The following is a 67,645-nucleotide window of genomic DNA, read 5'->3' as shown; positions in this document are numbered from 1 at the left end:
TTTTGACAGTTTATTCACTCCCATCTACTTCTGATACTCCATGTTTTGGACCTTTTAGCTGATGGTCTATTCATGTTTTGCAGTATTTTCTTCTTTCCTACTGAAAACTTTTTATTGAGATGTGTTCAGTTTCACTTATCATATTTTCTGTTCTAGTCCATTGTTAAGCTTACTCAGTGAAATTTTCAAGTATTGTATTTTTTGATTCTAGAATCCCATTTTTAAATAGTTTGCTGTACAGTGAGTTTCTGTTCATTTATTTTGTAACCATATTTTGCTTATAGTGTTTGAATATTTATAACTCTTTTAAAATTCTTTTCTTCTTATGTCAACATTGGTGTCATCTCTGTATGTTTGTATGGCATGCTTTATTCCTAATGGTTATATTTTTATTTCTCCATGTATCTAGTAATTTTTAATTTCATGTTGTAAATGTAGAAAATCTGTTGTAAAGTTTTGCTTTCTGTTAATTTCTGCAGAGTTTAGTTTCTGCTTTGATTAATAGTTTGGTAAATTTATTATTGAGGCTTTATTTACATAGATAATGGCCAAATTTTCCAACTAATTTTAACTTATTCTAAAATAAAATGAATTTTGGGATAGCTTATTGATAAAATTATTGACTTCTAAAGTGTGGACATTCTTAAAATACTTTACTTTTTTTAAGGTTTAGACTAAGTTCAAAATTTAGAAATCTGTTCACAGCAGCAATTTTTGCTTACAAGTTACAATAATACATATGCATGAGTGCTTTAATTTATTCCATAGAGCACTGTGCTAATGTCAGGGGTTCAGCTGAGTGCCTTTTGGTTTGTTTATTTTTGTTCTGATTCTTGGTCATCAGTTGTTTCCTTTATAAAGGCTGCCTTGCAAAATCAAGCTGTTTATCACGACTGGAATGAATGTAAGTAGGTTAAGTAAAAGTTTAAATCTGCTACTAGGAAACAAGTTTTTATATTGAGTAGCAGTGTCATTGTGTACATAAAAACTTTTTTATTGCTGCTTTTATGCGTTCAGTATTATAGGTGATAACAGTTTAAGAGCTGAAAGTGTGGTCTTTATTCTTAATTTGAGGCGACATATTATTTGGTGTTGATTCAAGAAACAATGTAACTTCCATTCCGTATGACACAGATTTATAAATATGATACTAGTATTAAGGTGAAGTTAGTAAGGTTAGGGAAGCTGAGCAAGTTGTACAAAAAATATGGAATTGAAGGTGAGCATTGTATTAGTGAGATTTGATTAAATGGACAAAAGGTAGAAACACTAAAGAACCATAAAATATTTATGACTGAAACCATGTAGGAGTATTAATCTGCCTTGTGATTACAGTTGGATGTAACCAAGAGTGTTTGAATGGTAAGGCACCAGAGTTCACTCCTTGAATGCAAGGTCTGTGATTCTTGTGCATCTCTGACCCTAGTGCCTATAATCCTCGCTAGATGATGACACTAACATGTGCCATTGTAAGAAAATTAATATATTTTTTTTTAGGGTTAGAAACACTGTTTACAATAAACACTTGTGGAACAGATTAGAATAAACATTCCTTTTCAGATTGAAGAATTTGAGATTCTGTTGACAGTGAAGTACTGAAAATGCTCATTTACCTCTTAAATCTGGGAGTAATGGGTTTTTGGAGAAGTATTTTAGGAAGATTACATTATAAGCAGGTGATGTATTATGAAATTGTGTTTTAGGATGATTAAGAGTGACTCTTGCTCAGGAGTTAAATAGATATGTCACAAAAGCCCAATGTAAAAAGTAACTCAGGAGATATAAGAAAAAAAATAATTATAAGGATGGTGGAGAAAGAAGCAAAGGGGAATCAAAGATGCTGCTAGTTTACAAATCTGGTTGACTTGGATGATTATAGTACTACTTGTGGTGTTAGAAATATTAATAAGGATTGATATTGTCCATAGGCATAGGAGGAATAAATGAAAGTTATTTGATGAATTTGGCTTTAGATATTGTGTATTTTAAGTGATGGCAAATTACTAAAAATAAATGCTTTCAGTAGAAATTTGGAGGCTCAGGATCCAAAATGCAGAATTGAATTTAAAACTGGGAATGTGCATTTGGAAATTTATTATCCATAGAGGACAAAATCACAAAACTAAACGAGCCATTCAGGGGTTACAACATAAAATCAGAGCACATAATGAAAGGCAGGTGCTTTCAGTTTTTAGGTTTTTTTTGGAAACAGAAGTGAAAGTATATAAAAGAGAGACCCAAAGTTTAAATCTGAGGGAGGCCAAGTGGTTCATAAGGTTTGATGCCTTAGTGCAGGGATGGGGGAAATATAGCCCATGGTTCATTGTCTATTTTCATAAATAAAACTTATTGAACACTGCCACTCCTACTTGTTTACATATTGTCTATGGTTGCTTTTGTGGTATAGTAGTAGAATTGAGGAGTTGGTATGGAGAGCAATTGAATTCTGATTGCCTAAAATATTTGCTGTGTGGTCCTTTACAGCAAAAGTTTGCTGACCTCTGCTATAGAAACGTAAGAAATGAAGAACAAGAGCATAGCCTTTATTTTATATATATATATATATATATATATATATATATATATATATATATATATAATGCTTTTGGTAACCGGAAATATTTATCCTGTGGACAAATATCCACTGAGAATGTGCTTTGTGTCTGACACTGGGTTTTGCTGGTATAATCTAGGAAGAGGCTGGGTAGCAGGAAATTAATTAACCAGTATGTAAATGGTCAAAAATGGAAATGGTGAATGTAGAATTTTATTTTATGAATCCAGAAATAAATGATTAGTAATTCAAAGTGTATATAAGGAAGAAATTTTTTTAAATGTAGGAAAAATATGAAAGGAATATTTTTACAGAGTTTCTCTGGAGAGGCAGAGTGTGTTGCCATTATAGGAATTAATGGTCTAAGACTTGAACACAGGGAGTACATGGGCCTCATTACAGGAAATGAATAGAATTGTTTGTGGAATTAAGTTAAGAATAGTGATTGCTTACACAGCTGTTTTTAAATAGCAAATTGTGTTAGGTAATCAGCAAAAATTCACTAAAATGTACTTGATAGTTATACAGAAACTGCTTTATTGGTACTGACTTATGGTCGTAATGGGTATTATAAAAACAAACAAAGAAACAAAAACCCTTTGTATGCAGTTTTCACACTGGTATAGCATTGTATCTTTTTTGTTTAATGTTTAAGTGCAATTGTAATATTTTCATCTTTTTTTCTAACCACCAAACCCAAATATAATTGCCTTGTTCAAGAAGAACAGCAGCAAGAACTTTATGAGCTCACAGAGCAATGAGGTGTACTCTTACTGAAAAGAGGAATATGTTTGATTGCTTTTCTGTCTTCCTTCTAGATAAAAATGGAATATTTTATTTGTGTGACTGGATTTAGGTCTTTCTAATTTATTTGTTTTTTGTTTGTTTCATGTAAGTGTATTTTGTTTGACTATATTTCCATCCTTTTTCTGACATTTGGATTTTCTTTGGACTCCATTTTAGGTTTTTTACTGACTTTTTAACAATGCCTCTGTCTTTTGTTTTGGTTAGCTTCTTTAGATTTTAAAATACATCATTAACTTTTCACAGACTATTGAGAGTTAATATTGTACAACTTCACATAAAATGCAGAAATCTTTTGACCTACGTGTCTGTTTACCTTATGGGTCCAGTTGCTCATCTCTATGCTGTTATTGCCTTGTGTATTATATTTAAAAGCATTGTGACTCCTATGAGATAATGTTATTTTCCCTTTAAACAGCTGTGTTTTAAAGACATTAAAAGGAGAAAGTCTTTTTACTTATTGATGCTTTTTTTTTCCTTACTCAAGATCCAGGTTTCCCTCCAATAACATTTTCTGTCAGCCTGAAGAACTTCTTTTAGTGTTTTTTGTACTGAAGTTAGTTGGGAATGAATTCTTAAGTATTCTTTTACTTGAAATTGTCATTATTTCACCTTTATTCTTGAAGGATACTTTTGCTCTCCCTGTTCTTCTGTCCATGCCCAACCCGATCTCCAAGCACTTTAAGGATGGTTTTGCCATATCTGTTAGCATCCACAGTTTCTGAAGACAAGTCTACAGTAATTTGAATTGTTCCTCTCTATGAAATATATCCCTTCCTAGTAATTTTTGAGTTTTCTCTTTAATTTTGGTTGTCAGCAATTTGATTATGATATGCCTGTGTTTGGTTTTCTTTGTATTTGACCTGTATGAGGTGGACTGAGTAGAGTCTTTAATGGGCAACTTTGTCACATTTGTAAATTTTCTGGGGGGTCATTATGAAAATATTTTTCCTACTCTGTTTTCTCTGTTCTGTCATTATTATCTTTGGCTAGCCTTTTAATATCTTCCCCTTAGGTCTCTGAAGCCCTGGTTATTTTAATCTTTTCTTCAGTTGAATAATTTCTGTTCATCTGTCATCAAATTCACTTATTCTTTTCCCTGTTGTGTCTCTTCTAGGAAATTTTATTTTAGATATTTAATTTGCTGTTTAAAAAATGTTTTTGTTTTCTTTTAGATTACTGTTCTTTTCATTCATTACCTTCCTGTGTCCTTTCCTCATTGAACACATTTATAGTATCTGTTTTTATGTCCTTGTTTAAAAATCTTAACCTATCATTTTGAACTTACCCTCTGTTGACTATCTTTTCCCTTGAGATTGAATCACATTTTTTACCAAGGAATTTTAAATATTATCAATGTTATTTGTGGAAATTTTGGTTTCTTTCAAAGGTTGTTTTCAAGGGTTTTTTTTTTATTTCTTTGTTTTAGTGAGCCTTTAATTTTGTTAAACTCAAATTCTAACTTGGCTGAGGATAGCACCTGCTCAGATCTCTGTCTATTTGTCTGTCCTCAGCTGCAAACTGGCTTGGGCCTGTCCTTTAATGTGGGCTTAAAGACTGGGGAAAATATATGCCAGAAATTTGGCTTTTTTTGGTGGGGGGTCTCTTTTTCCTTTTGGAATTCTGTCCTGACTTTTTGGTGATTGTGGCTGTCCTGGCTGGGTCCTCTTTTTCTTCAGGCCAGGAAGATAATGGATTTCCTGTTGTAATTGTAATAGCTTGGGGTTATGGATGCTTGCCTGCTGGACAAAGCTTTTGGAATGGGAAACTCACCTGTTCTGGTCTCTTAAGACCTATTAAAAAAAGGATTAACTGTGTTCCTCTCTTTCTCCCTCCTTCCCTCCTTCCCTCCCTCTCCCCCCTCCCTGCCCTCCAGGATTTATTGAAGCTATTTTTAGGAGCTTTCTGTACCATATTGAAAGCAGAGTTCTTCTCCTCACTTTTAGGATTTCCCCTACATCTTTGTAGTCTGTCCTTAAAGATAATACTCCTTTTAAAAATAATAATAATTATTTCACTCATTCTTGAAAATTTACTTAGATTGCTTGACATCATTGTTTTATTTTAGATATTTTGGGGGATGGGTAACAGGGATTGAATTTAGGGGCACCACTGAGCCACATCCCCTGACCGATTTTGTATTTTATTTAAAGACAGGATCTCACTAAGTTGCTTAGCGCCTTTCTGTTGCTGAGGCTGGCTTTGAACTCCCAATCCTTTTGTCTTCACTGCCCCAGCCTTTGGGATTACAGGTGTGCGCCACTGTGCCTGGCTGATTTCTTTTTTTTAAGCTTCCTTTTTTGTTTCTAAATTTTTATGACAGATTGTCATGTGAATGCACATCTGGCATTAGGTTGAAGCCCTGTCAGGAGACTTTCCTATTTTATTTTTTCATGTGTTTTTGGGCAAGTTTGGGGGAGGTTGCAAAATTTTAAATGAGAATTCCCCAAAGTCTGTGAACAACCAGTGGTTTTATGAGATATATTAAATAGTCTTGAACATAGTGTAAGAGAGATTTTCCTTTTAAATTCTCTTTAAAAAATGCAAATTTTTGTCCTCCTGAAATAATTACAGAACCACGGGAATTTGCAAAAAGATTTTGGGGAGAAGAATCGCGTACAGCCTTCACTCTCCCCCTTTAGCACTGACATTTTGCACAACTGTGGTACAATAACACAATTGAGACATTGGCGTTGGTACAAGCCATGGAGCATGATCTGACTTCATCAGCTGTGCGTGTGCCGGTGTGCCTGAGTGCAGTCCTGTGCAGGTTTGTGGAAAGACCACTGTCCCACCAAAGCACCCTTGTGCTGCTGCTTGGTAGCCGCATGTCCCTCACCCTGTTCCTAACTCCTGCAACCACTTATCTGTTTTCTTCTCTATAATTTTTTTGTTCTTAGACAATTAGATATATGGAATAATAAGTATGTAACTTTTGAAATAGCCTTTTTTTTAACATTCAACATAATTCTCTTTTATGACTTCTGAATTGGAAAAATGGGTTTAGTCTGTAATCAGTATGGTGTTTGAGTTAGCTGAGGCCTTTTTAAAATTTGTTGAAGTGTAACATGTATACAGAAGATTATAGAAATCATATGGAATCGTCATAGAAATGAATTGTCGTAGACTCCACTTGCACACTGTGTGAATGAGCCATTAAACTATGGCTTAGAAGGAGGAGGAACCAGCAATACCTCTAGGGTCTCCCGCTGCCCCAGCTTGGCACTCCCCAGCTTCTCCTCAGAGATCCCCACAATTAGAGATGACCTGCCTGGGTGAACTTGGCAGTTTTCATCATATACTCTTGAACCAGACTCCTTTTGCTCAGCTTTGTGTTTTGGAGATTCGCCCTACTGTGGCGCATTGATTTACAGTATTCTCTTGCAAGACTGAGCTTGTCATTCATTTTCATATTGATGGACATTGGGGTTGTTTTCAGTGTCGGGCTATTACACGTGGTGCAGTCATGGTCATTCTTGTGCCCGCCTTCAGGTGCATGTGTGAATGCATTCAGTGGAATTGCTGGGTCCTAGGGTGTGAGTATTACCTTAAGTTAGTATTGCTAGAAATTTTTTTCTGATTGATTAGACCAGTTAACACTCCTACCAGCAGTGAATGAGAATCCAGTTGCTTCTTTTCTTTAGAGGCCCACCTTTGGCATTATCAGTTTTTAAGATTTTATTTGTACTGAGAGCTGTGTACTAGAGCTGTGTACTGCTATGCCACAGTGGTCTTAATTGGCATTTTCTTGATGACTTGCCATCAGGCTGACTTCTTTTGTGACTACTCATCCAAGTCTTTTGCTCATTTACTCATTTATAGGAGGGTTTTCTGTTTATTTGCTTTCCCTAAAAATGCTGCAGATATGAGTTCCTTGTTGGATATGTGCATTGCAAGTATCTTCTCCCACTCCTCGGCTTACCTTATCACTCCAGCAATGGCGTCTTTTAAATAAAAGATGTTCTTAAATTTAAAATGTGAATTTTAAATTTAAAAAATCATAAAGGTTTTATGATTAGTGCTTTTTTCTTTATTTAAGTATTTCTTGCCTCCCCCAACATCTTGAGGACTTTTCCTAAGTCACCTTCTGGTGATAAAATTTCCTTTTACATTCCTGTGTTTCCATTAACATTAAACAAAGACCAGCTCAGAGATTTCCCAACACCCTGAGAGGCCTATGCCATGCTGGAGTCAGTGGTGTCTGTCGAGCAGGAGCCACTCAAAGGACGTCCCACGCACCAGGAAGCTGCCTCCGTGCACCTCATTTGTCAAAGGGAATGTCAAGTTCAGAAAGGGGAAGGAAGGCATTCCATAAATCACAGCTCTTCCACTTATAGGCAACAATGGAAGCAAAAAGTTCAGGAGGGCTGGGAATTATAACTAGGCGCCTGTCCCTTGCCCCTAGAAATTCCCAGCTCCATTTCCAGCAGGCAGCCACCGCAGGCCACAAGGACAAGGACCCTGAGGTCCCCTCTGCCAATTTGGTGACAATTGTCTTAGCTCCAGTGCGCTTTTCCTGGTGTGACCCAACAACAACAAGCAATTAGCATTTGTAGTATAGTTTGGAGTTTTCAAGTCAAACAGGAGGCATAAGGCTATATGGGATCCGCGTTGCACTTGATTTTCAGGTTCTAACTCAGACACTTAGTAGCTGCTAAGCTCAGTTTAGTCTCCCTGAGTTTCCATTTGTTCCTGTGGGGAATGGAATGATATGCCCATGTCTTATGGTAATTATGAAGATTTATTCTTATGAATTAGTGAAGAAACTTCCAGAGGGCCTGGAGGTTGTTTGCACATTCCTAATGGCCTCCAAATCACTACCCTTTCAGCTATTTCTTATGACTCAACCTTCATATAACAGCTTTCCCTCCAACCTGTGTATACCCTAGCAGAGTTGGGATATTGGGAGTGGAGTGTTGGGACTGGTGCCCCTGATTCAGGACTCACATGCCATGTTCTGACTGTGCCCTGTAGCTTATGGGTCACAAAGACCTCTTTGGTATTAAAGATGATGCACACACGCAGTTGGCTCAAGGGCTGATGTACCCATGGGGTGATTTAGGTGGTAGTAGGGACCACTGCAAAGTGTCTGCAGTGCAGAGGGTGCTAGCAAGGGACAGACCTAATGAAGCATGGGGTGAACAGGGTGGGGTGAGGCAGGGGCCCATCTTCACCTCCCAAGGAACAGAGCCCAGGGCTGGGAGACAGCAGGCACCCTACTCAATAGAGGTGTTGGGAGACAGCCCCGCTTGCTTTAAGAGAAAGTATGTTCATCCTTGATGACTGTCACTCTCCTTTCTCCAAATTGTGACACATCTCAGATCTTAAATAATATATTCCTGAAATGTTTGTTCACACCTTTCTGCTCACCCACATGCTTCTCAGGATTAGAGCCTTTTTCTTCCTAGAAGCAATGGAAACGTAATTTGATGGTAAAATACATGACTTCTTCTTTTTCTAGATGGTGGGGGAGCTTGCCTGAGGAAGTGGATGGCACTGCTGGCCCAGATCCGCTGGGGAGCCGGGTCCTGGTGCCAGGGAAGGGGCTCTCCCTCAGCCTGGCTGGGAGCTTAGCAGAACACTGACGAGGGCTGAATTGCTGTGAATGAGACTCCCATTTATTTCAAGCATTCTTTAAGCACAACAATTCTCTCATGGCTTGACATAATAATAGAAATATGTTATAGTTCATCCAAGATTTGTCTTTTGCTTTCTGCTTATAGATGTTTAAATTGCCTTGAAACCCCTTTTTTCCTCCTTCATTCTGCTTGATCATTAATGCACCTGTCTTCCTCCACTTTGTGTCCTGAAGGTTGAAGGAAAGGCCTCCTTGTTGAAAGGCAGTGTTGTGATTGGCATGTCCTTGGCCAAGGACAGATGTTTCTTTGAGAATTTAAACTAAAGGAATTCTAAGTTCTTGTTCCAATTCTGTGTTGTGTTTGGAGTCCTTTGGCTGGCAGGGTCCTCACTTCTTGCTGTCCCCAGGGTTTATCTTCTTGTCCCTGGCACGTTATCCCAGCACACTATCTCAGGAAGGTCTATGCTTATGATGGGAGGGTCATTTTCCGAGTACTCATATGTTTAAAATGCCCTTAATTGTCTTGATTGTGGACTGGTAGTTTGTTGGTAATGGAGTCCAGATTCCAATTCATTTGTTTTCAAGCCTTCGATGCAGGAACTGCCAACGAGGAGTCTTGTTGGTTTGATGACTGCACTTTGTCCTCTCCAGGAGTCACAGGAGGACCAGCTGGGGATGCCGTTGGTCTCCCCTGTCCTCCTGGATTTCTGGTTCTGAGACATGGAGGTGTCCTTGGAGCCATTCATCCTTGCTGTGGATTTGGCGAGGCTGCTCTTGCTCCAGAGAAGCAGGCTTTGCAGCTGTGCTGTTAGCAGCTGTTACCCACTGTGTCTGGGGCCTGGGGTCCAGAGTGCAGCCCATCTTTGGCTTTGCTGTGTCTGGGCCTGAGGCAAGGCAGGGCATCTGGGTGGGAGGGTGTGTGGAGGAGGCTTTCCTCCTGGCTGCTTGGAAGAAAAGAGGGAGGAAGAATCAGGGGTCAGACATAATCCCCAAGGACATGCCTCCAAGGACCCACTTCCTTCCACCAGCTCTCACCTGAAGTTTGTGCCCCTCCTGGTAGTGCATATCAGCCTCTGGTGGTTCTGGGTACTTGCTGCATGGTCATCCCTTATTGCACAGCCTCTCTCTGGCTCACTGCATGGCTCCCATTTGCTGTGTGGCCCCATCCCGTGGCCCCTTCACTTCCTATATGCCTCTCTCCAGGCACATTGCAGGACCCCCGTTCACGTGTTGCCCCACTCACATCTCCCCCATTCCATCCCCCCTTGCTGCAGGATACTTTCAGAGAACCTCTTTAGAGCACCAGTGCTCACCGGAAGCTTCCCTGTCTTCTTGCAGTGCCCAGTAGGTGGACAGCCACACCTCACCTGCGAGCTCCTGCTCCTCATCATGGCAGGACCCTGTCCCTCTGCCTCCCATGCACAGTGCAGATGGCAAATGAACAGTTCCTGGTCCAGGATGCCTCCTCCCAGTGGGTGTCAGCAGGGCCAGGGAGCCGAGTGGCATCATGTGTCAGCCGGAGCTCTGAGGCCAGCAGGCTTGTCTCTGGTGAGCAGCCTCAGCTCTCAGGGCCTTGGTTTCCTTTTCTGAGAACTCAAGGAAGGCCTGGTGGTGTCTTGGGTCCTGGCCGGCAAGTGCCTACAGAAGGCCTGCTGGCTGTCCGCTTGCCAGTCCTGCAGCCCCCTGGGACCAGCAGGCTTTTCCCTGAGGGGAGTCATCCGGGATGTTCAGGTGCCCCACATCTCCTGGGGGCCCTGGGATCCTGGGACACCTTCTCAGTGGTGACCCACTTGACTATTTGCATTTACCCTATTACGTTTGGAGCTGTCTAACTTCTGGTAGGGATGGGTTGGTTCACTCCTACTTGGGAGTTTTGTGGGCTTCGCCAAGTCAGGTGCTAAGGTGGAGGTGCCACTGGAGACTTGGATTCCAGCACAGTGGCAGGTCTGCAGGTGAGCACACCAGGTGCAAGCAGTTGTGTGTGTCACAACTGGGCAGGAAGTGCCCTGGGATCTCAGGGCAGTCCAGGGGATGTGGGGCATCTGTATATCCAGGAGGAGTCCCATTGGAAAAGACCTGCTGGTCTCAGGGGGCTGGAGAGCCTGGCAAGATGACGGCCACCCAGTGCTCTATAGGTAAGAATGACAGCTCCAATGGGGGAGGCCTGTGGCTCAGCCCCGGCTGCTGTTAGTACTCCCATGTGTAGGGATGATGGGCTGAATTTGGAATCCTCAGGGTCTGCCTAAGCACTGGCGTTTTATTCCAGGGGCAAAGTGAACTAGTAGCTGTTTTCAAAGTTGTCAGAACAGACAACAATAGAGTCTTTCTATTTTAGCGTCCTCTTCATTAGCATGCACAATGCGGAGGCCAGAGTTACTGAAGCAAAATCAACAACTTCTGATTAATTTGCAGAGCTCAACCATGGGATCCTTCTGAAATTGTTACCCAGTGCTGCTGCCTGACTGAGTCACCTTGTGGAAGGGCCCTTAATTGGGAACAGGCTCACACAGCAGCAGGGACAGCTACAGAGAAGGAATACCAGGGCCGAAGCACCAGAAAGCAGGTGGCAGCAAGAGACGAGAGCACTGACAGTCACGGTGACCCTATCTGTCTAGAAACACGTGTGCCGGAGGCCAGGGCTCAGAGGGAAAGGAAAAGCACATGACCACCTTTAGAAAACCAGGAAGGTTTCTTGCAGCAGCTGGCCTTGTTTATAATGCGCCTTGCTCTTCCAGGTTGCCCGCCTCTTGGTCTGGAGACCCTAAAGATCACAGACTTCCAGCTCCATGCCTCCACGGTGAAGCGCTACGGCCTGGGAGCGCATCGAGGGAGACTCAACATCCAGGTACCAGCCCTTCTGGTGCATTCTGCTTGCAACTCCGATGGCTCCAGTCACAGATGCGGCCAGGGTTCACTGAGCTCGGGTTGGATGCCATGCATGGCATTTAAAATCTGTTGGTCCGGGCTCTCACGACAAATGTGGCATCGCTGCGTAAATCTCACTGTGCAGAGAGCATGCTGAGATGCAGAGAGGGCGTGTCTTCTTCAAAGATGGCCTTTGGTAGAAGTAAGGTCCCTGGCACCTAGACCAGGTGGGTCTGCCTCCCTCTTGAGCTTGTCCCTCCACAGGCCCTCTGTCTGGGAGGAGCTGGAGCAAAGCGAAACAGGCCTAGGGACCTGCTTGTGGCTGAGGCGTGGGACAGAGAGGTGGTGGCACTGCTCCTCCTTGGCTCCCTGCCAATCTTATTCTCTTCTCATCTCCACTGTGCCCACCTCCTCCAGGCTGTTCAGTGACCTCAAAGGTCCCTCGAGGTCGAATCCTTAGTGCTTTCTGGGGCTGGGTGCATCCCGCCTTTCTTTCTTCCCTGAGGCTCCGGGGCCACTGTGACCTTGGCCCTCCATACTGTCAAGTGTCCCTCTCAAGTGATGGCCCCACACACTCTACACACCACATGGTTCTTGACTCCACACCTTTCCTCAGGTGGGTTTCTCTGCGTGGAACCTCTTTGCCTCTCACAGTAGAAATCCCCGCTGATCCCTGCTGTCCCTGCTCCAACAACTCTTGTGGCCTCTTAAGTCAGCCCACATGTATTCCCTCACAGTGTGGCAGTTGGAGGTCTCACTGGGTGAGGTCAAGGTGTGGGTGGGCTGGTTCCTTCTGGAGGCTCCGGAGCATGTGTTTCCTTCCCTGTCCCAGCACCCCGAGGCCGACCTGCTCCTGATTTGCGGCCTTTCTTTCTTGGGAGTCTGCAGGGCGGGCCGAGTCCTTGGGAGCAGCTGTCTCTCTGCTTCTCTCTTCTATTCACTTTTGAGGACCTTGTCGATTATTCTGGGCCTGTCCAGATGCTCCAGGACCCTCTCCCTCCCCTTCTGCAACCCAGATCCTATCTGTAGTCTCCATTCCTCCTTGCCATGTAGCCTGACATGTGCACGGGACATGGGTCTCTTGGGGGACACGATTTTGCCCACCTCTCTCGGGTGCCGTTCCCCGACCCTGGCTCCGGCTGGTCAGTTCTTCTCAATGAAACGTCTGATCTGTCCTGCCCTGTGTTGCTCTCTCCTGTTCCACATTTCATTTCTTTTTCCCCATCCGCTCTGTAAAGCGGATGCAGGTTCCAAAGCCTTATGCACAAGTGCCATCTTGCTCAGGTCCTTCCAACCGTGCTACACTCAGGGTAGTGACTTCTAAGTGGCAGTGTGGACCCCTGCGGTCATTGTAAGTGTGCTGTGCCAGAGGCCCCTTCCCAGGGAGTGCAGGGGCTCAGGGTTTTCTAAGACTTGAGCCCATCCAGATTGGTTTAGAAATACTCCTTTAAAAAAAACTGTGAAGAAACATTTGGTTTTATACAACTGGAAACTACAGAAAAAAAATGAATAAAATAAAAATAAAAACAACAACAACAAAAAACTCCTGTATTTTACACAGGAACTCTGAAAGGAGTTTGACCAGAAGTTCCCGCTGTCAATCCCTGAGTGCCCCAGGCACCTGGGGGCCTCCAAAGGGGAACCAGAGTCAGACCCAAGGGGTTAGATCCACATGGGAGCGTGGGGCTGTTTTGTGCATCGACAAGGGGGGCTCATCTGATGCCTTCGATGCTTTCTCTACAAATGAAGTTATCCTTTAAATAAAGGAGCCTATATTTATTCATGCTGTCTGCCATCAATGGCAAGGCCCTGTTGACCCTAAACTTGTAGGGCCTGGAGTGAGAAGGTGGGGTGCTGACCTGGAAGGACTGTCCACCAGCAGGCTAGATGGGCAGAGCATAGCAGCAAGAGTGCCAGGGTCAGACATGCTATGTTTGAGCTTGTCTTGGAATGATCACCTCATGTCTCTGAGCCTCAGTTGCCTCATCAGAAAAATGAGCCTCCTGAGCGTCCACAGGGTTGATTGAGCAGGGACAACAATTCTGAAGCATTTGCTGGGTTACCTCGTTCCTCTGCTGAACACGCCTGGTGGCTCCCAGCTGTTCTTTGAACAAACCCCCAGTTAGTCCCTGGGTGCCCGAGCCCTCTCGGTCTCTGTGTGTGTACCTGTCTCTGAATGTTTCTTTATGGTGTTATCTGAGCCATCCTCCATGAGAGGGGCCTGGTCTTCAGCTCCTCTCTCCCCGGATGCCCCAAAATAGTCCCTGAAGCACACAGAGAATGTGGCCAGAGAACTGGCTGACGTGGACAGAGTGCTCATGGCCTGCCTCACTGGGCTGTGCAGCAGGCCCCTGGTGGATGTGTCTTGTGCTCACTTCCTGGCCATCTTACCTCCTCCTTTGTCCTTTACTCATGAGAGACAGAGTGCAGGGAGCAACCAGGCTCCCCACCATGAGTGAGTCAGCAGAGCCCACTCCCCTGCCCTCCGTCAGGGTGGATGGAAGTCACATTTGTCTTTATGGGGATTTTTCTCTTCAGTGGTAGATTCTTTGCCCTGATGTCCCCTCACAAGAACATCTTGAGACCTGCTCTTAGAGTGTGAATGTGCTGCTTTAATGGCCAGGGCGAGGCCACCCATCCCTCAGCCTCTGGACACCACCTGTGCTACCTGGTGTTGGCCCCAGAGTGTGGAGATGGGCCAGCAGCAGGCTCGATTCCAACCCCCACAGCAAGTAGACTAGGTCGGGCCCCCGCTGGGGTTTGTACCTCCCCGTCAGCTCCATAAGCTTCGTGATTCCGCTGCCGCAGGTGCACAATTAAAGTCAATCCAAAAATACTTCTCCCCACACATCACGGTTTCAAATGCAACTTAAAAATAACTACATCTTGTCTCACATATGAGTATTTTGTAGGCGTGTCAAGCTAATGGGATTTTAAGTGCGAGAAACAGCAAGGTGTCAGAATTAGAAGTCGTATTTTAAATACATATTCTGTAGCGCTCGTGGGACGTGAGCATGTTGAGTGAAGCCCTGCATGGGCTCAGGGCTCTCTGGGCACACAGTGGCCACAGTCCAGGCTGGAGCACACAGAGGCACAGGCTGGGAGGCTCCAGTTAGCTGAGTGGCTTTAGTGAGATGCCCACCTCCTTGGAGACTCAGTGTCACCATCAGGAAAGCACGGGTCCCACCTCTGACTCTGTCCTGGTAGTGTGAGGACAAAGAGGAGTAAAGAAGGAGATTTGTCCCTCCGAGGCCTTGTTCATACTCTCAGGGGACCTTGCAGAGTGCCTCCTCTGGCCAGGCACAGAAAGCTCCTGCTGACTGCCCACCTTCCAGAGGCTTTGATTGTGACAGGGAGACCCTGAGAGGTGTCCACACTGTGCTCAGTACCTTGCATATGTGGCTTCATTTATTTCTCAACAGGAGGGACAGGGTGCTCAAGTGACTCAGCTAGGATTTCCCAGGAGGGGTAGATTATGAATCCCAGCAGCTTGAAACCTCCATTTGTTGCCCAGCCAGTGCCATAAAGCTGCTTCCCACGGTGGCAGCTGGGGTGTTCCAGCTACAACATCTGGAATGATGGCTTGTCTGTGTTCCTCTCTTTTCTGACAGGGAGCACATGTAGATGTACTCATCTGTCCCCTGGCCAGGTGATGAGCCCCTTGCCAATCATGTGCATCCTGCTTTCTTGGGTCCTCCTGCACAGTGTCCATGCAGTGTCTGCACACGTGCTTCACACGGGCTTTGGGACAGTTGCTGCCATGCATATGGGTTCCATAGCGACAGTGGAGCTGTCCTGAAGGAGGGTCAGCTGTCATTGACACACTTTCTTCTATGTGATTGGCAGACGCAGGAATGATGTCATCATGACACACACAAGTAGCATTGGTTCATGTGTGATTTTTGCTACTATAGCCATCGTTTGATGTTGTGGGGGTTTGGTTCCAGCCCCCCACTCTTTGGATTCCAAAATCCATAGCTACTCAAGTCCCTTAAATAACGGCTGTGTTTGCATGCAACCCACCATATCCTCCCATATATTTTAAATCCTCTCTAGATGACTTGCAATACCCAATACAGTGTAAATGCAGGCTCCATGGTTGTTATTCTGCATTGTTTAAGGAGTAATGATAAGAAACATGTATGTGTTCAGCACAAACACAAATCCTGATTCGGAAGGGTTTTGATTCATGGTTGGTGGAATCGGCCGGAAGGCCCAGTGTGCAGTAATGTTGGTGGGACCAAGTCCCAGCCCCTGAGCATGGAGTGCACTAGCCTGGGCGAGTGCAGAGTCTGCAGAGAACAAGGTCCTGCAGGATCCTCTCACCTCTTGTTCCTCTGACCCAGAGTGGCCATGTGCTGCCTTGTGTTCTGATCCTTTGTAAGCATTGTCCTTGTCCCTGCAGCTCAGCAGCTCCACTCTGCCTTCTGCCCCTTCCCTCACCTGCCTGTGCTGTTTGTTTGCTTCTCTAAAGCCGAATCCTATCATGATTGCTGCATTCTACCTGTCTAAACTGTGCTAATATTGTTAGAATTGATTGTTTTTGAGTCTTCTGATTATGGAGCTGCGTGGATTTTTGGAAGGTCTGGCTATTACCTGGTTTTCTCCATGTACTTGGTTTTTGTGGTGCAAGATATTGCAGACTGTGACCTTTTACTGGAAAGCATCTGCCAAGGTGTAGCAGAAGCACCTCCCTCTTCTGCCCTCATTTTAAGCAGAGGACTTTGAAAGAATCCTCCTAGCTCAGCTTACAGCTTCCTTTTTTTCCAAGTAGACTTTTACTTGTGTTAATTTAATAATATAAGCTCAGAGAGGACACCAGGACAAGATAGATTTTCCAGGAATTTCAGGAGAGAGTCAGGCAGGCGGAAAGTGAAGGCTGTCCTCTCCCTATGATTACTCTTCCAGTGTGCACAGGACCGTCTATACTCAGTCCTGAGAGGAGGCTTGATCTCATGTAGAAAGCATCAGTGGGCTCTCCTGCTCTGGAAGCCGCAGATTGGAAATTGACATTCCGAGTCTCCAGGAGAGCACGTTGACAATTGCCTCTGAATTGCTTCCAGTCACTGTGCAGAGGTAGCCCGGTAGTTAGATGGGTTGTCTAATGGCAGCTCTTCACCTGTTCCCTTCCCAGAGCATCCTCTGAGGACCCACTTTCCATGCTTGTACTCTAAGGCAGGGGGTTCATAGGTAGCGCCCCCTGCTCAGTGAGGTGTCTCACAACTGCCAGGGTGCTGGGGCTTCCTTAGCTGGAGATTTCTGAGCTTCCTGCCTTGGCTGTTTTGAAGGGCTGGTTTCTATCTCCCTTGTAAGTCTTCAAGGTTATGGTTGGGAGAACCCAACCCAGGAGCAAAGGAACTCTGAACAAGTGCCCGGGGCAGGTATCCCTAGGTTCCTGCCTACAGCTGAGACTGTAAGAAAGCTGGTGCTCGGACCAGAGCTGGGAGGGAGGGGCCAGTGCTTAGAGTCCCGAGACGGAAGGTGGCACCACATTCACACCTCCCGCTGTCTCTGTGATGGTCTGGCTGCCATGTCGGACACTTGGTGGCCCCCATCTTGAGTTTTAGAGAACGCTCAGTTTGGCCTCACGTTGTTCCTTTTTCCTGAACTGTCTGGATATAATAGAACCTCTCTCTCCCTCCACCCTGGTATCAGCATGGCTTCTCTCTGGTCCTTTAAGGGACATCTCCAGAACACCTGGATGCTGGTGTTGGGACCCAATTCCAGCACTCTGATCTCTTTTCACCTGAAATGAAGGGTAAGCCTTGAATGTACCCCATGCCTGTGGCTTCCTGGGTGCCTTCTGTTCCTGACGACAGGAACTCAGCTTTAGAATAGGGAACCAACAGAGTTTTATCCTGCGGTTGGAGTTCATGTGCCTGGGCACAGCCCACACTTGGCCCGGCTGTACCTGGGGCCCCCTGGCCAAGGTGGCGACTATGCCTCATCTGGTGGGAAGAACCTGGAGTCATTTTCTCAGCTTTGCCCCTGCAGGTCCTGTGCCTGCCGACGCTGGACCCTCCACCAAGTCCTGGACCCTAAAGCCTGCCCGGACCTTCGACCTTCCTCACTCTCTAAGCTCAGCCTCCTTTTGGTTTCTGCCTGCACAGACCTCGCTGTGACTCAGCAAGTCCTTCTGAGGGGCTAGTAGGGGCAGGGCTGCGGAGGCAAAGCGGCGGCTGTCGTTTTTGAGTCTGGGAATGTTGCATCTTTTCTGATAAAGGGCCTTTGTTCTACATCTGGCTTCAAGCAACAGTCTAGGAGACAGTTTGGGTGCCAAAACCCTGGAATTTTTGATATTTGGATTTTTATGAAAATAGCAGCACCAAATGCTTAAAATTGGACTGCCCCAGAAAACTAAAAATGTGTGTTTACCGAAATGATGACAGTGTGCTGCTCTTGTTTCTTACAGTGGAGGTCCAAGGGCCCAGAGCCCGGAGCCTTGACCTGTGGTCATGGACTGTGAAGGAACCACAGGTACCTGGCCCAGGCGTAGCCCCTATTCTGCTTACCACGGGAGTTTTTCTTTAGTATGTCACTGAATGTCTTGAAATTAGTACTTCGTATAGCCTTCAATATCCCCAGAGGGAAAGCCCTGCTTTAGAGATGCGGAAGCCCAAGTCAGAGGCTGAGGAGCCGCCCTCTTCCACAGCCACTAAGCACAGAGCTGAGACTCAACACCAAGACCCCTGGGATGGAATGCAGTCCCTCTAGCTTCACATATTTATAACCAACTGATTTTTGAAAGAGCAAGAACGTATGTATTGAAGGAAAGCCTCTTTAGTAAGTGGTGCTGGGAAAGCGGGATATGCATATACAGAAGAAAGAAAGTAGACCTCTATCTTTTACCATATACAAAAATCAACCCAAAAGGCTCAAGAGCTTAAATGTGAGGCCTGGCACCGTGAAACCACTAGAAGGAAGGGGAAATATTTAAGGACACTAGTCTGGGCAGAGATGTTTTGGGCTATGACCCCCAATAGCATAGGCAACAAAAGCAAAAATTGACAAATGGGTTTATATCAAACTAAAAATCTTCTGTACAGGGATCCATCAAGAGGGAAGAGTTCATCTGCAGAATGGGAGAAAACAATTGCAAACTATTCATCCCAAACAGGATTGATTTCCAGAATATATAAGGATCTCAAGTAACTCAATAGCAAAACAAAAACAACAAACAACAAACAACCCCCACAAAAAAACAAATAACCCAATTAAAAATGGAGTGAATGGCCTCAATAGCTATTTCTCCAAAGAAGAGACATAAATGACCAGCACCATACATGAAACATGCTCAGTCAGCATCACTAATCAACAGGGAAATGCAAGTCAAAACTGCAAAGAGATACTATCTCACCTCAGTTAGAGGGGCTGTTATTCAAAAAGGTGAGCATTAACAGATGCTGGTGAGCTTGCAGAGAAGGGGAGTTCTCATCGCTGTTGGCAGGAATGTAAATTGGTGCAGGTGTTAAGGAAAATAGCATGGAGATTCCTCCAAAAACAACCACATGACCTAGCGGTCTTACTGCTGTATGTGCATGCCGAAGGCACCGAAGTCAGCACGTCTAAGAGATATTTGCGCTCTCCTGCTTATTGTGGCACTGTTTATCACAGCCAAGGAGATGGAATCAACCTGAGTGACCATCTACAGGTGAATGGATAAAGAAGTGTGGTATATACTCAGTGGAATATTATTCAGCCATAAAAGGATGTTGTTTCCAGAAACATGGATAGAACTGGAGGATGTGTGTTAAGTGAAATGAATCAGGCATTCATTTCAAATAGACAAATACTGAAGGAAAGCCTCTTTAATAAGTGGTGCTGGGAAAGTGGGATATGCATATACAGAAGACAGTAAGTAGACCTTTATCTTTTACCATGTACAAAAATCAACTGAAAAGGCTCAAAAGCTTAAATGTAAGGCCTGGCACTGTGAAACCACTCGAAGAAAATTCCACAGACACATACTGCATGGTCTTGGAAGCTAAAAAGTTGAGGTTGAAGAAGTAGAGAGTAGAATAGTGGTTACCAGAGGCTGGCAAGGGAGTGGGGAAGAGAGAGATGGAGCGAGGATGGTGAACGGGTGCAGGTGTGCTGTCGAATGGGAGAATCACTTCTGATGATCTGTAGCACTGAAAGATGCCTGTGGTTTTCAACAGTTAATTGATTATTTCAAAATAGCTTCTTGAGAGGATTTTAACGCTCCTGTTACAAAGAAATGGTATGTGAAGTTTTAGATTTGCCAATTACCATGATCTGATCCTTGTACATTGTATATAGATACTAACATGTCACTCTGGACCCCATAAATAGATGTATAATTACTACATTATACATATATCATAATTAAATTAAAAACCAGTCAATTAAAATTAAAAAGTATATAAAATGAATGTAAGAATAATGTAATAAATGAGGTGAGATGATGAAGGGGGTAAAGGAAGAGGCTACAGGAAGTAGAAATCACGATTTCACTGTCTGTAGTAAGAAGTTAAAAGAAAGTTTCTAAAAAAAATACAGAAATAACTATGCTACATAAAAGGCATGGCTACTAAATCAACCACTAAAAGATTAAACCTTTAAAATTTCCAGAGGCAATTTGCACATCGAGCAAAGAAAACATGTCAATTGCTAAAATAAAATAAAAGCTAAAATATCTATATATTATTTATACATAATATATAATATAATTATATGTATTTTAAAAAAACAAAAGCTAAAAGCAACAATAAAAATAGACAAGAAAAATTGATGACTTAGTGAATATCTGTCAGTGGACTAAATTCACCTAGTAATAGAAGGAAACTGATTTGTCATCAAATGAATGTGACCCCAGGCCACAGTAGAAGTGGACCTCAGAAAAGATGAATCGTGCCTGTACCCACAAGGGCTTCTATTTCTTGGGTGCTTATTCGTGCCAGGACTGTGAGAAGTTTTTACCTGTGATTGGTGTCTCCAGCCCAACGGTTCTATCATGTAGATTCCATTGCTGACCCTAGTTTAGGGACAGGTAAATGCAATGGGAGACACTCAGACGTGAACTGTTGAACCAGGACTTGAACTGGGACAGCATGGACGGCAAGGGGCATTCCATGTGGAGCCGCCTCCCTGGAGTGCAGGGAGCCTGGCCTTTCTTTCCATGAATTGCTGGGAAGTGAACCATTGATGGTTTGTTCTGAGAATTCAACTTATCCCACAGTTATCCAATCTTAATGGCCAAAGTGTTTCTCTGATTTTAGTTGAATTGAGTTAGAATGTTGATGTAAAAATATTCTTTAGTTTTTTTTTCAATTAGTATATTTCTGTCCTTATGTTTCCTTTTATAAAACAATTAACAAATGGTTTATGGTGTATTTAATAGATTTCGTTTTTCAGCATTTTTAATTTCCAGCTCTGGATCTATACTGGTTTTCTGGGCCAATGCAAGGAAATAATTAATATAATTGTTTTGAGGTTTAAAAAACATCTATAAAACCTGTAAGTATTTCTTTTTATCTGACTTGACTGATGATTGAGGTCTGAATTGGGACGAGGTGTTTTGCTAATTTGCAGAAGGATCAACTGATTTGTACCTGGTCAGTTTTATAGGTTTATCACAGAGATTTATGGAAGGCAGACAATTCAGATGGCATTATGGCCATTTGATGGCAGATTAGTTACTCAACTGTACTAATCAGATGTCACATCTAACTTTTTTAAGTAACCCTACCACCACCCCCCAAAGTGGTAGCTTGTCAGTAACCTGTAAAGTTTCAGCCATTGCTTCTAATTTTTTTTCTCAAAAATATTTTAAAATAAGCATCATTTTATTTTCTGTCTGGATAGCCCTGGGCTACATCTGCAGAGGAGCAGCTGTAAGTCAATTATCTTAGAACTGCTAAATAGTTACATTCACTTGGATATGACTTTTTAATTTGCTTCCAGATGTTTTTGCATTGCTTCTCATGAAAATGAGACAGGAACAGTGCAGACCAATGGCTTCACTGAAGCAGAGGATTTGGGAATGTACCATTTTCTGTACAGACAATACAGCAAAACACCTTGAGTAATGCCTAGCACACAGTAGGTTCTCTGTAGACACCTGGAACATCAAAGAAAAACAAAAGCCTTCCTGCCTGCCACTCTGGATAGCTACATATCCCTTCGTTTTGCTTTTTGAAGTTAAAAAGTATGTTTAACAGTTTTGTTAGAAAGTAGAAAATCCAAGTGTTGAAATGATTATAACAAAAAACTGGGTTCCTGTCCAATGCACTCCCCATTCCATACCACCAGTGACAGTCCTTAAGCTCTGTGGATGGGACAACTTCTTTAAACTTTTTATTTCTTTGGGAAATTTAATCTTTATTTTGAAATAATATGAGCAGAGTGACATGTAATCATTTGTGAATTTTTGACTATGTCTTTTGGATTCTTACCATGCAGAATGAGGCTGTCAGTTCATTTTTTAATCATTCTCTTGCCCCTCTTTAATGCTGCCAATCAAATTCTATCTTAGTATTTGAGTTGATCCACATTCAAGGTATTTATTATTATAACAGTATAAATATGACTTTTTTAACTTAATCAAGAAGTATCATACTTTTGAGCCTAGAAAAAGTCATTTCGTATTTCTAGACATTTTGTTTTCCTAGGACTACCTCAATTTTTTAAAAAAAAAATCTCTCCATACCTTTATAATGACTGGGTCCTGTAAACACCTGGCAATATAATTTTCTACAAGGTCAAAACTGTTGAATAATTTTTAGTTCTGCTTTTATTTTTTATGTTTCTGTAGACATCCCCCAAGGAGCCCTTGCCTGCTGCATTCTGAGCAGATTCCTCTTGGGTCTTCTGCATAGATAGCTACTGCCTTGGAACTTCCTTCACCATCATTCTGAGAACTCTCCTATGTTGAAGCTCTTGATTTCTGGATCCCATTGATTCCTCTTTCTTGTTTTCTGCCTTATTTTTGTGGAGTGCATCCTTGAGTAGCTTCATGGAAGTGGTGCATGAATCTATTTTACTATCACAACTGATTGGTTTTGCTGAACATAAAATTCTAGGGTGAAAAATCTTTTTGAGAATTCAGAATTTTGAAGGCCTGGTCTCTCTAATCTTGCAGCTTCAGATGCTGCTGTTGGGAATTCTGGTACCATCTTTATTCCTCTTTAGTTTTATATGCATTTGCTTTGCTACTTATTTCTTCTTTGGTAGCTTTTAAAATCTCCTCTTTATTTCTGATATTTTGAAGTTTCATAATGACATGCTGTGTTCTTTTGTTAGCATTTTGGAGACTTAAATCTTTCAGATATGGGAAATGATCTTATAGTTTTTTATTTGGCACATCCCCCCCCCCCCAAGATTCTTCTTGATTTTTTTTCTCACTGCTTTTCTTTCTTTCCTATTGTCTATTTCTGTGCTTATGTTTTTGTGAGATTTTTCCAATTTTCTCTTTATGGCTTTTACAAATTTTAACCTTTCCAATCCTAATTTCCAAGACCCCTTCTTGTTCATTGCTTTTTCTTTCTCTGTTCTTGTTTTAGGCAGGCAAGATGTTCTTTCTGGAGACGTGAAGAACAGTTTATCTGACGTTTTCTTCTATCCTCTGTCATAGTTTTGTTTGTTTGTTTATTTTTGTTATAAGCATGACTGCATAGTTTTCTAGCTGAGTTGAGAGAGGGAGCTGGTGCATTTTACTCTCATTTTGCTGATAACCCCTGAGACCTTCACAGATTCCCTGCCTTCCCCTGTGCCTAGTACACCCAAATCCAGAGGCTCTTTGGTTTGCTTTTTATTAGAAAGATTAAAAAAGAATTTAAATTCTTTGTGGAGTGAGGGTAAGGATGTAGGGCTCTAATTGTTTTCTGACATGCATTAGAAAGCAATCCCCTGTTTCAGTCCCAGGTCACCTTCGAAAGACACCTTGAAATGTAAGTTCTGAGCTTTTCTAAAGTTTAGGTGGCTTGCTTCTCCATGTGCTGCTTAGAGGTTTGCATTCCTTCTCCTCTGGAGTCATCCAGGATTCTTCCATTTGATCTCAGATATTCATGTAGTGTAATTTAGGGATTATAAATGCCTTCTATTTTTTGCCAGAGTTTGAGGTTCTATTTCTATATCTTTTTTTCTTTGCGAGGAAAATCGAGAAAAGAACACGGAAAAAAAATAAGATATTTCCTCCATCCTCTCGAAGCGGAGAAATTCTATTTGGTTGATCTTAAATAGATAATGTCAGTTTTTCTCTTTGTTATAGTCTTAGTGACTGCCACATTTATCTTTCATAAAACTTACTCTGTTAGGTGCATTAATTCTTTAAGGTAAAGAAATGATGCACATAACTTCATCACCTTGAGAAAATTACATTAATCCTCAGTTAATTTGCTGCTATAGTAGAATGAATCTTACAGTGTTAAATCATACATTTAAGAATCAAACTTTTTATTTCAACAACTCTTAATTAAAATTTCTCCTAAATTTTTCAAGTATTTCCCTGTATTATTAACCAGAAAGGGACAAATGTGCTGTCTTCCTGGTTCCTCACAGGCATCTTATAAATATTGCATGTTGCAGTGTGGCACAATTTGGTGACATCTCTGAGGCTGGTACCTCCTCTTTCATTAATTCTATCAGGTGCTTGTCCTTTAAGTTCAGTAATTGATTTTAAGGAGGTGGCTGTCACCTTGCAATGAGTCATCTTCAGGCAGGGCTCTCCATTCCCCTGACACTGAACTGCATTTAATTGACTGGTGTCTTCAGAAAGAACTGAGATTGGCAGCGGAGGCAAAATCTCCTAGCTAACAAACCAGGAACCTTAAATTTAATTGCAAATTCTGTTCAGTAGATGTTGATTTAATAGCTGAGGATAGCTCTTCCATCCAGGCTTCTGGGATTCCATATTGTAAACATCTCAAGCCACAGGGCGGCTCTGTGCTAGTTGACTTTGCCTTAGGCCAGGATTATACAACCTTGGCCTCCTGGACATTTAGGCCAGGCTGTTTAGCATGGTGGCAGTTTTCCTGTGCACTGTAGGATGTGACTGTGGAATGTCCAACAAGCATCCCTGGCTTCTACCCAGTGGAGGCAGGGACACCCCCACTCCCAGTAGGGACAGTCAAAAATGATTCCAGACATTTCCAAACACCCCAGAGGGGCAGCATTGGACTCCTGTGAAGGACTTTAATGTTATGGGTCTCCTTTTTCTTCAAGTTCTGTATAATTCTGTTCTGGGTGTTTGAAGTTGTAGAAAATATGACAGAAGTTAACTGGAATTAGTTGCAGAATTCCCTGGAATTTTGTGAAACTTGAGAAAATTCATAAACCATCCACATTTCCACATTTTGCCAGGGCTAACTGAATTACACTGCTTTAAATATTTTGATAAGTAATGTTTATGGAGTACAAACTCTGAGCTCACCCTATGTGCCAGACCCAGTTGTAAACACAACCAACATCCTCAGGGAAAAATGATCATTGCTTCCATACCGACAGAGGGAGAAACCAAGGCTCAAGTTGGGGCCTACTGCATTTAAGTGGCCAAGTTAGGATTCCTGGCCGGCCAGGTAGGGGGACCTCAGAGCCAGAGCTCTGTGTGATGGCTAATTTGAAGATGGCAGTATGAGTAGACTAATTCATCTGCCAACCAGAGGACAGGGCTTCACACATTGTTCACTTTTATGTCCCTGTTCCCTGGACCAATATTTGACGTATGGCAGAGGCATAGTGAAGGTTTGCTTTGCTAAATGAATGGGACCATTCTAAACTGCAGTCTCGCCTGTGGTTGATGAGGAAAGGGGAGTCACAACAAACAGTAAGTGCATGTTAGGGCTTCATGAGAGGAGCTGAGTTGTGATATTGTAGGTCATTAATGTGTTGCAAATATCTGTCATTAGCAGGGTAATTACCTTCCAGTGCAGAAAGGAAGCAGGGGAATAATTACAGCCCTCCGGCTGGATTCTGGGCCTCCTTGCTGGATGGCGGGCTGGGAGCTGAGATGCTGTGCTGAGTAGAGGCCCCACCACTTCCTAAGAATTAGCATGTCACCAGTACATGGGAGCATTTGTGACACACACGTGATAAGAGCAGACTTTCTCTGACGGTTCTCAAAGGCAGAACCTGCAGCCCCTCGGGGTCCTCACAGACATCTCCAAGGCCATCTGGTTATGAAGAGTGTGGGTTTCTGTTGACAAGCAGCTTCTGACGCTGGCCCTCATGTGAGGCGTCAGTGCTGTGTTTGTACTCCAGCATTTGCCCTCAGAGTTCACGGAGGTGGGTGTCAGGGTGGCCTGGGACTGCGCAGGCCGCAGGGTGGTCCTGATACAAAGCCTCTGTTGGTTCATAGGAACCCTTGGCCGTGATGTCACTGTACGGTGAACTGCACCTTCCTGATGCCCATTAAAAGTCAGGCCCTGTGCAGAATTGGAGTCGAGGCAGGGAGCGTGAGCTGACCTGCCATTCTCTTTCCAGACATCTCATTCATTAGGTCCTTGAGAAACAGCCATGGAGAAGCAGAGTCATATAGCAGTGTTTTGTAACAATGGCACCAAGCGAGGGAAGGCCTTTCGCTCCAAGACGGAAGCCATGTCTCCATCAAGCACCGGGTGTCATCCGGACACAGGCCAGATCCAACTGAAGATGAGATCACAAGATTGCTCTCATTTACTGTGGTCATTGAGGTAGTGAACAATGGGCCAAAGAATTAACAGTTAATTATTTAATAGAAAAACATGTGCATCTGCTGTGAGAATTGAGCCTTTAAGCTGCATGAGTATACTGCCTTGTAAAGGGAGATCTGCTTGCTAGAGTTGATTGCTAGACGGGGTGACCACCCATCCCAATATCCTGGGACACAGGAAGTTTTCAATTTATCAACCAGGACAGCCCCAAGCAAACCAGCACATGGTGGCCTCTCTCTGGTTAGACCACATCTCAGTCAGCAGAATCAGGGGAACAGAGCATTTGGGGAGTTTGGTAAGGGGAGTCTGTTGGGAAGACAGCTTTAGGTACCAAGGTCTGGAGTTTGTCCCTGTAACTAGGGTGTCTCTGAAGAATCAGCTGTTTTTCAGCATATGGGATGTGCCCCGAAGGAGACAGGAGCCAAAGCTCCGTCTGAGACAGTCGGGCTTGTAGACTGAGGCAGCTGGGGCTTCAGATGGGAGCACGCTGTTCCAACTAGCTTAAGAGAAAAAAGTGGGCTGATGTCAAATCTTAGGAGCGGGTCTGATTTTGGCTTCAGGTTAGGGTAGGTCTACTGTCTCAGGGCCTTCTAGGTCAGGGCTCACTTGGTCTCTTGCAGACAGGCAGGTGGCCACTGATGACCAAAGTCATCCTCTCTTCAGAGAGATTCCAGTAGGAGAGACTCCTCAGCTCTGGGCTAAGAGACTTCTGGTGGCCCCGTGTGGATCCTGGGATCACTGGGCCCAGTGACTGTGGCCAGAACAAGTGTGTTAACTGGCTGGCCTGAGTCACATGGCAGGGCAGCTCCCTCAGAACTCACAGGGAAAGGGATTCTTTTGCCCACAGAGGGAATTTGGGGATGGACAACTGGGATGCCAATTGCTCTGTGTGCACTCATTACTTCAGTGCGTGGCTCCTAGTAGAGCCTCAATTAAAACCTTGGCCAGTCAGAAGAAATGGACAGGAAAGAAGAATTTTTTTCAGGATAGGGAGACTGAAAGTTGTGCAAACTCGCCGTGGCTTTGAGACAGTTCTGGAACTTGTACCTGAACCTTTCAGCAAACTGATTAGTCTTAAGGAAGGAAGAATATCCCAGACACAAAGTTCTTTTGTACTGGAGGCTCTCAGTTTTTCTTCACTCCTTTTCACAACCTTGAAGGCAGAACTTGTGTTGGAAAACAAAGGGGGCTTTCAAGTCCTTTGGAAAGAGGCCCCAGAGACTGGGGCAGGGTGTGGAATAGCTCTCAGCACACAGCTCTGGTTAGGTTCACTGTAGATGACTGGGTAGGTTTGGTGGAAATTAATGCAAAAAATACATGCTTCTCGTTTGCTTTGAAATCTTTGAAATCTACAGGTTTGGAATTCAAAGGGAAGGCAGAAGGACTTCTTGGAACCAGAAGGACCGGCATGTTCTCAACTGTGTGACCTGGACAGGCCACGTCACTTCCCAGAGCCTTCGTCTTCTCTACTTTAAATGGGTAAGCAGTGCCCGATTTGGAGATGGCTCTGAGGATGTACCTGGTGCCTGAGAGGACTTCCTCAGCTCAGTTCTGGGCACTGCTGTTGTTAGGACGTGGGACGGTTAGACAGGCTGCCACTGCCTGCTGTCCTCAGTCCCAACAGACTAGCAACAAAGGCTTCTGTTTACTGTACACCACCCGTGGGCCAAACGCCGGTCATTTAAGGCTGTCGCCTCCTGTCCTCCTCAGAGCACCCCTGCAAGGCGTGGTTGCTTTGGGTCCTTTTCCATAGGAGGAAATGGGCATAGACCAAGTAACTTGGCCAAGCTTACGCAGCCAGTGGGGGTCGAGTGGCAGGTTGAGTGGAGAAGTTTGCACAGGCTGCGGGTTCCTGAGGGCTCTGAGGCCCAGGCCCTGCCCACCTGCTTTGTAATCAGGATGCACTCCGGAGCACACCAGGACCCCAGAGGAGCTCAGCTCTGTGACTCAAGGCCTTCGCACCGCTCTGTAAGTGGGTGTGTCTGTTCCATCCCACATGGTGATGCCATGGGGCCTCTCAGGTCCTGCGGTCAGGGGTCCGAGGCTGGATCTCATGTCCAGCTGTGTAGATCCAGTCAGTGCCTCATTGCTCAGCCCTTATGCAACCCAATAGGGTAGATTCAGGTTATAACCAAAGCCAGGGTCCCACTCTCCTGTACCCCCACATCCTGCTTTCTGCTGGTCCACCTGGTGAGCAGCCCCAGGGGTTCCATCCACCAACTTGGTCACTCACTCCACCAGAGAGCTCATGGCTGTGTTGAGCCTTTGCCACTGTGAAGTTGCTGACCTGTGAGGGTTGCCATGTTGGGCTGGGGTGGGGAGGGCCCTTGGGGGCCTGAGGAGAGGGCAGAGACTTCATCTGAGTCACCCCTGCATCCCTCTTGTATGAGACCCATATCATTCATTCATTCCATAAACATGACGGGTGCTTAATCTGTGTACAGGCACTGAGCTAAGGACCTGTGTAATACTTAAGAAATAATCACTTGATTATTTAACTCTTTAATGGTTTATGGGCTTTTTACCAAATGTGCTTGGCCCAGCAGGTGCTTAATGCCTATTTGATTCATTAATTACTAATCTCCAGACTTTTAACCATATGTGCCTGGCATCGTGCCTGCATATCTTAACTGTGCAAGCAGTAAATTGAATAGACAAAATTTTCTTAGAGATCCTGCACCTAATCTCCATCATGTTGGCCTAGGAACTGGAAGTTGGAGTGAACCACAGAGTAGGAGGATTAAGCTGGGGACAGCGTTTCTCTGCCGAGTGTGCGTGTGTACCTGACTGTGCAGGTGTGAGTTGCGAGTGTGTGCATGCACCTCTCTGTCAACAGGGCACAAGCAGATCTTCCTCACCCTGAAGCTGCCACCTTACCTTGTCCTCACCGAAGTCAGTCCAGAACAACTGGCAAGTCAGTGTGGAGCTGGCCAGCCCCGTTGCTCAGCTCAAGGCCCAGGACACGGGGAGTGGGCAGATTCAGCAGCCAGTGTTGCCTTTGACCATCCCTAGGAGTTCCTGCCCAGGAAGTTTCTTCACTGGGAACCAAAAGGGAACCCCCAGGGTCAGCTCCTAGCAATCAAACCCAAAACACTTCTGCCAAGTGGGGCCCACGCGGAAGTATCCTGCTTCGGCCTTGAGTTCCTGGCTCTCAGGGCCTCAGATTTTCCCTGGCCTGGACCCGGGAGAGGAAAGAGCCTGGCAGAAGATCAGTGACCCTGGGCCACCTGAAAAAGCAGTGGCCACCTCGGATGTTGACAGTAACCTCGTTACACAGCAGTAGGTGCTGACATTGGCCACGAATGCGCAAACATCAGGCCAGTCAAGGCAGATCCTCTGGTGATTCTACAAGACCCGCCAGTGAGTGATGTCTGGCCAGTGAAGTGCATTCCCGTCCACCCTCCTGCTATGCCCTCCCTCCCAGAAACTTTCAGATGCTTTGCAAACAGCAGCCGCCAAACAAACAATAAGTTCTCCCAGGAAATATTTCAAAGCATCTTTGATGGCACTATCCAGATGAATGCTTTCAACGTGGGTCTGGTTCCTGCTTCTCAGCTGACCACACATCCTAAAGGGAAGAAATATGAGCCCTGCTGCAGGTGGCGACAGGCGCTGGGCAAGGCACTTTCATTCAGTCACTTGTTCGTTCCACAGACTTGTATTGAAGAGCTGCCGGATGCCAAGCACAGTGACAAGAAGAGGACATAGAGGAGCAGGGGAGATAGCAGACCCACCCTGAAGCTCATATTCTAGTGCAGGAGGTGGACAGGGAGATACGGTCGTGACCCAGTGCAGCCCACGCTGAGATGGCAAACACCCAGGCAGCAAGGGACCCAGAGGGGAAGAGAGTCTGGAAAGGTTTCCCTAAGGAACGGAAGCCTTGGATGAGCAGGGTGGGAAACCATTAATTAACTAACCAAATTTACATTAAGCACCTGCTTGGCCAAGACTATTTGTTTAAAGATCGTCAACCCTAGAATAGTTAGATAACCCAACAGTCACTCCCCGGACCCAGCCAGGAACCCAGGGCAGTGTCTGCAGAGGAGGCACCCGCTGAAGATGCCACCTGCAGGACCGACTCTAGGTGCTGGTTTCTGCTTTTGTCTTCAACCCTGAGCCCCTCAGCACTCTGCCTTCTGGGTCTTTCCACCAGCCAGGATCATACCAAGCTTTACTTCCTGTAGTTTGGTTGTAACAACAATAGGTATTCTTTTTCTTTCCCAAATATGAAGTTTTATCATAATAGTGAATAGGCCTTGTCAAGGCACACACAAGTTCTCCTCCGCCTTCCCCCATAAAGAGTCCTGTCGTCGCTGTGGCTGGGGACGGGGACATGCAACTCTGAAACTCATGAGGAGCTCATCCGGAAATATTGAAAATGGCAGCTTCAGTCCTGCCGTAGAAGAGATGCTCTGGGTTCACGCACAGTAGCTCTGTCATTTTAAATTACTGCCTAATCTCAAAATTAAGTCACCCTGATTTTCTTGCTGTTGTGTGACTCCTCTGAGCCCTTCATCTACCTGAAGGACTTGGTGTTTGTGAGCTGAGGGGGATAAGACCCTGGGGGACCTGTTCAAGACCCCCAGCCCTGCTGGTATTGTTTCTGAGTGAGCTGAAGGCTGTGTCTTTCCTCCTCTCTAGAGATTAGTCTGGAATCTCAGACCTGTCTAATGTACCCTGTGTGATGGGATCATGGGAGGTCTTCCTGTCGTCACAGTGAAATGGACCCTGGAAAAACTGAGGCTCGGAGGTTTTGTTTTTGGTTTTCTTTGGCAGTGCTGGGGGTTGAACCCAGGGCCTTCGGTGGCAGAGTGCATACTGCCAAGCTGCGCCCCCAATCCAGGCTCTTAAAGGAGGTCTCTGCACCAGACCACACAGGCAGAAGCGGAAAGTTGAGATTTGAACCCAGATCTACCAGTCTCCAAATCTACCCAGCCTCACTGCCTCCCTGTGTGGTGAAGGAAACAATCCTGCCCGTCAGGCCACTCCAGCCCCTGCTGTGGCCACCAAAGAGGAGACGGACAGCAGGAAAACACGACCTTGGGGCTGCTGGGCCAGGACAGGGCAGCGTTGGCTCTCAGCTCTCCCGTGTGGCTGGATGAACTTGATCTGGTCGCTCTCTCAGAGCCTCAATTTCCTCAGGGATATTCCACCCATATCTGACGCTGGAGCGAGGGTTGGAAGACCGTGAACGTGGGTGGTGGTCCTGGTGCCCAGTCTGTTCAGGAAGCAGTCCCCCCTGTGGCCTGGGTGGCTCCTGTGGGAAGGCCATGAGGTGGGCAGGTTCATTCATCCTGTGGCCTCAAGGAGCCTCTGGGGACCTGCCAGGTTGGTCCCTTGCGAGAGCTCATCAGACAGCTTTGAGGCAGGGTCCGGCCTTTGCTCACGCCTTTGGCAAACCAGCCTCTCAGGTTGTTTCTGTTTATTTATTTATTGTTTTGGTTTAGGGTTGTTCAGCCACTGCCCCCCACCCTCAATTGGGACAACCAGCTCTCCTGCCTGGTGAGGGAATGGCTTCTCCCAGTCCTTTCCCTGTCCCTGAGTCCTGGTACCATATGTCCACATCACCCAGTTGACTCCTAGTCAAGGTTCAGTTTAGTTTTGTAAATAAGTGGCAGTTTCTCCTGGTGTTTTGACTTTGCTTATGTAACACGTGTGTCCCCAGCAGAAGGGTCGGCTCCTGAAGTGAAGGACAGCCTCCTGTCTCCCCGCCTCACACACACTCTGAACTCCGCAGAGGGCCCCAGTACTGATTCTGTGGAGTAGATGAGTGCGTGAGTGGATAAGTGTGTTGAGCATAGGGGAATAATAAGAAGTCAGAGAATCTTTGTGGAGGGAAGGGTTGATTAAGAGAAAACCACCCCTGGGTGTGCTGGTGCCCGCCTGTAATCCCAGATTACGTCGGAGGCTGAGGTAAAAGGATAGGACATTTGAAGTCACCCTCAGTTTAGCAAAACTGTCTCAAAGTAAAAAAGGCTGGGGATGTAGCCCCGGGGTGATGAGTTCCTGGATTCAATCCCTAGAAGGAGAAAAAAGCACCTGGGCTCCAGGTACTTTTAAGCCACAGAAGGGACTTTAGGCAACGGGCAGAAGTCTTATTTTACAAACAGAAGATCATGAAGCTACTAGAACCCTTTCTTGTTTGGGGTCTAGTGACCATCCAGTTCCAAATCTGTTCGGTCAGGGCAAGGGTGGAGCTCGTGCTGCACTGCCCTCCCCAACCCTCTTCCCTGCCCATCACTGACTTTTTTCCCTTACCCCTCCAGGAACACCCCCAGTGTGCCTGAGCGAGGCCTGCGTCTCGGTGACCAGCTCCATCTTGAACTCCATGGACCCCACGGTGGACCCCTGCCAGGACTTCTTCAGCTATGCCTGTGGGGGCTGGATCAAGGCCAACCCTGTGCCTGATGGCCACTCACGCTGGGGGACCTTCAGCAACCTCTGGGAACACAATCAAGCCATCATCAAGTACCTGCTGGGTAAGCACCAATGGGGACACTAAGGAATGGGCTGCAGGGGGCGCCACCTACTGCACCTGCCAGCTAGGCCTGGTCAGAGGAGGGGCATTGCCCTGTCACTTGCTGTGGGGCCCTGCTGTGTGAGTTATTCATCTCTAGTCTCAGTTTCTTTGTGAAACAGCATTAATAACATCCAAACCGTAGAGGTGCTGGGAATCAAACTCAGGGCCTTGCATATGTTAGGCAGGTGCTTTGTCAAAGTTTTGAAACAGGGTACTTGCAACATTGGCCAGGGTGGCTTCAAATTTGCAATCCTCCTGCCTCAGCCTCCAAAGGAGCTGAGATTACAATCAGGCACCATTGCGCTGAGCCCAAACTGCAGAGCTTTGAGCACTACAGAACACACTGTGATGCGTCAGCCCGTGTGTGACTTATACCAGGTACACAGGAGCTGGTAGCTGTGGTCAGTTTATGTTGTGGCTTCAGGATGCAGCATCATCCTTGGCTAGCATTGACTGAGTTTTGAAAGCTGTGAGCAAATGGAGACAAGGCAGGACATACCACATCAGACTTTAAGGCTACGGCCCAACGAAAGTTGTAACAGCTTATCGGAGAGTTAAGTTGTCCACGTAGGCAGGGGTCTTCCGTGACCTCACAGACTCTCCAAAGTACTTTTGACTTTGGGTTTGATGGTTTCATCCTCAGATTCCAATCCCCCGCCTGCCTTGTGTGCAGCTATATTTCTGGTTCATGTTTGTTGAATTCCCATCAGCCCCACGGAACCCAGAGGGAATTCCAGCGCCAGGCTGCACCCCAGTCCTGACTCAAACCCCTTGGCAGTAGGGACCTTTTCCTGCTGCCCCCTGCTGTCCCCTGTCCTGGGACCCTAAATGCTGGGAAGGGCCAGATTATGAAAAAAACAATCCATGCAACCATGCTGGACAGACCTTGGGTTTGACAATACTCATTAACTTTTTGAAAACCACTCAAGACACCCAATATAGGTAAAATGGAAGAAGCTACCTGAGAGGGGACAAATCTTCTCAAAAGGACAGTCATCTCCTTACGAGACAGGAAATGATTCTAATTTGACAATTATGAAATCAAGGCAGCTGGGGCTCTTGGTGAAGGTGGTGAAGGAGTCCTTGACTCGCTCGTTCCTCATGCTGGGGCACAGCTGCCACCAGGTAAACCTACCTGTCCTTTCTCCTTGACCCGGGCAGTTCCTGGGTGGGATGTCCCTCAGCACCCAGTGCAGTGACAGCCTCCTGCTGGTCCCCCAGGGATGGAGCAGGTGGTACGCGAACTGAGAGTAAAGGAATTCTGCAGGCCAAAACGGCCAAGCCCCAGCCTAAGAGGGCCCCCGGCCATCTGAGGCCACCAAAGGTGTCTTCCAAAGGGGGTGCTGCCTTTTGTTTCAGATCTGGAAGCTCAAGTGGCAAATATGTCTGTGGTTTCAAGGCTACAACTCAGGACAGTCCCTTCCCTAGAGCCCAGTGACACAGCCGGGGCCTTGGCAGGACCATAACGAAGCTGCGGGTGTCCAGACATGTAGCAAGGTGGGCTGGCCCCCTGCGGTAGCCGCAGGAGCTGGGTTCAGTGCCGACTCTCACTGAGGGGTCTGGGCCAGTCCTGGAGCCTGGTTGTTCATTGACACACTGGCAACTGCGCTCCTCCAAGTTGTAAAATTCAATGGGAAAATATATATAAAGAGCTCTTCTCAGTCTGCACATGATGGTTGCTCTTTGCAGTGGTAGTACTCTCATTTCTCACATTAATCCCCGCACAGGACTGTATGGTTCACAGAACGCTTTTGAACTGTCATCCCATTTTATCCTGTAGGGTGGGAGCTGGGGAGGTATCGTTCACCTCATTTGGTAGATGAAAAAACTGAGGTTCAGAGAGGTCCTCAAGATAGGCTCATAGTTGGCCTGATTCCTGGTCATGTGCCCTTTCCCCTGTCCCATGCCCTCTCCTCAGGTATGAGGGACAGACATAACTCCCTTGTCACTGCGTTGAAGGGAGCACAGAACACTGAGGGCTGGAGGAGAGTGGGAAGGACACTGGCATCTTTTGAGTGTCTATTATGTTTTATGCTGTTTATATCTACTGCCTCTTTAATTCTCATTAGCATCCTGGGACTTAGGGATTATCGTTCCCATTTTATAGATGAGGAAACTGAGGCTCAGAAATGTGAGATAATGGAGGGGGGCTCGTGCTCTGGGGGGCAGAGAGCATCGAGGGGGGGAGGAAGAAAGATGGACAATTAGGCCCAGAACCAGTCCTTTTGCTTTGTGGTCAAGGGGGCTGGCCTCCCACTGGCCTGGAGCTGATTCTTACTGGGAGGACCTTAGACCTGTGCCAAGACTGGATCCATCCTGTCCTGTTCCCTGTACGTTGGCAGGGCTCATGAGGAGTGGCCTCCAGGCCTGGGCTATAGCCTTACATCACCATGTCCCTGAGAGTCCCATTGGACATGGAAAGCTGCTCTGAGCCGGGCACAGAACAGCCGGCACCAGGCGATCAAACCCTTGACCCCAGGGCCAGGGGCTGATGGTATCAGGAGGCAGACCAGAGAGCTGCGAAGTCTGGTGGCCTTGGCATAAGCTTGGCCGCTGCCAAGTGACCTGCTTCTCTCCACCGGAGCTCCAGTCTCTGTGAAATGGAGGAGCCAGTGCCACCGAGAGTGAGGCTGCTGTGACACTGACTGGCACGTGTGGTTCAGAGGGCCACGCACAGGGCCTGGCACCCACCGAGGGCTCAGCAGGGCATAGGCGCCCTTCTTGGTGGGGTGGGTTCCACCCCACCTTCATCCTGACTTCATCCTGACAAGCTGTGTGACTGCAGAGAGCCACCAGCCTCTCAGGCCTCAGCTCTCCACCTGTAAAGTGGCGTCTAACTCACATGGTTAATAAGGATACTCTAAGGGAAAGGATCACTGCTTATTTTATTTCTCAGGGAAGCACTGACGCGGACCTGGTTCCAGAGCAGGCAGTACAGGCACTTCCGCGCCACCGAGGCTCTTGGGTTACTTCATTTTATTCCTGTGGTGCGTTCAAGTAGGCACCAGTATATTCCCATTTTACAGATGAGACTCACAAAGACAAAAGAAATGTATTTCCCAGGAAAAGGTGGAGCTGGGATCAGCTATGGGGCCTCAAAACTTCTGTCCTTTGTTTCCTGGCTCTCCTTGACAGGCCCCGAGTGTCGCTGCTCAAGAGATTGGCTAGGCAGCGCCTCTGGCCTCACGGCTCCCATCTGCAGTGGCTGCTTGGTCTAGCTTTGCAGGCCAGCCAAGCCCTGGCCTAGGCCTGACTCAGTACTGGGGTCACCTTCGCATCACACTGACCAGAGGCTTGGAAGGCACATCCTGGGGTCCCATCCCCATCAGGGTTACTCCTGGGGATTAGTCTACAACAGCCCCTCACCTGTGGGCCTCGATACCTGGGTGGACACTGGAACGAGAGAGTGCTCAGGTTCCTCTGAGGTCACCCAGAGCAGACTTCTTTCTAGATGGACAGAGGAAAAGGATATTTGCAGTGCCGGCAAGGACGGCGTCCACTGGTCCAGAGGACAGCAATTACCATCCATGTGCCAAGTGAGCTTGGGCAAGCTGTGCATTTCTTTCATGGGTGAATTCATCCCAGGCCCTCAGGAAATCCAGAGACCTGGAACAGGTGGGCTGAACTAGGATTGTGGGTGTCCTCCTTGCAGCCTGCTGGCTGGAGGGAGCGACCTCAGCTGTTCAGAACACAGGCGCCTCACTGCACTCTGCCACTCCCCCAAGAGACATACAAGCACTACCTTGTGGACTTAAGGGAGACAAGAGTGTGGCCTCACCAGGTACAGGGGCGCAGGCCTGTAATCCCAGCCACTTGGGAAACCAAAGCAGGAGGTTCACAAGTTCAAGGACAGCCTCAGCACCTTAGCGAGGCCCTAAGCGACTTAGTGAGACCTTGTCTCGAAATGAAAAAGAAAACGGGCTGCGGATGAGGCTCAGTGGTTAAGCGACCCTGGGTTCAGTCCCAGGTACCAAAAAAAAAAAAAAAGTGTGGCCTCACATCATCGGGGAAGCCAAGAGACAGGCCCCTCACTCCTTAGCCTGGCCCTTGCCTGAGGCTTTCCCACTGTGCTTGGATCAGATATTCCAGCCTCTAGAGTGCCCCCACCCAGCCCTTCAAGACCCCATCGACCCACTGCCTCTATTGTGTTTTCCAAGGGCTTCTTAGGGCTTGAGCTACACGTGCATCATGGTGCTGCCAGGTTTACTCTACAATATCATATATATATATATATATATATATATATATATATATATATATATATATATATATATCATAAATCATAACAAAAAAAAACGTAATGCAAGCTTGTAACAATTCAAGCATTACCAGGACCATAAGGAAAAGTTTACAGCCTCCTTCCTTCTATCTCAAACACAATATACACATGCACGCTACTCCAGCAGCATGAGATGTGTCCATGTCACTGATCTGGCAATGAATCAGGTCACCCTATGTCATCGCTCATGGTTTTGTTTTTTTTATGTTTCCCACATTTGCTGTTTCATCTTCCTGCCCTCTGTGGACAGGCTGTGCCTCTGAAATGCTGGCTCTGTGCGGGGCACATTCTGAGGATGGGGTCACTCTGGGGTCCCAAGGGCATAGAAATTGTTTGGCAACCTGAGACCAGACCACAGAGTTTCCAACTGCCTGGATACTTCCTTCTTGGGGCCCTGAGTTCCAGAAACTTCCCCAGTCACTTCCCCAAAGTCCCGGAGAGGAAAGACAGCATCCCATTTAATCGGGCCACTTCTTCCTCTGGGAGTTTTTATTGGAACGCCCTTTCCCACATCACTCCTCAGGAGCCTGCGCGAGCCCAGGCAGGCAGAGCGGTGACCCAGGGGGGCAGGGCGGTGACCCGGGGGGTTGTGGGACAGGGAGGGGGGGAGCTGGGAATTCCATGGTCTCCCTGGCTGCAGCAGGACTGCCTGGTCAGGGACGTGTGGGGCCCCCACTTGGCCATCAGGGCAGGACCTGTGTTTGTTTTAGATAAAAACCACAGACTCACTTCCAACAGTCACAGGCCTCCGGAGCCCCATCCTGCTGGGGAAAGGGGGAGCTGATAAAGAAGGCGACTTGTTCTGCAGGAGAAAAAAAAAAATAAGGATACCATGTGTCATTGCCATTCCTGGTGCCTACTGCAGGCCAGGCCCTGCACCGAGATCTCATGGACACCCCATGGGGATTCAGCATCATCCTCGCATTTCAGAGACTGGGAGAAGGTTAGGCCCAGGGAGGGGAGGGGAGGCACCTGCCTCGGAGGGCAGAGCCCACAGCGGCTTGGGCTTGCTGGAATTTGGACTCAGGCCGTTTAGGCCTCTCTGGGGACTGGCAACCCCTGTGTGGGTGTGGCCATGTGTGTACATCCCATCCTAACAGTTCCCACTGCGGCTCTTACTAGTACCATACCCAATTTATAGGTGAGAGGTTGGGTAACTTACTGGAGGTCGCACGAGTCAGTGGAGTCAGTGGCTGAGGCCCAGGGCAGAGGTCCACTCGGGGGTCTGGTAGAGATCCCCAAGTGTCTGAACCTGAACTTCAGACCAACGCTCTTCACTTGCCACTGGTTCCCTGGGCTCCATATCCTGGTAAAGGCAGCTTCTTGCCCAGGCTGAGGAAGCCTGGCACCATTCCTGACACTCTCACCCCTCCTCTGCTGGCCCATGCCCCCATCTTGGCCCATCTGATCTACTCCAGTGGCCTCCACCTGGCCATCTTGCTTCAGCACTTGTCCCTGGAGCCCTTGAGTGAGGAAGGAGAGGAGGTGGGAGAATCCCGGGGGCTCCAGGAAGCAGAGGTGGGAAGAGGCACTTGAACTTCCACCAGGGCTCCTGCCCCAGCCAGAGCTGGAAGCAGGGTCCAGGTGTGGTACCCCTGGAGGGGGTGTAGCACAGCACACACCTGCATTTCCTCTCCATGCAAATCCTGGGTGGCACCAGCCCCTCACCCTCCTCCCCTGAGGTGACATCCTGCCTTGTTAAACACGGACACTGAGCTCTCTTCTTTGAGCACATGTTGCTGAAGGCCTACTTTGTGCCTGTTCAGGTTCTGGGGACACAGGGATGACTAAGACACAATGTGGGGCGAGGCAGCCCACGCAGCCCCACTCCTGCTCCACGTCAGCCTCCTCCTGCCCAAGCAGGGCTTCCTCTGGCCGCCTTCCCAGGCCTCTCCCACCATCCTCTCATGGCTTCCGGCACCTTCTCTTCACACTCCCCTGTGTGGAATCAGACACTCTTGTGACTTTAGTTGCCATCTGTTCACCACTGGGCTTCCAGCTTCCGCGGACGGGTCCATGCATCTCCATACCCAGCCTGGCAGCCACCAAACGCCAAAAACACACAGCTGTGGGAAAGTCAGTGAGCAGGACCCCAGGTTGCTTGAGGAACTTTGAGCTTGGTTGGGGAGCCTCTCAACAAAGGAGAGAGGGAGGCCATGCTTGAAGGTGGTGTCCTTGACCTCCAGGTGCTAGGGAAGGAAGGGCCAGGCAGCCTCAAGCTGGAACTCAGAATATGCTGTGATAGCACAGCCAGGCTGTTCCTGGTGAGCCTTCCACGGGCCTCTTATCTGGGTGGCCTTGGGCTCTGGAGGAGGGAGATGCCAGGCCCTCTAGCTGTGCACAGAGCACCTTCCCTAACAGTGGCCCTGGCATTCAGGGACATGACTGGAGCCAGATGTGGATGGTGAGGCGCAGCTTCTGGGCCTGGCAAATGATGACAGTTCTCCTGCTTGTCCTTCCAAGAGCCTAGCTGCTGGGAAGGGAGAAGTATTACCATAGAGCTGAGGCCCCTGGGGTGAGGGATTCCCCCCTGCCCCCCCATGCTCTGCTTCCTGAGTCTGGGGTGTGGCAGCAACCCTAGCTCCGCCCCCTTTCCCTCCTTTGTCCCCAGGAAGCCTCACACAGGTGTCTCCAGAGTCCAGCGGCAGCCCTTGGTCTCCAGGGCAGGGTTTGCCCCTCCCTGTTCAAGCCCCCAACCTCCGTCTCTCGCTCAGGGCCTTCTGGCTCTGATCTGCCTTCAGTCCAGCCCCTCGCATGCCCATCCCCTTTCCAGGGCTACCTTCCAGACCTCAGATAGAATGGGCTTGATGCCCTCTGACCAATGATAACCATGGTGCTATTTATGCCAGAATGGAGGGACGGGGAGCCTTCTGGGGTGAGGACTGGAGAAGCTGATTAGAGACTGGCCAGGAAGTGACTCGTGCCCTTGGCACCCAGCAAATGCCACACTCTTTCCTTTTCTTCCAGCAGCAAGCCCTTCCTGCTTCCTTCCTTGGCCCCACGCTGTCCACTCCCTCCACCCAGTGCCCTTTCCCCTTGTTTCTACCTGGAGACCGCCTTTGTTTCTCTTTGAGACCCAGCTCCAATAGAACCTCCTCTGGAGGCCCCCCCACCCCCAGGCAGAGCGGGGTGCTTCTATGTGTTCCAGAGCCTCTGCAGTGTTAAAGCACTTTTGTGTACTGTATTCCTTCCTTCGCACATCTATGTCCCCGTTAGACCGTAAGCTCTTTGGGGATAGAGAGCAGGTCTTAATTTTGTGCCCAGAGTGCTGAGAATGTTCTGGAAGGAGTATCATAGGAGAGGCTCTGGGTAAAAAAAAAATAGTCTGAGAAAGGATGGAAGCAAGTGGGGTTTTAGCTGGGTCCCATGCCGAAGCCTCCTGGGGTTGAAGACATTGTTGTCTGGTCCCAGAGTACCCACAGTACCTGGCACAGAGCAGCCCTTTGATCTGATGGATGGATGGATGGGTTGATAGAGCCCCACGAGAAAGGTGCCTGTGGAGGAGGTGGGTTTGGAGAGATCTTGGGAGAAAGCAAAGGAAGAGGTTTAAGGTCAGAGAACAACTAATTTGAGAGAAGGACAAGTGGCCAGATGGATGCAGGGGCCAAGAATCTGGCATGGTCTGGAGTGGAGCTCTGAGACAGACATGCAGGCCCAGAAACCCCAGCACATAGTAGGTCCTGGGGACCTGAGTACTCAAACTCACCAGGTACAGATGGGGACCTTCTGTGCTGTGCTCACACAGGAGGGTGCCCTTCAGCAGGCGGCTCTGGACCAGGGACTAAGGAAAGGGAGGATGGGAAGGGAGTCTCTGGGTGGGTGGGTGGGTGGGGGTCTGAGAACCAAAGAGGATGAGGTGCTGCTTGCCTGAGCTGGGGAGGGACGGGGAAAAGAGCCCTTGGAGTCATCTGCAGGTCTGTTGACTGCACCTGGCCCCCCGAGGAGGAAGCGGAAAGTCAATTCACAGTGAATGAGGCCTTTCAGGCTTCACTCAACCCCAGTGTTTCTCACAAGGAAGGTCAGCTGGGATCTGAAAGCCAAGACATGGCTCTGTCCCAGCACCAGGCAGGGGAATTCCTGCCCCGTGTTGGCTGGCAGGGATTCCAACTGTCCTGCTGGGTGGGCCTGGGCTGCCATGCCAGGGACAGGTCCTCAGGCCCAATCAGCAGATGGGCAGAGACAGGGCATGCCCTCCTGATCTGCACCCTGCTAGGATGGGGGCACTCATACCCACTGGGGCTGGCTGCTCCTGCCTGACAGCAGCTGCCCTGACGGCTTCACAGTGGGGAGCACTGAGGCTCCAAAAGAAACTTGCCTGGGGATCCCCAGCAGGTAAATGGGGGCTTATTCAATATCTGCTATCTCTTATCCTTCTAGAAAATTCCACAGCCAGCTCAAGTGAGAGAGGAAGGCCCAAGTATACTACCGCGCATGTATGAATGAAACCAGGATCGAGGAGCTCAGGGCCAAGCCCCTGATGGAGCTGATTGAGAAGGTGAGTCCCTGGGACACACTCTCGCCTCCTCCTCCTGCCGTGCCTCCTGCCAGCCCCTCTGGCTGCAGCTCTCAGGCCCACTGGTGCTCAGCCACCCCCACACCTCCAGCCTCCACACCCAGCTGGAACATGCAGCCTGTCTGTCTGCCACTGCGTGTACATGCACGTCTGTGTGTGGGGGGACTGTCTGTTGTAATGTGTGGGGTTGTGTGTCAGCATCTGTTGAGGACATCTAAGTGTCTCAGTGCATCTGCGTGGGTCTTGGGGACGGTATTCACTGGGAATCTCTTCCTCTGGATTGCCACTTCATTTTCTTCAGGAGGTGGGTGTGAGTGTGCAAGAGGTGTGTGTTGTTCCAGAGAAACCCACAGGGAGTCTTAGGCCAGCAACAGAGCCAGACCTGCTGGCTGGAGGCCTCACCTTGCTCCTGAGCCCAGGAGAAATCTTCCCTCCGGGCCAGGCTGCCTGGCACAGACGGAGATGGCTGTGGCTTTTCTGGCCACCCCTTGCTTGCTCAAGGGCTTGCCATCCTATCTCAGTTCGGGGAAGGTATTGCTGCAGGCATGGGGACTCTCCCAGTCCCTCCTCTCTGGCACAGGCCCCATGTGCCAGTGTGTGCCAATCCTGGAGGACCAAAGAGATTTTTTTTTAAATTCCAACTTGGAGAGAGACCAAGGTAGACCATAGCTTATCAGCCTTTTTAAAAATACAGAGCCTTATTTCCCGTAGTCACAATTGGATTTATGTCTTAATAGTAATCATGTTTGTGTGATTGATTGTCCAACAAATGAACAGCACATGGGGCAAAGTCTCTGGGATTCACAGCTCAGTTGTCAAGGATGAGTCTTTGCTCCCTCCGTGGGTCTCCAGGTCACAGGTCAGAAGCCCTTTAATTTGCCCTGGACGCTCCCAGAGGTCAGATGACTGCTCCAGGGTCACAGAGCAAGTCAGCTGCGGGACCAGAATTTGCATACAGTCTCCTTACCACCTTCCCCTCCCTATTCTGCTCTGCCTTCTCCCAGCTTGGAGGCTGGAATATCACAAGTCCCTGGGCCAAGGACAACTTCCAGGACACCCTGCAGGTGGTCACTGCCCACTACCGAACCTCACCCTTCTTCTCTGTCTACGTCAGTGCAGACTCTAAGAACTCCAACAGCAATGTGATCCAGGTGAGCAGGCCTGGGCCAAGGAAAGGGTGTGGCCTCCTGGGGTGGAGGGAGACCTGCCCTGGGCCGAGGCAGCAGGCTCTGGTTTCTAAGCCGGGCTTATTTCTTGCAGCCCCAAACAGTGAGATTTTTACAGGCAAGAGACTATGAGAGGGCAGACTACCCATCTTGGTGGGCAGCTCATCGTGGGCCTCAGAAGTGACGAGTGATATCAACTTCTGTGCACAGCTGTAGCCACCTCTTTGTCCCCTCCCTTAGCCTCTGGCTCTGTGGTGCTGCTTGGAATGCTTTTGGTCCATCTCTCCCACCAGAGCCTGCCCAAGGCTGAGGAACAGCACACCCAGCAGAGCCCCCAGATTAGGGGTCATAAAGGCTTAGTTCTCAGCCCCCAACTGTGCCACACACTCACTGTGTGACCTTAGCAAGAGGCTCAACCTCACTGAGCTACACTTCCCTTTTCACCCTAATGAACTATATAATAGCAGCTACCCAAGGTGCGTCAAGGTATAGCCAGAAGGTTCCAATGGTAGCCATCAGGAATTGACCCTCCTCTGCCTGCCCCACTCTCAGGAAACCCTGTACTGACACCGTCCTCTTGAATCCTCATTCCAGCTCCGAAGGTTAGGTATTATCTCCCTAACTTTCTGGGCAAGGAACCTGGGGATCAGAAAGGTTAAGTAACTTGGGTTAAGGTTAAGTCACCTGTGTTGGCTCCTCGCCACTTGGGAAGGGTTTACAGAAGTAGGGTGCATTGCTGAAGCCCAGGGTTGTTTAAAGAGGAAGGAGGCTCTGTCCAGCCCTCAGAAGGGCCCAGGTCCCTGCAGCTGACCCCACAGGTGGGCAGGAACGTGTCTGTCTTATCACCGAGTGATCCCATCTGTGACTTCGGCTACCAGCTTGTGCTCCTGCTGGAACGTGAGCTGGTCCTCGGTGCCTGGTGTGAGAAGTCCTGGGGCAGGCAGAGGCCGCAGGAGACACACAAGCCTGCAGCAGGGCCTTCCTCTCACTCTGCCTCCCTCTTTAGGTGGACCAGTCTGGCCTGGGCCTGCCCTCCAGAGATTACTGCCTGAACAAGACTGAAAACGGAGAAGGTGAGTGCGTCTTTGCGGTGGTTCTCCCACCGTGTCCTCCACAGCATACCTGGGCAGGTCTTAGAAGCTGGGGGAACACAGGGGTATCACTTTCCTGATGGGCAACAGGCAGCCCAGGCAGGGGAGGGATGCCCCCAGGCTCGCTAGTTCATATGCAGGCAGGGTGGGCACAAAGGGCAGGGGTTAGGTGTCATTTGTCCCCATTGTAGAGAGCTGGCAGTAGCAGCCCCCACCATTTGAGGGTCTCAGACCTTTTATATACCTCACCTCTAACCCTCCCAGTCACCCCAAAGTCACTCAGCTTCTCTGAACATCATTTTCTTCATCTGTCAAATGGATATTCATTTTACCTTGCCCTATACAGAGGAAGAAATAAGTCTCAGACACAGAAGTGACCTCTTCAAGGTCACACAGCCAGTAAGTGGGGAGATCCAGAGCCACAACCAGATCACCTCCAACCGCTCACAGCTCTCCCTTCCCCTGCCCGGCCCACTGAGGCTCACTCACCTGTCCACGGGGCTTGAGGTCCAGTAGGAGAGGGAGACATTACTTAACGGACCACCCAACTAGATGCCAACTGTATACATTGTGATCAGGGCAGAGGGAGCCGAGAAAGGACTTGATTCAGCTCTAGGGACGTGGTGGCAGAGGGTGGTTCAGAAAAGGTGCATTTCCAGAACAGGAAGATGGCTGAGGACGAGCCCTGAAGGCAGGGCCAGAGCAGCAGGGGCCAGCCTCAGGGAGCTGTGTGTTTGCAGAGGCGGTGAGCTTTACCAGGAGCGCCACGGACACCAGTGAAGACACACAGTGCCAGAATCCTCCCCAGAGCTATTTTCCAGCATGTTTCCTGGGCCCCATGCACAGGGCCGCAGCTGGGCCGGCCTCACCTGGCCCACTGGGTGGCAGGTGACAGCCACTGACAGACAGTTTGGGGGTGCTGGGCCCTACAGGTGCTGACTGGATACCTGAACTACATGGTCCAGCTGGGGAAGCTGCTGGGCGGCGGGGATGAGGACGCCATCCGGCCCCAGATGCAGCAGATCCTGGACTTTGAGACGGCGCTGGCCAATATCACCATTCCCCAGGAGAAGCGTCGGGACGAGGAGCTCATTTACCACAAAGTGACGGCCGCCAAGCTGCAGGTACCCTGTGCACCGGCTACTGCAGGTGCAGGGCCACTGGAGTCGGACAGGGCTCTTGGGGGGAGGGGTCATACCAACTTCATCATGACCATAAAGCCACCCTTGGGAGGAGGTGTTTATGCCCAGGTTACAGATAAACTGGGGCTCAGACAAGTAAGATTACCTGCTAGTGACCACAAAGTGCAAAGGGACTCCAGAGCCAGGCTTCTTCCCTCGCCGGGCTGCTTCGTGTGACAGCGTTTCCCTAGCAGCTCCATGGTTGTGGCGTAAGGCTCACACGGACAGGGGCATTCCCAGTCAGCCAGCAAGGAGCACTAAGTAAAGGTGGGGTGTGGATTCCTACGTTGCTTCTCCCTTTGCTGAACAGGAGATGGAGAGACATGGTCAGGCCCCGGAGGCTCCTGAGGGCAGGGGTGCTGGCCCTTGGACTCAGGCTTGGCTCAGCTCTTGACCATGTACCTAGGCAATATCCAGAAGCGTAACGGGGAGTCAGACCTGCACTTTCTGTGAAACTGTGTCACTCACCAGAGACCTGCTGTCCCCTCTGAAGGTCAGCCTTGCCGAGGCTGCCCCCTGGTGGCTGCTTAGGCCTCCAGGGCCTGGGGTGGATTTTCTACTGCTTCCTTCTTTCTGGTCCGTGTGCTGTTGCTGACCCGCTTGTCCTGGGCCCTGGTGGTCTCCGAGGAATGAGCAGAGTGGTCCCACGTATCTCCCAGTTCCTTGCCCTCAGTCAGGAGCACCTGGTGGCCCTTGCTGTTCTGCTGGGGCGGACCCTGCGCCTGCAGTGGGTTCCACTGGCCGGTCTTCTCCCCGCTCCTCACCCATCCATTCCTTCTTCCTTCGAGGAGGAAGTTCCTGCCCTTTTTTCCTCCTCCATCTGACAGATGTATCAGGAGCCACCTTGGGCCCCACTTTCCTGTGCTTCTGGTCTAGTGGGGACACTAAGAAACAATCCCAGTCTCCCTGCCTAGTGCTGTGGGCGAGAGAAGCAGGGCGCTGAGGCCCAGTGGAGAGGGGCTGGGGAAGCTGAGTGTACACCTGCCCCGCGGGGACCTTGGTGTGTGCAGGGCCTCGTAGGCTTCATTCCAGAAGTCATGCTTCCACTGGGTTTCCTGGGTGAAGTGTGTGTCCCTCTGGCCCCAGACAAAGGACTACAACCAGCCCTGCTCCACCCTGGCCTAGTGGACAGCAGTTTGGGAGTGTTGAGTCCCAGGGCTGACCGGATACCTGAACTACATGGTCCAGCGGGGAGGCTGCTGGGCCCCGGGGGTGAGGGCGCCACCTGGCCCCAGATGCAGCAGATCCTGGGCTTTCCCCACCTGATGCTTCACCCTGTGCCAGGATCCGCCACCTCAGTTCATGAAGCTCTCGTGAGCCCTGTAACTGGTGACATTCAGGAAACTAACCCACTTTCCCAGGTCTTTGCCCCAGGCCATGCAGTCAGGTGACCCTGATTGTTGACCCAGTTTGAAGGTCTCATCACACACCTCTGAATTCTGTGGCCACAGAAATGTAGAGATTGGCCTGAGAGTCTCCTGCTAGGGAGAGGGGAGGCTCTGGGCCACAGCGGAGGCCAGGCAGAGAGGCCTACGGCAGTCAGCTCTGGGGGCAGGGTCGCTGACCCCATCTTAGGGAAAGGATAGACAGTGCCCAGAGCTGGTTCCTGCTGGGGACTCTGATCTAGGCCTCCTAATGCCCAGCTCATGTCACCAGCTCATGTCACAGCTGGGCGACAGGGCTGTGCTGGCGCTTGCTGGCTCAGGGCCCACTGTGCGCTTCTCTTCCCAGCCCTGTGGGGGTTTGCCATCAGTGTTGGTGGGAACATTCACCCAGGGATGACGCCAATCAGCCCCCTACTGAGACCTGGTCGATGACTTGTACCAGCACAATACCGCCTTTGGGAGCTGCCCCCGCTCCATCCCCAGCCTCATTTGTCCTTTGAGATCTTTGTTCCCCAATAGATAAGATGTCCACTTAAACCCAGGAGCAGGGGCTGGGGTTGTGGCTCAGTGGTGGAGCGCTTGCCTTGCACGTGTGAGGCACTGGGTTCAAGTCTCAGCACCACATATAAATAGATGAAGGTATTATGTCCATCTACAACCAAAAAAAATTAAAAAATAAAAATAAATAAACCTTGTCATGTATGTAAGAAATAATAATAAATAAAAATAAATGAATAAATAAACAAACAAACCCAGGAACAATGGCCTTGGGGTGGAGCCCAGTGGTAAAGCCTGTGCTTACCTGCTCAAGGCCCTGAGTTCAATCCCCAGCACCCCGCCAAATACACCCACAGTAAAGCCATATAACCTCAGGAAAGTCACCTTCCCTGATCAGCAAACTCAGCCTCTGTGAATTGGGGGTCTTGTGGCTGACTGCCTGTCCCAGCAGGCGGGGTGGATCTTAGGTGGCTTTATGGGTACGGTTTTCCTGTATGAAGGGAATGCATTTCTCACTTCCTGTTTTTGTCTTACATTTCACCCTTTCAAGAGAATAGAGAATGGGGTTTGAAATCTGCCAGGCCCAGGGTCACTTTTGGAGGGTCTTAAGTGATGATCGTAATTTCTGGGATTGCTAGCTAAGTCAGGTGCCCATCCAAGTGACTGACATATAGAGGCGTCTTTGCTAAAAGACGAGATATGCAGCCCAAAGCCTCATGTTCTGTAAAACTGCATACTAAAAATAACTGAGCGTGTGGGGAATACAGGGCCAGAGCAGACACATTGTGCAGCTCTGCTTGAGGAGGTGACACCAAGGGACACACGCCAGCATTGAAGCCCGAATCCTATGTGTTTGCACTTAAGTTGGGCCGCTTGGGCCGGCGTCAGACTCACAGAGACAGGTGGGGGTAGGAAGTGGAAAGCACAGAGTTCAAGTCTTGCAAAAGTCATCTGCAGCTGGGTGAGCCACATCCCCAGGCCTTTTTATTTTTCATTTTGAGACAGGGTCCCACTAGGTTGCTGAGGCTGGCCTTGAATTCGAGATCCTCCTGCCTCAGCCTCCTGGGTTTCTGGGATTATAAATGTGCAAGATATTTTACCACAATTTATTTTTAAAATGTTGTAGGACTTTATAACAAAAAGCTGCAACCTCAAGAGGGATAGCTCGCATGGCTGGAGGCTGCTGCTGCAGGAGATGCCGGCCGTGACGTGGAGGTGTTGGGGGAGACACCTCTGCGCAGGGCACCTTGGGGTGCCAAAGGGAAAGCGAGATCTGTTGGGAGCTGACAGTTATGAAAAGCCAAGTCTCTCTTTGGAAAGCCCTTGGGTACAGGGTTTTTTTTGGGTCACCTTAAAACAGAGCTGCTGGGGCTGAGGTTGTGGTTCAGTGGTGGAGCGCTCTCCTAACGTGGGTGAGGCACTGGGTTCAATCCTCAGCACCACATAAAGATACATAAATAAAAACAAAGGCATCCTGTCCACCCACAACTCAAAAAATACTTAAAAAAAAAAAAAAACAGAGCCGGCGCATGCTAGTGCATGCCTATAATCCCAGAAGCTTAGGAGGCTGAGGCAGGAGGATCAAGAGTTCAAGGCCAGCCTCAGCAACTTAGTGAGGCCCCAAGCAACTTAGCTGCCTCAAAATAAAAAGGGCTGGGGGTGTGGCTCAGTGGTAAAGTGGCCCTGAGTTCAGACCCCAATAACTCCCCAAAACAAACAAGTGCAAATAGCCGGGGGCCTGGTGTGTGCAGGGCTGAGCTGCAGGACTCTCCCTTCTTGTTGCAGTCATCACCAACTTTGCTGTCCCAGCTCCCCACTTGGCAGCCTCACTTGTGGACCACAATTTACCCCCGCAACGCTGGCCTTCCTGAATGTTGGATCCTCTGCAGCAGACTGCTGCTGCTGATACTCTTGTTGAGTGGGACAGTGCTGGCTTCTGTGTGTGACCCTCCCAGTTACCAGATACACGGGACTCATTATCATGATGATCCCTGTTTTTCATATGAGGTGCTGAGGCACAGAGGGGCACATTAACTTATTAAAGGTTGCACAGCTTATAAGCAAGGAAGCTAGACCAGGAGCCCAGTCCAGCTCCTGATTCTTAACTGTTAGGGGTCTGAGGCTCCATTCTTCCTCTGTAAATGGGGATAATTGTGGCCACTGCTTGGTCAGTTGGGCAGTGGCATATGCCACATGGGAAGGGCGTGGTGACGGTGGCGGCTGCTGTGCCTGCTACTGCTGCAGCCTCTCCTCCCACCCTGGTTCCGCTTCAGATGAGGTTTGCCTCTGGCTCCTGGGGACGCTGCCTCTGCCTGGAGCTCCATCAGCACCATGGTCCCAGGGAGAGGCACAATGACACCTTCTGAGGGACACCCAAAGACGGGGCTGAGGATAAGCCACCCTCCAGCCTCACGCTGTCCCCTTCCCTCGCAGACCTTGGCACCGGCCATCAACTGGCTGCCCTTCCTCAACGCCATCTTCCACCCCGTGGAGATCAACGCGTCCGAGCCCATCGTGGTCTATGACAAGGACTACCTGGAGCAGGTCTCCGCCCTCATCAACGCCACGGACAGATGGTGAGGCCGGCAGCCCTGTTGGGCAGGAGGGGCAGGAGGCGGCAGGGCGGCCGGACGCAGGGTGCTGCACCCTGGTGGGCTTCCCTGAGAGGCAGCAGAGGGTGCTGGTCCCCTGGGCAGCTTCAAATCCTGCTGCCTTCAGCCAGCTGTGTAGCTGTGGCATGTCCCTTGTCCTTTGTCGGGGTCATACTGTCACCCATAAGATGGGGATCAGATAGCACCTACCAAGCAGGGGATTCGTGAGAGTCACACAAAATGATTCATGTTTTAACACCGTGCCTGTCATGGAACAGGACTCCGCCAATACCACCCATAATTTTTGGTTAATACTTACGGGTTTTTTATTTTATTTTATTTTTTTATTTCAAAGGCTTATAAAAATGTTTAAAATTACAGAAAAATAGGAAAAATGTAAAATTATTCAAAATATTACTCTTGGTCATTTTGGGGGGTGTTTTTGTGTGTGTGCATATCAGAGAGAGAAGGTGTGAGGGAAGGGAGGTTTCCAATCCATAGCTCTTCTTTCTCCTTAATGTGACTAGATGGATAATCTACTTTTCCCTTGACTTTTCATTTTTATTTTAGTAGTAGGAGTACTGATGATTGAACCCAGGGGCACTTAACCACCGAGCCATATCCCCAAACTTTTTGTATTTTATTTAGAGACAGGGTCTCACTGAGTTGCTTAGGGCCTTGCTGTTGTTGAGGCTGGCTTTGAACTCACTGTCCTCCTGCCTTAGCCTCCTGAGCTACTGGGATTACAGGCATGTGCCATCGCTCCAAGCCTTGCCTTTACTTTCATTATGAATATTTCCCAGTGCCATCCCAAACCGTCTGTGAGGATCATTTTTATAGTTGCATAGTATTCCGTCAACTGTTCATACAATATTTGCCACACTCTCCCCATAGTCAGGCTTTTAGGGTGATTCCGGTTGAGGTTAGATGTTCAATATAGTGAACATCTTTGTACTAAGGTAACATCTTTGCAAACATGACTCAGCCACAGATAGGTTCCTGTGCCCTGTGGGTGGGGGACTTGGGAACGGTCATTCATGGAAACCTGGTGGCCAGAGCTTCCTTTCCTGCCCCTGATGCTCTAAGGCCTCTACTTCCTGTCTGGCCTTCAGCAGGGAATGGCAGCCTCCTCCCCACTGTAGCATACACCACCAGGCAAGTCTCTAGGCAGCAGCTTCACAGGTTCAGACACAAAGCAGCTAAGCAGCAGCATGTGTTGAGCACTGCTGGTATGCAAGTGATTGCACTGGACACTGGGGGGTTCTAGGTGGAGCGCCAGGCATTCCTCGGAGAGTTACATTCCATCTGCTTGGAAGGCAGCCGCCATCCGAGCACCCAGGTAGGCTAGGAAGGAGGCTGGGGTGAGGCTGTTCGGGAGCCCCGGGCATTTCTGAGCCAGCGGTCCTCTCGCCCCAGCCTGCTGAACAACTACATGATCTGGAACCTGGTGCGGAAAACAAGCTCCTTCCTCGACCAGCGCTTTTAGGACGCCGATGAGAAGTTCATGGAAGTCATGTACGGGACCAAGAAGGTGAGCTGTGACAGTGATTCCCAGGTTCATGCTGAGCACCTACTGTGTGCTCTGCCCTGGGCTGGGGGCTGGAAAGACCACTGTACCCTCAGGGCTGTGGCACTTACGAGGGCTGAGTCTAGGAGGAGAATGAAGAGGCCACTGAAGGGTCCATTTGGGGTCATGGGAACACTGATGGGGACTTAGGTGGCTTAGAGGCTTCTGGAAGGAGGTGGTTAAGCCAAGCACAAAGAGGAGTCTTAGCAACTCAGCTGGTTTGCAGAGAAGGTAGTCTCTGTTCTGACACTCCAGCTGTGGAGATGTCAGCACTCTCCTTATGTAACTGTGACTCTAAAGGTGGGGACTTCTTCCTCAGAAGCATCAAACACATCAAACACCTGCTCACGAGGGTTCCCTGATTCTTATCCTCCCTGTTTGTAGTCGGGGGAACCCCAGTCCAGATCCAGGCCTCGGGTTCTCTTCGGGGCAGGAGTCCCAGGCCCCAGACCCAGTAGGCTCCACCCATCTTGAGTGCCCCCAAACCTCTGCGGGTCCCTCTGTAGGAGGCCCCAGGCCTCCCTCCCTCCCGCCGGGGAAGCTTGCCTCCCATAGGAATTCTGATGCCAAGAATGAGGCTGTCACCTCTCATTTATGCATCCAGCAAACAGTTACTCCTGCACTGTCACATGGGCCAGGCCCCAAGCCCAGTGTGGGAATACCAAGATGGGTGGGGTGGGTCTGTGCCCAGGAGCCCTGCCTGCCTGGGAGGTGCCAGGGCTGACCTCCCTCATGTACCAAAGGCTCAGAGAATGGCTGGGAGTGCCCTGGCTGCAGAGCAGGGGAGGCTGGGCAGAGATTTGAATGGGAGGTTCTGCTTCTTACCACACAGCCTTGGGCGGGTCACTTAAATGGGGCAGGGACTCGGTCTTCCCATCTGTGAAAAGGGGTGACTGATCCCTGGGCTCCTTTTCCTCAGGCCGTAAAGTCAGTTCCAAAGGCGGAAGCTTCTGCTGGGCGCCTGGCCGGCTGTCCTCGTGCTACCTGCCTACAGTCTGCAGTTCTTGTTGGGAGGAGGGACCCCTCTCCACTCCCTGCTGGTGCTCCTCCGGTTACAGTGAAGAAGTTACAAGTCGCACAGCCTCTTCAGGGGCCTCTTGGCCCCTCCTTTTCTGCCTGGAGGTGGCCCCCACGTCAGATGAATGCTGCCTGACACTTTCTTCTTTCAAAGAGTTTTCTCCTCATTCCAAAACCTTTGTCGTAGCCAGTCAGAGTGGCCTTTTTGCGGGAAGTCACTGGAGCCAGACTCTCTGGGCTCAAGCCCACCACAGCCACTTGCTCCCTGAGTGCTCCTTTTGGGCTAGTGACTTAACCTCTCTGTGCTTCATTTCTCTTCCTTAGTCTCCCTGGAGCATTCTAGGCGTGGGGCCTGCACACCCTGGGCACTCAGGCGCTCAGTGCTGTCACGGCTGTTGACATCATTACTGCGCCTCTGTCTCCTGCTGGATGTTCTGGGCATTTCCACAGAGTCCTCAAGGGCAGGCCTGCGGTTGATTCAGCTCTAATTCCTGAGACCTGGCACAGTCCCTGAACAGGGGAGTCACTCAGGGGACAAATGCGTGTGTGTAAAGTGAATGGGCTTCTCCAGAGATACGGGCAGAAGATGAGTAAGAATCTGCCCGTGATCCAGCCGTCAGAGCCTCTGCCCATCCTCAAAGTTGGAGGCTCCCTAGCTGTGACCCACTATGTGCTCGGCCTCAGCATATCCAGGCCAAGTCTGTGTCCAGCTGTGGGCTGCCCAGTGACTGGCAGGGCAGCGGGCAGGAGGGAGAGGGGAGCAGAAAGCAGCCATTGGAAACGGACACAGGTTGGGACAGCTAAGCAGAATCCAGGGGCTACACTTAGACTAGAATGGCCTTCCCTTCCTTCTTGACTAGAAAAAAAAAATTAAGTCATAATTTACATACAATAGAGTATTCAATATACCTGGCCATGGTGGCACACTCTGTAATTCCAGGGAGACCCTGTCTCAAAATAAAAATTTGAAATATAGACCAGTTTAGTGTGATGCTAGGGTGGCCCTGGGTTCCATCCATAGCACCCCATTAAGAAAACAAGAAAGAAAGCCCGCCTAGCATGTGTGAAGCCCTGGGTTCAACCCCCAGCGCTTAAAAACAATATGCACACACATATGCATAGAGTGTGGGTGAAGGATACAGTTGGTTGATTTGTGACAATGAAGTCGTGTGTGTGACCACCAGCCCAGTCAGGACAGAGAAGGTTTCCATGGCCCAGTTACCCGGCATGCCCTCGGGCCCCTCCCTGCGTCTCCCCGAGGTGCTGCAGATGGGCAGCCGAGTCCTACGCTGCCTGCCTGGCCGCCTGGCTCAGTGAGTCTGTGGAATTCGTCATGTTGTGGCATCTCTGAGTAGCTGGTTCCTCCGTGCTGCCAAGTGGTATGTCGCTGTAGAAAAACACCACATTTTGTTTATCCATCTGTCTGCCGATGGGCATTTGGGTTGTTCGCAGTAGGGCTGGTGTAAAGCAGGCTGCCCCAAGCTGGTTGTCACGCCTGTTCCTCAGGGTTAAGAGGACCCTGAAGCTGGACCAGTTTCCATAAGCAGGGTCATCACACCTGGTCATTCACACTCTCCATGGGGGGATGGCCAGGCAGGGGGCCAGTATGCTGAAACCCTCCCAGTGCTCTTTATCAGCTCTTTATCTGGGGAGCTGCAGCCCAAGACCATTTCTGGTTCATACTGAGGCATCCTGTGGGCTAGCACTGCTTGTGGGTGAGACTGAGGAAGAACCAATTTAAGCCCCGTGCAGTGACACACCTGTGGTCCAAGCTGCTGGGGAGGCTGAGGCAGGAGGATTGCAAATTCAAGGCCAGTCTGGGCAGTGAGCATTGAGAGACCCTGTCTCAAAATAAAATATAAGGAAAGAGCTGGGGTTGGGGTGGGCGTGCGGCTCAGTGGTGAGGCACTGCCTGGCATCCTTAGCACATTAAAAAAAAAAAAGCCGACACTGAAGTTTTGCGATGTCACTGTGGCCTTCTGTCTCTAGGAGGCTATAAATGGGGCTGGGCCCCTGGCCTTCTAGGAAGGTTCCCATTGCTCAGGTGGATGGGCAGCTTCCCGAGGTTCTGTGCCTCCAAGATTCCTTGTGTCCTCCAGGAAGCAGGACCAGGTGGAGTTGGCGGGAGCTCTGGATGGAGGGCCAGGCATGTCAGAGTTCCCATCCCTGTGGCACCCCTGTCACCTACTGTCACCTGCTGGACCAGTGACTGCCCTTACTAAATTTCTGCTTCCCGTCTATCCAGTGGCTCATCCCTGCCCGCTAGGGGTGCTCAGTGGCAGACCTTCATGAAGTGCCAATCATGGAGACTGGCACTCAGGAGACAGTAGGTGGTGACCATGAGGGGTGTCTGTGGCCTAAAGTAACTTCTGCGGTCAGAAGAGGTCTGTCTCCCTGGAGTTCTGGGGGGAAGCACAGGCCCCCGATGGCGCCACCTCCCAGGCAGGCCTTGGGAGAAGGAGGACTGGGCTCAGTGACCCTCTGCGCTCGTGTTTTCCAGACCTGCCTTCCTCACTGGAAGTTTTGCGTGAGTGACTCGGAAAACAACCTGGGCTTTGCCCTGGGCCCCATGTTTGTCAAAGCGACCTTCACCGAGGACAGCAAGAACATAGTAAGTACCTCCCCTGTGGACAGAGTGGGCATCGCATCTACTGGGCGCCCCCCACCCCAGCCTGACAGCCCACACTCTGCTCTGCCCTGGTCCTTTCCTGCTCCAGGCCACAGGATCCCGGGGCCTTCTTTAACTCACAGGCCATTTCCTCAGGCTGCAGGGCGTGACTTGCTAAATGACTTCCGTGGTTGAGGCCAGGCCAGTTGTTTGTGTTATTTAATTTGATCTTCCCAGCGACCCCATGAGGCTACCACAGCCATCTCCACCTCCTGGGGCTGCGAAGGACCCCACCAGGTAATGTTGACCTGGAAGTGACATTTTTCTTACTCTGAGGGTGACAGAATTATTCAAGCAGGTAGAGGATCATCATGGCTGAGTGCTAGGGAGACAGCCAGCCCCCAGCTCAGATTCTGGCTCTGTCACTTGGCTGGGTGACTTGAGCGGTGTTCTCCCCTCACCTGGGACATGAAAGTGGGGCTGTCCCTTCTGCAGAGGGGTGTTAAGGTGAGACAGCAATAAACCACCAAGTCGATCTTAAAGCAAGAGACGGAACCTTTATTCACCAGTTGATGTCTGGATCCACCAGCTGGCGGGCCAAGGGCCAGGCTGCTAGTCCACACCCTTCGACCCCTCCCAGGGTTCGAGCACACCTTTTGTAGTCCAAAACCATATTAACACATAAGTGGCTGTTGCTATGATTCAGATCCATAAGCAAACATCATAAGATCTAAAATCATAAGCAGTAAAGAGGGTGGGCCAAAACGTCCCTAGTTGAGAACAAGTTAAAGAATGGCTACTAACATCTACACCTCTGACAGGGTAGATTGTCCAAGAAAAATGGGAACTGAAGAGGGGACACTTTTACGTTGTATAAGAATTGCCATCTGTGTCGCCTAACATGCCGTGCTAGGCAACCGCTCACTGATGGGTGCAGAGACGGGGCTTTCCCACGGGAGAAGCTTTTCTTACATGATGTGGGGTCTCAGGGCAAAATGGAGTCTGTGTGGTCATTGCCCACACAGCCTGGCCATAACAAAATGAGATGCTACACATAAAGAACACCTGGCCCAAAATAAGCTACAGTCAATGGCAGCGATAGTTTATCACTAATGGTATTGTTTGCGTAATTAGTGTCTATAGTCAAGGGGCAGCACTGCACTTCCAGTCTGCTGAGGCAGGGGCTGGGGTGGTGGCTCAGCGGTAGAGCCCTCGCCTAGCACATGCAAGGCCCTGGGTTCAATCCTCAGCACCACATAAAAATAAGTAAAATAAAAGTATTGTGTCCAACTACAACTTATATATAATATATATATATATATATATATATTTTTTTTTTTTTTGTTTGTTTGTTTGTTTGTTTGTTTGTTTTGTTTTGTTTTTTTAATCTGTTGAGGCAGAATCTGAGTCCAGGTCTGTCTGGCCCCAGCCCCACGGCTCTTGCCTTCCCCTTCCCTAGAATCTTCCATCTTCTATCTTTGGCCCCCGGGTCTGCCCTGCATCGTCACCCTCAACAGCTGCCATTTGTGCCCTGAGACCTTTCTGAGTGCCTCTCAGATCAAGTTCTCTGGGTGTTAAAGCTCTATTCCATCAAAAAGGATCCCATCAGCCTGGGAGAGGCCATATCTTCTGGACGGCTCCAAAAGAGCACTCCACCACTGTAAAGGCTCCGAAAAGTCCTGCTGCGGACCTTTCCGCTTCCCCAAGGCACGTCCAAGCTCATTCGGCCACAGAGACCAGTGCATGGAAGGCCCGTCTCGTCTCGAGGGATGTCTGTCCATGTTAGGAACATGGTCTGGAAGCACAGCCATGGCCACCCTCTTAGCCCGCTCTGCAGAACCCGAGGCCTTGAGCCAACCTCAGTTTGACCTCGGGTCCAGTGTCATCCTGCCTGGGGCACTGGTTGCATCCAGGGGGCCAGTGCCCAGAGCTCAGGGTGCAACATCTGTCTCCTCAGGCCAGCAAGATAATCCTGGAGATCAAGAAGGCCTTTGAGGAGAGCCTGAGCATGCTGAAGTGGATGGATGAGGACACCCGGAAATCAGCCAAGGAGAAGGTGAGGCCGCCCGGGAGCTCGGGCCACCCAGGCTTCCTGCACCGGGCAAGAGCAGCAGAGAGAGAGCAGGGCTAGGAGAGGCCAGCCTGTCCCCTGGGCACGCATGGATGCTGTCCTGCCTTGTGACCAGTCTAGCAGGCTGGGGGGACAGCCTGAAGCCCAGTGTCACACATCTCTTGGCTGAAGGTGGACAGGCAGGAGAGCACGCACAAGAGAGGTGGACCAAGCTACTGTGGTGCTTGCTCCCTCCACAGCTCCCAGTCCCCCAGCAGTAGGGGACAGAGCCTCAGAATCTCAGAAGCTCATCACTTCCCAAAGGTTCCAACACTTGAACTTTGGGGACACATTTGGACCATAGCAGCTTCCCTTGGGGAAGCAACATTTAATCAGAAACCCAAAAGATTAACTGGGGGCTGGGGTGGTGGCTCAGCCGTAGAGCGTTCGCCTAGCCTATGTGAGGCACTGGGTTTGATCCTCAGCACCACATAAAAGTAAAAAAAAAAAAAAAAGATATTGTGTCCACCTATAACTAAAAAATAAATATTAAAAAAAAAGATAAGTTAGGCAAGGGGGGAATGTTTCCAAAAAGATGTGAAAGCCCTAAGTGGGGAGGAGCCTGATCCCCCGCCCCTTGACGTGACCCTGAGCCCAGAGCCCACAAAGCTGGGGCCAGCTGGTCAGCATCGCGGGTGCTCAGTCCTCTGTGTCCCTCCCATCCAGGTGGACGCCATCTACAACATGATAGGCTACCCCAACTTCATTATGGACCCCAAGGAACTGGACAAATTGTTCAACGATGTGAGTGGCTTACACCCTGCTATCCCAAGTGCCCACTTGGGGAGGGTCCAAGGTGGGCAGGGCGCCCAGGGCTTCTGGAAGCAGGGAGGCTGACCTGGCATCATGACAGCCATCAGGGGATTAGCTCAGCGGGAGAGCACTGGCCTCACATCATGACTCCAACTGGGTTCAACCCAAGCACTGCATAAAATGGGGGGGGAGAGGTAGCGGGGCTGAGGTTGGCTCAGTGGCAAAGCGCTTGCCTCACACACATGAGGCCCTGGGTTCAATCCTCAGAACCACATTAAATAAATAAAAAAAATAAAGATATTGTGTCCATCTACAACTAAGAAATTAAAAAAAAATAAAAGACTTGGGGAAGCAGATCCTAAAAGGTGCAGCACCTGACCCTGAGCCCAGAGCCCACAGGGCTGGGGTCAGCTGGCCAGCATCGCAGCCCTAAAACACCATGGTGGTGGGGGGAGAAAGTGAAGCCCCTCACACCCCCACTCCTGCCCCAGAACGGCCACCTGTCTTCAGGGTCGTACCCCAACCTCCTCAGAGAAAACTTGGACCTCAAATTTTGACCTTGAGATGGGGATGGGAAAGAGGAGGCAGCCATCCCAAATGCACAGTGAAGCTCCACTGAGGTGGAGGGGGATTACTGCCTCCCTGCTGCCAGAACCTTCGGCACATCACCCCTTTAAGTGGGTTGTGATTTTGCCCCAAATGATAGTTTGCTATCTTCTCATGAGTGAAATTCAGGCATTTTTGAAATCATAATAACCTCTCATCATGGTTCTATTTAAAACCTAAGACTATTAAAATTACTTCTGAGAATAGGAGACTCATTCCGCAGCCATGTTTCTTGAGAATACTTTCAGACACCCCAGGGTCATCCTGATGCGAGACCCAGAGTCTCCTGGAGACGGCTCAGGCAGGGCCCACAGACAGGGGTCTGCCCCTGAGGGCCCAGTGTTTTACCACAGCCCTTGGGTATGCCATAAAGATCTGGAGTTGACCTGAGGGAGGGCTTTGCACCTGGTAGGAGCTGAGAGGCCCGGCCCAGGTGTGGGGGGTGTGATAACGCCTGTCCCCTGACATTTCAGAGCCAGATTCCAGTGTGGTTCATTAAATCTGTGCTGTCCAATTTGTTAGCTACCAGCCATGGGGGGCTATTTAATTAATCAAAACTTAAGTTAATTAAAATTTAATTACACTATCACATTTGAGATGCTCAGTAGCCACCTGTCACCAGAGTCTACCATATTGGCCAGTGTAGGTGGAGATCACACGGAGAACACACCCATCATCACAGTCCTGTAGGACAGTGATGGAGATACTTCTTGCCCAAGGGAACCACTGATGGGGCATCCTGCAGCACTGTGACACTGTCAGGTGCCTGAAGGAGACAGTTGTTGCTGGGCCCAGCAGGTTAGAAGCCTCAGAGGGGTGGAGCCTGCAGCTCCGAGCCCACACTCTGGCCCTAGGCCTGCCTACCCATCCCTTCACCTCGTGGGGTCTGAGTTTCTGACTTTCCTCTAGGGTTGCTCCCATCTGTGTCTCTGCTTCTTTCCTCAGTACACGGCAGTTCCAGACCTCTACTTCGAGAACGCCATGCGATTTTTCAACTTCTCATGGAGGGTCACCGCTGACCAGCTCAGGAAAACCCCCAACAGAGACCAGTGAGTCCCCCAGGCCCGGCCAGGAAGGCCTTGGTTCCCCACCATAGGGATGCACACCACTGAGCTTGCCTTCCTCACCCACTGTCAGGTGCCAGGTGTGACTGTCACAGAGGCCCTCTTTTCAAATTAAGAAACCAAAAGCCGCTGGGTGTGGTGGCACATGCCTGTAATCCCAGCAGCTCAAGAGGCTGAGGCAAGGGGATTGCAAGGTCAAAGACAGCCTCAGCAAAGGCGAGACACTAAGCAACTCAGTGAGACCCTGTTTCTAAATAAAATACAAAAGAGGATTGGGGATGTGGCCCAGTGGTCCAGTGCCTCTGAGTTCAATCCCCAGAATCCTCTGCAAAAAAAGCCAAAGTAGAGCCCATCCTGGCCCCAGTCTGGGTGCCGCAGTGCCCAGCCTGTTGGCAGAGTGAACCTGGCCTCTGAGGCCGAGGGGGCCTGGCACCACATCCCAGCTTCATGGCCTCAGCATTCAGAGCCTTCATTTCATTATCTTCGAAGTAGCAGGGAAGGGAACTGGTTCTTGGGTCATTGAAGCAATCCAGTGTGGGAACTGGGGAGAGCCAGGCCCTGACAGGAGGCCCTCCGCATGGGTGAGTGTCCCATAACTCCTCACAAACAGGAGCAGTGGTTTCTCCCACTGTCCCACTGGGGCTGGGAAAGGTTCTAGATGGGCGCTGATGACCCAGCACTTTAACACACTGCAAATCCCACTGTGCATCAGTGTCCCCCGGAGAGCTGTTTCAAAAATAGTCTCCAAGGATGAGGGTGTAGCTCCGCGGTAGAGTACATGCCTAGTACTTGAGACCCTGGGTTCCCTCCCCAGCACTGCCAAAAATGTGAGGGGGGGGTGTGTGGGGGTTGCCTCCTGACGTTTTTTTGTTGTAGTTTTTGGTTGTGGGGGCTTTTGCAGCAGGGGGTAGGGAGTTCCTGGGGATTGAACCCAGGAGTGCTTTATCACTGGGCTAAATTCCCAGCCCTTTTTAATTTTTTATCTTGAGACAGGGTTTGACTAAGTTGCTGAGAGCCTCACTAGGTTGCTGAAGCTGGCCTTGAACATGTGATCCTCCTGCCTCTACCTCCCAAATTTGCTGGGATTACAGTTGTGCACCACTGCACCTAGCCATAGCCTAACTTCTACCCCAGATCTTAAGTCAGAATAATCTGGAGAAAGACCCTTCTTTTTAAAATGGTCTCCCCAGGAAAGTTAGGTGTAGTCAGCCCGGTACTAGTCCCTCCACTCCTGAAACAGGATAAATCTTACCAAGTCAGAACGAATCCTCTTTGCCTCTGGCGCCCTCTTGTGGGCAATGGAGGTTCAAACATCTTTTTCCTCCAAGTTTTCCATTGTCAACGAGGGTCCCCCTAACAAACAAGAAGGTAGGTGGACCTTCACCTTCAGAATATGGCACAGACACTACTGCCAATTTACCTGGCTTCTTAAGTTTTAGATTAAAAGTTTTCACTTAAACTTGTCTTCTAGCCAGACACAGCAGTATTCATCTGCAACCCAAGCTACCCAGGTGGCTGAGGCAGAAGGAGCCAAAGTTCAAGGCCAGCCTCCGCAATTTAGCAAAGTAAAAAATAAGGGCAAGGGATGAAGCCCAGTGATAAAGCACCCCTGGGTTCAGTCCCCAAGGAAGGAAAGATTAATGCATTTTGGAAAATCTGAACCAGTCGTGGTGGTGCACACCTCTAATCCCAGTAGCTCAGGAGGCATGGGCAGAAGTTCAAAGCCAGCCTCAGCAAAAGTGAGGTACTAAGCAACTCAGTGAGACCCTGTCTCTAAATACATACAATATAGGGCTGGGGCTGGGGCTTAGTAGTCAAGTGCCCCTGAGTTCAATCCCCATTAACCTCCTTGCCCTCCCCCCAAAAAATATAATATGAAAAATCTGAAAACTTATTCATGAACTTTTCATACCCTGTACACTAAAATCATTGATCTGTCTTGCACTTTTTGGATTTTTTACATAATTTTTTACATAATGGCTCATGCATTGGTCCTTTGGAAAATAGTGTTTTGCCAGGCATGGTAGCACATGCCTGCAATCGCAGCAGCTGAGGAGGCTGAGGCAGGAGGATCATGAGTTCAAAGCCAGCCTCAGCAATTTAGCAAGACCCTAAGCAACTCAGCAAGACCCTGTCACTAAATACTATATAAAAAAGGGCTGGGGATGGGGCTCAGTGGTTACACACCCCTGGGTTCAGTCCCCAGTACAAAAAAAAAAAAAGACAGAAAAGAAAAAAAATTGTGGTTCCACTAAGATTTACAGATTTTCCGCTCTCATATACTGCAGCCAAAAAAAAAAAATCCACATTAGTTAACATCATAGTTGGCCTCCTGAGAAAAATCTTAAAGTACTGGGAAGCTATCAAATTCATGATGGTCAATACAAGTTTTCCAAAATTTTAATATTTCTTTGAAACTTCATTTTTCTTGAAACCTCAGATTTTTATCATTGGTAATAAATGACAAAATGTGAATTAGTTCCCCTGAGGTGCTAAGCTTCCTTTTTCATTTTCAAGAACATGTCTGCCTTGTTGCCCAAGTCCAAAATTCCATGGCTGGTCGGTCATCCGAAGAGGATGAGAGAGACCTGAAGCACCACGTGGGTATTCCCCATTGGTCAAACAGGATATTGAAAAGACTGGTACTTGGGGGTCGAGATTTAATGGAATTAATGATTAGGCTACTTTTTCCTGGGTGTTGTCAATGAAAATGACCCGCTGGCTTGTTTTGGTTGGAGCACCTGCTAGGAAAGGAGCAGGTGGCCACTAGGACTTGCCCGGCCCCCTGCCCAGGCGGCAGCAGTGTCATTCAAGGTTGCTTTTGTACCATGATACAGATCTCAACATGTGGCAGAGACAGAGTGTCTCAATGTTATAATGAAAATAGTTTTGACATCATAAACCAGAGGATCTTGGGGACTGTCACTTTAGACCACACCTTAGAACGGCTGCTAGACACATTTCAAGCCTCAAAAATAACCTCAGTTCAATATCTGATGGTCCCTCTTGCTGTCTGTGAGCGCCTCGGTGTGGCACCCTCTGAGGTGACATCACTGATTTATAGGTATTCAGGTGTTTTCTAGCTTCCCCCTCAGAAACAGTGCTGCCCGATGTCCTTGTGCTGACCTGGTCCTGGGGTCAAGGAGTACCCACTGGAGTTCCGTTCCGCCCACCGCCTGGGCTCTCACGCACCTGTTGCTTGCAGGTGGAGCATGACCCCGCCCATGGTGAACGCTTACTACTCGCCCACCAAGAACGAGATCGTGTTTCCAGCTGGGATCCTGCAGGCGCCCTTCTACACCCGCTCCTCGCCCAAGTAGGCCATCTCTGGTGCTGGTGCCCCGACGGGTCCCCTGTCCCTCAGCTAGCCCTGTGTCTGCAGCTGACCCTGACAGCCATCTCACTGAGCCATCTGTGCCCGGGTGGCCCAGGTGGCCTAGGATTGCAGCGTCGTGGGTACAGAGCGCAGCAGCCCCTGTCCCCTGCCTTCCCTCCAAGGGTCTCTGGGGCCGAAAGCTCCTGCAATCGAGAAACGTGGCACAGTCGTGCAGTCAAGAGCCCCATGTGGGAAATACTGCTGTGACGGTGGCTTAGAGCAGTTGCAGCCAGGGAGTTGGCGTGGTGAGGGCGCTGTCCTAGAAGCTGGACTCCCAGGATGACTGTGTGGAGCTTGGGAAGAGGCACTGGCCCATTCCCAGGCTTCGTTTGCTTTAAAGATCAACTGCTAGTCTGTGGGAGGGGACAGTGATCCTCTAGAGTGTCCAGCACGTGCATGTCACCCACAGGGCACAGCTGGCTCCCTTAGACTGCCCAGCCTCCCACTGTCTCCAGGGCTGTGTCCCACAGAGCCCCTGCTACATCTCAGGCCCAACAAGTGAGGGCCACATGGCAGGGCAGGAGCCAGAGGCCTTGCTCTCACTTTGTGACTCCCTCCAGGGTCTTAAACTTTGGTGGCATTGGTGTCGTCGTGGGCCATGAGCTGACTCACGCTTTTGATGATCAAGGTACAGGTTCCTTGGGGTCCCTCCAGACATAGCCCATCAGCTTCTTAGCCCCACTGCCTCTGCTCCCTGGGACTTAGCTTTGGAGAGAAGGACCAGAGTCTAAACCCTGGCTCGGCCGCTTGCCAAATGCTCTCACCTCGGCAAGTCACATCATTCTCCAAGCCTCCGTCTCCTTATCTGCAAAATGGGTGCAACAGGTCCAGGTGGGGGTGGGGAGGATTGTGTGAAGGCTATAGTGAGCACTTTCTGTAGGGTGCTGGGTGCTCGGTGCTCAGTAGGAGTCAGGAGTCAGAGACGTGGAAGTCACACCCTCCTCAGCAGCTAGTGTCCAGGGTCTTCCTCAACTGCCCCCTGCTCGGGGACAAGAAGAAAGTGGCAGAGACCCTAGAAACCAGGCCTGTCATGTGCTCCTGATTCTGCCAACTCCACTGGCCCCTTGCTGGACTCCATTCCTTGGGATCCGAGGCCCTTGGCCAGTGGAGATCCACCCTGCGCCTCAAACCTTTGTACAGCCACATGGCCGCCTGCCTGGCCACTTTTCCCCACCCTCTCCCACTCGGTCTGGCCCGTCCTCTGGCCCTCTGATGGGCATCCTGTCCCTGTACAGGCTGGAGGGTGGGGTCAGACAGGGGAACCCACTTCCCACTGGGAGGGAAGAAGAGCGATAGTGCCACTCCTGCGCTCTGACCACAGGGCGGGAGTATGACAAGGATGGGAACCTCCGGCCCTGGTGAAAGAACTCCTCGGTGGAGGCCTTCAAACAGCAGACGGAGTGCATGGTGGAGCAGTACAGCAGCTACAGCGTGAACGGGGAGCCCGTGAACGGCCGCCACACCCTCGGGGAGAACATCGCAGACAACGGGGGCCTCAAGGTGGCCTATCGGGTGGGTCTGCTCCTCCTGTGCACCTGTCCAGGTCCACATCTGTCCAGATGCCTCATCAGTAGGTCAGCATAGAAACGCCTGGCAAGCTGCAGGAGTGCTGTGCCTCGGCTTCCTCGTCTTTCGGTGGGGGTGGGGAGGACGTGAGCACTGACTGTGGACGCAGCACCTTCTGCTTGGAGACCACCTGCTTGAGAGTCCCAGGAGAGAGCCAGGGCAGGGTCCACCTGCAGAGCCGGCCCCTTCTTGCCTTTGCGGGGGAACCCACTGCCAGGTAGGGCAGCAGGGCCCAGGAGGACACTGAGCACAGAGCCAGTTCTGGGTTCCAATCCTAGTCTGGAGTAAGTCGCTACCATCTGAGCCCATTGGCTTGTCTCTGAGCCCCTGACCTGCACCCTCAGGTGGCCGGAGGTGAATCCAAGTGACTCAGACACAGGTCCCGGCCTGAGAGGCAGCCTGGCGACTCACCAAGGGAAAAGGGCCAGAGGCAGGGGGTAGTGGAAGGAGTCAGGAGCAAGGGCCTCTGTCACTGAGAAAGGAGCTTGGTTCTATTCTGGCGACAGTGAGAACCACTACAGGGTCAAACAGGAGATATCATCTAATTCCTTCTTTAAGGCAGGTCTGCAAGCCGGCAGCCCATGGGCAAATCCAGCCCCAGCCTGTCCCCGTAGGTTTGGGGGACCTGGCCACACTGTATCCACAGGTTGCCTGTGGCTACTTTTGCACTCTGAGCACAGAGGAGGATAGTTCAACAGGGACCGGTAGCCCCAAATCTGGAACATCTACTCCGGCCCTCACAGAGGAGGTCTGCCAACACTCGCCCTAGACGGTTCGCTCGAGTTGCCACATGAGGAGGGGACCAGGCTTGTGTCCTCGGTTCCTCTGAATTAGGGAGACCCGTTGGAAGCTGTTGTGAGGTTACCCAGGCTAGAGGGGAAAGGGTGAGGAAGGTCAGTTTTGGGGTGTTTGGCTTGGCTGGAAGAGTTGGGGGGAACTCTGAGCCTGAGTAACTAGGAGGGTGGTGGTGCCATCCTATGGTGGCAGGTTTGGTGAGGGTTCATGTAAATGACTTCTTCCTTCTATGCCATGCTGAGTTGGATGTGATCTTGGGTGTCCAGCTAAGGCAGTTGAATATCCAGATCAGGGAAGAGGCTGGTGCCAAAGTGCACATTGGAGAGCCATCAGCATTGTGTGGCGTTTTAGGCCATGGGGTCGATTGCACTCCCCTTTAGGGAGGGAGCAGAGAAAGAGGAGGGATCCTCCAGGCTGAGCCAAGGCCCAGAACCCAGAAACCAGCCTTGGCCTGCACACTAGCCCCTCACCCCTGTGTCCTGGCTGCCCTCAACCTCTGGCCTTCTCTCCTCCCAGGCTTACCAGAACTGGGTAAAGAAGAACGGGGAGGAGCAGACCTTGCCCACGCTGGGTCTCACCAATGACCAGCTCTTCTTCCTGGGGTTTGCACAGGTGAGTTCATTAGGGGAACAGGTAAGGTCCCCTCCAATCACCAGCTCCCTAACTCATCAGACCGTCTTCAGGTCATTAGCCTGTGAGGAGGTGAGCTTCCTGTCATTAGAGAGATTCAAGGAAGGGCCAAGAAAGAATACTAGTATCCTGTATGTGGTGGAGGAGGCCCCTCCTAGTTCTGGGGTTCTAGAAACTTCTTAACATAGCCAGACATGGTAATGCATGCCTATTATCCCAGCTCCTTGGGAAGCTGAGACAGGAGGATCACCAGTTCGAGCTCAGCCTCAGCAACTTAACAAGACTCTGTCTCAAAATAGAAAATGGAAAGGGCTGGGGATGTAGCTCAGTGAGAGAGCAGCCCTGGATTCAGTCCCCAGAACCGGGGGAGAAAGAAATCAAGACCCACCAGGTTGGCACTTGAGTTGGCCTTCAGTTGATTCCCAGAGCTGCCTCTCGAGAGAGTGTCCTACCCAGAAAATATGAAATCTGGACTAAATCCAAGATTTGTAAAGTGGAGTTTAGGCAGAATCCCAGCCTGGTACGTTGGTATCAGACAGAGAACTGGCTCTGGCTGAAGAGACACAGCTTGGTGACACCTGCGTCAGAGAGGGGCATAGGCGCACTCCAGCCTCCCCTTTGACCCACCCACGGGCCTTCCTGAGTCCTTGGGGTGTGAGCACCAGGCGAGGGCTCATTCCACCCCTGCAGTGGTGGGACCAGTCTGGCGGCCTCAGGGCCCCACAGTGACCCCAGCTTCTCCCCCTTGTTCCCTCAAAGGTCTGGTGCTCTGTCCGAACGCCCAAGAGCTCTCACGAAGGCCTCATCACCAACCCCCACAGCCCCTCTCGCTTCAGGGTCATCGGCTCCCTCTCCAATTCCAAAGAGTTCTCAGAACACTTCCACTGCCCCCTTGGGTCACCCATGAACCCTCATCGCAAAGAGCCAAGACGGAAGAGAGGAAGGGGCTGAGGATGAGCCCCCAGGGGAGGCTGCCAAGTCTGCCCCTTCTTCCAACCCCTTGGCCGCCCAGGGCCCCTTCCCCGAACTGGAGAGTTTGCAGCCGGCACTGGGCCGGGTGGGGGTCCTCTGCATACCCGAGTTGCTCCCCTGTGCAGACCGGCGTCCCAGCGAGCACCAGCTCCAGTGGGCATTCGGGTATCGGGCTGGTGGCTCACCAGGCCTGGGCCCCACAGCGACAAGGGCCGGGGGACACAGCCCCCTCGCCCACATCCAGCACCACATAGACCACAATTACCACTGTGTCAAATGCTTTAAGATCTATTTTTGGGGAAACTATTTTTTAAACATTGTGGAATACACTGGAAATCTTCAGGGAAAAATGCATTTAAAACACTTTTTTTTTTTGAGGGAAGGATTGTTATATTTATTATGTTTTCTTTTTTTTTCCTAAATAACCTGTGGACAAAGGAAGCCCCACTGATTTACCCCCTCACTGCAAGGCTGGGCTGAGTTAGGAACACACACACACACACACCTGCCCCAGGCCACTAAGCAAATCCTCTGACTGTGGTTACTACTGCATGGTCACCCACAGACAGGAAATGGGGGAGCCAGGCAGAGGCCCAGTTCATGGCCAGCTGCTCTCAGCTTGCTGCCCCTGTCCCCGGAGCTCAACCATGGAAACCCCAGCAAGGAAGATTTCATCCCCACAGTCACAGCAGGGGACTGATGGCTATGGCAGATGAAGCCAGGTCTGAGGGCACCCCAGCTGGAGCACAGGGCCCTCCAAGCACCAGATGCTCGCAGCTGACCATAGACCTTCTCTTTTGGTCCTTTCTCTTCGGGTCACCCCCAGGACCTGTTGCTTCTCTGTAGCAACCCCCCCACCCCAGCCATTCTGGGCTCTGCCTTGCAGGATCCCTCTCCCCCAAGGGAAG

At 49.5% G+C, this 67,645-nt stretch overlaps 1 protein-coding gene across 1 annotated transcript; it reads left to right on the top strand.

The window, feature by feature from the left end:
* The first annotated feature begins 11,046 nt into the window (after nucleotides 1-11,046).
* Nucleotides 11,047-66,716, top strand: LOC143640923 (endothelin-converting enzyme 1-like). The gene is given in 20 exon segments (XM_077108443.1): nucleotides 11,047-11,071; nucleotides 11,672-11,781; nucleotides 29,343-29,418; nucleotides 32,716-32,928; nucleotides 41,626-41,646; nucleotides 41,649-41,743; nucleotides 42,766-42,912; nucleotides 43,934-44,008; nucleotides 44,951-45,142; nucleotides 49,516-49,658; nucleotides 51,090-51,204; nucleotides 54,758-54,868; nucleotides 56,823-56,921; nucleotides 57,642-57,719; nucleotides 59,280-59,383; nucleotides 62,604-62,714; nucleotides 63,335-63,402; nucleotides 64,096-64,286; nucleotides 65,652-65,747; nucleotides 66,525-66,716. Coding segments are annotated over 20 exon segments (2,262 nt in total).
* The last annotated feature ends 929 nt before the right edge of the window (nucleotides 66,717-67,645 follow it).

Source organism: Callospermophilus lateralis, unplaced genomic scaffold (assembly GCF_048772815.1).
Source record: "Callospermophilus lateralis isolate mCalLat2 unplaced genomic scaffold, mCalLat2.hap1 Scaffold_7738, whole genome shotgun sequence".
Lineage (NCBI taxonomy): Eukaryota > Metazoa > Chordata > Mammalia > Rodentia > Sciuridae > Callospermophilus > Callospermophilus lateralis.
The sequence above is the reverse complement of the archived record's forward strand: the minus strand, read 5'-3'. Positions and strand labels throughout refer to the sequence as shown.